The sequence below is a fragment of the Muscardinus avellanarius genome (assembly GCF_963383645.1).
Source record: "Muscardinus avellanarius genome assembly, chromosome: 7".
Taxonomy (NCBI): Eukaryota; Metazoa; Chordata; class Mammalia; order Rodentia; family Gliridae; genus Muscardinus; species Muscardinus avellanarius.
Genome location: NC_137793.1, coordinates 89680331 through 89752419, shown reverse-complemented (window position 1 = coordinate 89752419; position 72089 = coordinate 89680331). Strand labels below are relative to the sequence as shown.

Genomic DNA, 72089 nt, shown 5'->3' with positions numbered 1-72089 from the left:
ATCAGTCACAACCCAAACTAAACATCCCGGAGATTCTAGTGCTGCCCAGCTGGTCACTGCGCGGGGCCGAGACACAGAATGCAGCTCGTGGGCTCCGCGGGTGGAGGGAGGCCGGCGGCCTCGCAGTCCGGCCTCCGCGTCGGGACCCCGCGCTGCCCGGCGCCCCTTCTTCCGAGACCCCCTCTTTCCGCCAACCCGGAGCTCTGTTGTCAGAATGGAGACCCGAGCTGTGAGCTCCCGGGCCCGAGCCGCAGCGCTCCCCAACACGTACCGCGCCCCTCGGCCGTCCGCCCCCTCCAAGTCCTCTTCGACGCTCCGGTCCCCGGAGTCGGCGCCCGCGGCCGCCGCAATTTGAATAGGCGCCGCGCGTTCTGATTGGCTGCTGCGCTGTACGTCGTGCGCCGCGCCTTCACTTCCGCCCGCCCCGCGGAGGCGCGGGTGTTTGGGTCCGGGCTTGATACTAAGACCCGCCCCGCCCTCGTCTCCCAGGCAACCGCGTCACGCTCACACACCCCCCCAATTACACACACACACACACACACACACACACACACACACAAGTACACACGCTGCTGAGCAGAGTGGAGCTTAGGTCGCTGTAATTCTCACCAGAAGAAAGGCAGAGGCTTGGACCGCTGTAAACACTCAGCTGAAATGGATTTTAAAAGGGGAAACGTGACAGTGACAGTTGTGTCAATCTTTAATAAAAAACAGAAGCATGAGGCCGGCGCACGTGGTGGCACTCGCTTGTAATTCCGGCATTGAGGAGGCAGAGACCTGAGGGTCGCGGTTTCCGGACAGCCTCAGCTACTTAGTGAGGCCCTTCGCAATTCAATGAGACCCTGTTTCAAAATAAAAAATAGGACTGGGGGTGTAGCTCGGTGGTACAATGCCCCTGGGTTCCATCCCCAGTACTGGAAAAAAAAAAAAAAAAGTGGGGGGAGAACTGGGCATGGTGATGCACACTTATAATTCCAGTACTAGGGAAGCTGGGACAAGAGGACCACAGGTTTGAGGCCAACCTGAGCAACTTGGTGAGGCCCTCAACAACTTGGTGAGACCCTGTTTCAAAATGAAATAAAAAATAAAATCGGTCTGAGGGGGTGTATCTCGGAGTTCTTAATGCTTCTGGGTTCAGTCCCCCATACCACCACCTAGTGAGACCCTGTTTCAAAAATAATAATAATAAATAGGGCTGGGGTGTAGTTCGAAGATAGAATGCCCCAGTACCGCAAAAATTATATATATTAAAAATAACCGGGTGTGTTGGTGCACACTTATTTTGTTTGTTTGGTGGTACTGGGGTTCCTGGAAGCCCTTCTTCCTCCGGGCTACACTCCCAGACCTTTTTTTTTTTTTTTTTTGGAAACAGGGTCTCCTAAGCCAGCGCGCACAGCTGGCTTCGAACCTGTGCGATCCTCCTGTCTCCACCTCCCAAGCGCGGGGATTACAAGCGTGCGCCACCACGCCCGGCTAGGGAGACCCTTTGTAACTCAGTGAGACCCTGTTTCAAAATAAAGAATAAACCGGTCGTGGTGGTACATGCTTGTAATCCCTGCGTTTGAGAGGCTGAGACAGGAGGATTCCTCAAGTTCAAAGCCAGCCTCAGCTACTTAGTGAGGCTCTCAGCAATTTAGTAAGACCCTGTTTTCAAATAAAGTATAAAATAGGTCTGAGAGTATATCCCAGAGGTAGAAAATCCCCTGGATTCCACCAAAAGAATAAAAAATAGGGCTGGGAGTGTAGCTCAGAGGTAAAATGCCTCTGGGTTCCAGCATATATATATATATAAAATATTAAAATATATAAAATGTTTATATATACATATTAATGCAAGCATTGTTCCCAGAGCAGCAAGGTTCAGAGGTGGAGCTTGTAGTCTGACCTCACCCACTCTCCCTTCCTTGAGCTGAGCAGCTTTCCTCTGCCCAGCCCTCCACGGTGATGTTCTCCTCATTTCATACCCAAAGGAGTGAGTGTAGATGGCTGACCATGGATTGAATCCTCTGAAACCCTGAACTAAAAGCTTTTCTCCTCTTGAGTTGTTCTTGTCAGACACTTTGGTCACAGCAACAAAAACCTGACTAACCCATAGTAACTGTAAATTAAACAGGACTTGAAAACGCCAGCTCTGTCGACCAAGTCATCTGCCTTTGACACTGCGAGCTCAAGGGGCAGCAGGACTTGTGTGTCTCCATCTTGTCTCCTTGGTGACCTCCCTCTTGTCTCCTTGGTGACCTCCCTCTTGTCTCCTTGGTGACCGGCCCGCAATCATCACAGGATCCTCGCAGAGCACCAGGCACGCTCCCCTCTTGTCCTTTCCCTGTTAGAAATTCTCAGTTGAGTGCCAACCACAGGACTGATGCTCCACAAAATCAAGGGCCACCCGTGAGCCACCTCCAGATTACACGGGAGGGACTTTAATCTTTTAGCTATTAAGCTGAGATGGTACTTTCCTCTGCAAATCCCATCCGAAGCTGCTGGCAGAGAAAATCACTTAACCTCTGCACGACTCAGGTTCCTCATCTGGGAGTTGCAGATGATAATGCTACCTCTGCCGAAGGGTCCTGATGAGGATTAAATTCGATAATGTATGCAAAGTGCTTAGCAGAGAAGCTGGTCTAAGACTGATGCTCAATAAATGTTAGCTACCAAACTGTATAACTTAATGTAACTCATCAAAGCCCTGTTCAAGGCTGGTCCTGAGGAACTACAATTGTGCATTTGGGGGCTTTCTGTTATAATGATAATGGTGAATTTTTGTGGAGGATGAGGATTATCACTTAATCCCTAGAAATAACCAAGAGGAAATAGTCCTTTTGTGATTCACTCTATTAAAATCTAGGGGAGCACAGTGAAATACTGTCTCTAAGGGGGAACAGCACTAATCTGTACTTTGCTCCAATATGATTCAATTTTTAAGAGACACAGAGCTTTTTGGGAAGGTGGACAAGAAAAGGGAATCTAAGAAATGAAGAAGCAAAAGGTTTGTAAACAACCTGACATTTCTCAGTTCAGTTCGAGCCTTAGTTCCTCTGAATCAGTGGCCAACATCCCCCGCCCCCAACTTTGGAGATATGGCACCTTCTCCAACACTCGGAAGCAGCTGGCAGCTTGCTCCCCCACTTAGGCAGAGGGAGTTCTTGTTACTACCAACACAGCAGCTGTTTAAAATGCTCTGTATTTCCCAGCCTGTTTTCAAGTTTGACTCATGAAAATCATGGTGACTTTGGGAGATTAAAGACCTAAGTACCCACTCAAAATAATTTCTTTACTTCTCTGACCCTTAGCTTCCTTTCTTCCTTCTTTTTTCTTTCTTTTTTTTTTCTTTATGTGTGTGCATGCGGTGGTGGGAGTAGAACTCGAGCATTCTACCTCTGAACTACAACCCTAGCCCTATTTTATTTTTATTTTGAAACAGGGTCTCACTAAGTTCCTGAGGACCTAAGTTGCTAAGGCTGACCTCGAACCTGTGATCTTCCTGTCTCAGTGCCCCAAGTCCTGGGATTACAGGTGTGCACATCACACCCATCTTCGTTCATCCGTTTTTCATTTTTGTTTTCTTTCTTCCTTTCTTTCCTCCATCCTTCCTTCCTTTCATTTAGCTTTTGTTTTATGATCATAAACTTAACTCTGCAAAGCAGATGGAGTTGGAGGAGAATAAGGAAAATATGGAACCCAAAGCATTACAGCAAGAGCAAAAGAGATGATATGTGGTGTGGAGGCATGGAAGTTCTGCTACAGAATCAGTGGTCTGGTGGGTAAGATAAAACACAAGTCAAAGTGTTAGAGTTGTCCACAGTGAGCGGTGGTGATCTTCTGGCTGGTGCCAGTCCTTGACCCAAAGCAAAAGCACCCCCCCAGTTTCTACAGTGTTCTTGCCTTCTTTCACCTCTCAAAGCCCAGATGCTTGCCATCTGTTATATTTAAAGTTTCCCCCAAAGAGCTCAGTTATTATTGTTATTAGTGTGTGTGTGTGTGTGTGTGTGTGTGTGTGTGTGTGTTGCTAGGGATGGAACCCAGAGGCATTCTACCTACAAACTACACCCTCAGCCTGATTTTTTATTCTTTATTTTGAAACAGAGTATCACTAAGTTGTGAAGAGCCTCACCAAGTAGCTGAGGCTGACTTTGAACCTGTGATCCCCCTGTCTCAGCCTCCCAAGTACTGGGATTACAAGCGTGCACCACCATGCCTGGCTAAGAGCTCAATTATTAATACTCAGGGTTGTTATAGTTGAGTCATGAAGGTTGTGATCCCAGCAGTGGATATTTCCATTGTAATGGATTTGCCTGGGTGTGGCTTGAGACGTGGATCCCTCGAGGTGCACCCTGAGGATGGTATATGGTTCCCCTCCCCTGCTCTCTGGCTTCTTGCTTTCTCTGGCCTCCATGCCGGGAGGAGCACAGCCCATGCGCTTTCCCCCTCTCCACCTCCCACTGTCACGCACTGAGAGCCATGGTCCCCAGACACACATGGACTGAACCCGAAACTATAACAAAATAAATCTTCTTTCTTCTAAGTTCCATGATCAGTCTTTTAGATTATAGCTGTGGAGAATGCTGACCAGAACACCATCCAACCACTTGGGCTTGGTGATACAAATGAAAAACTAGTTATCATTGTGTTCAGTCCAATGCTTGCCATGGACAAGGTGCCAGGACCTGTCTGTGTCGGGATGAAGTTCTCATGGTCAAATTATTCCCTATAGATGGACTCGCTCCATGCCATTTTGGCATGCGAAGTCACCACTCTGGGACATAAACCTGGGATAATTCTGTGAAAGCAGGCATCTTATAACCTAGCGATTTCTCTCCGGTGTTCTTAGCATAAAAGTTTTCTGCTGTTTTTGGAACTTTGTCTGCAAACAGCTCAAAGGAGACATAGCCCAAGGCCTCACCATTGACCATTCATGTTGAAGACCTTGGTGGGGCTGACTGTGACTGGCAGTAGGCAGCTTTGGGCAAAAAGTGGCATATGCAAAGCTGACCCCTGGCTTCTTCACCTGGAAAATGAAGAGCTAATGCATTAATGATTGTTAGAAAAATCAAGTTAGATAGCATATATGAGACAGTTTTTAAAATATGAGGTACATACACAGGGGGTGGGTTTAGTTTGGGGGGGTGTATGTGCGTGTGTGTGTTTTGTTTTGCAGCCCGCAATGGTTTGAATTTAGAACATCCCTCTAGACCTCCTAGAAACAAGCCAGCCATGTTGTAGGCGGGGCATGGTTGCTGAGGAAGGAGTCTCTGGAGATGTGCCCTTGGAGATTATCTGTGGTCCTACCTCCCCTTGTTCTGTCCGTTGCTTCCCATCTTCGTGATGTGCGAGCGGAGCCTTTTGCATTCTCCCCTTCTCTGCTTTTTGCTGCCATGCCCTGAGCTCCGCAGACCCAGCCTACCACCATGGACTGAAACTCTGCCATCTCCAAGACTGTGAGCAAATAAATCTTCCTTCCTTTAAGTTCTGTGTGTTCAGGCTTATTGGGTCGCAGCCGTGAAAATGTTGCCTGAGGCACAACCTGACCCCAACAAACACAACTCCCATTATCTACAAAATAAAAATTAAATATAATTTGAAAGGAACCATGATCTGGCCTGGCTCTTTCACCTCCTACCAGAGCCATCACTAATATATTGCATTTTCTTCTCAGCTATTCCAAAGCACTTAGAGCTCTCTGATACACCACACATGTTTTTGCATGTGCTCACGTAGGTTTCCGAGCAGAAGTCCTTGGCCTGCTTCCACTCTTCCTGAATTGGTGTCCCTGCGGAGACTCCCATTCAAACAAGACCGTTTTCTGTGAATCCTGCTACATGAAGCAGGCTGACAACAGATGAACTTTGAGCGGAACCTATCCCAAGTAATCCATAGGGTCATTCTGAAAATAAAAGCAAGTATTTTTTAAATCCACCAGAGGGAGACAAACTGAAATGTAACCGGCAGGAAAAACTCAAAGAGACGCTGGCACATTCTGAAGCCTTAAAGATTATGTAAGGTTTAAAGAAAAACGATTAAAGCACACTAATCCCTTTGTATCTCTTAGGATACAAACCCATTAGGAGTCAGTCTATTTCACAATTTTTAATTATTAAGATGTGGGATTATGTTCCTGCTTTGTAGGTACTTGTATTTAGTTACATTTGGATGTACATTAAAAAAGCACAAGGTAGCCGGGCACAGTGGCAAATGCTTGTAATCCCGCGCTCGGGAGGCTGAGACAGGAGGATCACGTAGGTTTGAAGCCAGCTCAGCTACTTAGTGAGGCTCTCAGCAATTTAGTGAGACCCCTGTTTCCAAATAAAATATAAAATAGATCTGGGAGTATAGCCCAGAGGTAAGAAAACCCCTGGGTTCCATCCCATGTACCACAAAAAAAAAAAAAAAAAAAAAAAAGGCACAAGATGCCGGGCATGGTGGCACATAATTGTAATCCCAATACTTGGGAGGCTGAGACGGGGATCACAGATTCAAAGCCATCCTCAGCAATTTAGTGAGACCCTGTTTCCAAAAAAAAAGTAAAATAGGCCTCGGGGTGCAGATCAGGGGTAGAATACACCTGGATTCTATCCCTAGGACCACACACACACACAAAGGCACAAGGACTATGGAAATTAATGTGTGTGTGTGTGTGTGTGTGTGTGTGTGTGTGTGTGTGTGTGTTAGGGATGGAACACTCAGGGACATCTGCTGGTTTTTTGTTTTTGTTTTTGTTTTTGGTGGTACTGGGGTTCCTGGAAGCCCTTCTACCTCCGGGCTACACTCCCAGACCTATTTTTACATTTTTATTGGAAACAGGGTCTCCTAAGCCAGCATGCGCGGCTGGCTTCGAACCTGCGCGATCCTCCTGTCTCTGCCTCCCAAGCATGGGGATTACAAGTGTGCGCCACCACGCCCGGCTGTTTTTTGTTTTGTTTTGTTTTTTTCTCTCTTCATTACTGGGGATGGAACCCAGGGACATTCTACTTCCAAGCTGCACCCCCTGCCCTATATTTTATTCTTTATTTTAAAATAGGGTCTCAGCCGGGCGTGGTGGCGCACACTTATAATACCCACGCTTGGGAGGCAGAGACAGGAAGATCGTCAGGTTCGAAGCCAGCCACACTGGCTTAAGAGACCCTGTTTCCAAATAAAAAAGTATAAAAATAGGTCTGGGAGTGTAGCCCGGAGGTAGAAGGATTTCCAGGAACCCCAGTACCACAAAAATAAATAAATAAAAATAAATAAAATAAATAAAACAGGGTCTCATTAAGTTGCAAAGGGCTTCACTAAGTAGCTGCGGCTGGCCATGCAACTGTGATCCTCCTGTCTCAGCCTCCCGAATGCTGGGATTACAAGCGTGCGCCACCAAGCCCAGCTTTGTTTTGTTTTTGAAACTGGGTCTCGCTAAATTGCTGAGGGTGGCCATAAACCGGCAATCCTCTTGTCTCAGCCTCGCAAGCACTGGGATTATAAGCGTCCACCACCACACCTGGCTAAAATTACTGGGTTAATCAGCAGAGCTAGCAAATACTGAGTCCCATCTGGTGTGATCATACTCAACTCCATAACCCTATACAGTAGGCACTATTATTATGATTATTTCTGTTTTACAGATGGGGAGCCTTAGTTTTCAAGCAAATAAATAACGTGCCTTCTAGTATACCCCTATGAAGCCACAGAGCCAGGCAAAGAACTCAGGAAGTTGAGCCCCACTGTCTGCTGTGCTCTCTGTCCCTGCCCTGTACTGATTTTTTTTTTTTTTTTTTTACAAAGACTCTTTCTGGTTCTCAAATGTCTTTGACACAGAATTAAACAAACCGCATAAACATAAAGATAGTTTGAAATCTGTTATACTTTGTTATTTTCCTTCTAGATTCTAATAGGTGTTTGACTAAGTCTTGGAAGGATACATTGTAATATGCTTATGCTTTTTATCTGGTCTTGATAGAAGAAATGAAAGAAAGATGTAGAAAGGAGACATAAAGGGAAAACAAGGAAAATTTAACTTAATATGAAAGTCTGTGGCCAAATTCCCCAATACCCCTACCTTAGCCAGGCTTGATAGTCCTAAGTTTCTGAGGAGTTTACAAGTCTTTAATTAAATTACCCAGACTTTTTTCTTTTTTTTTGTGGTACCAGAGATGAAACCCAGGGGAAGTCTATCTCCAAGCTACACCCTCAGCCCTATTTTTTATTTTTTATTTTGAAACAGGGTCTCACTAAGTTGCAGAAGGCCTCAGTAAGGAGGGACGTCAATTTGCAATCCTCCTGTCTCAGCCTCCCAGGTCCTGGGATTACAAGCGTGCACTACCATGCCCAGCTTTGGTATTTTACTTCTGAGTTATACCACCAGCCCCATTTTCTTATTTATTTTGAAACAGGGTTTCACTAAGTTGCTGAAAGCATTGTAAAATTACTGAGGTTGGCCTCAAATTTGCAGTCCTCTTGCATCAGCCTCCTAAGCACAGGGATTATACCTGGCTAGGCGGTTTTTGTTGTTGTTGTTGGTGGTGGTGGTGGTGGTGGTGGTTTTGTTTTCTGTTTTGTGTTTTTTGTACTGGGAATTGAACCTAGAAGTTATTCTATCTCCAAGCTACAGCCCCAGCCCGATTTTATTTCTTATTTGGAAACAGTATCTCACTAGATTTCTGGCTTCGAACCTGTGATCCTCCTGTTTCAGCCTCCCAAGACTGGAATTATAAGTTTAAGCCACCATGCCCAGCTAAGAGGTATCAATTGATCAGACAACAGAGACTGCACAAAAAATCCAGAAAGGTGGCCAGACACCATCCCGGAAATTCACTCACTTATAAAAAAAAAAAAAAAAACCTTGAACGGGTCATTATCCAACCTAAGAATGGCTAAGCAGGAGAGATATCCGTAGGTTAGAGGACAAATGTCACACAGAAGAGTAGTCTCCTCTGACCCACTTACCCAGCCCACCTGCGACTAGTTTAAACAAAGGGGCAGACTCCTTGGACACTGTCAGCTGTCCCTGAACAGTCTATGCAAAAGAGATGCCTATTGATAAGGCAATGAAGCCCGGCAGGATCCTGCAGATGGCGGAAGCATTCTAAATCATCTCATGACTGTTGGACCATGTCCTGCTCACAGGCTGCGTCCTACCCACCCCTCCTATAAAAGAGATGACCCCAAAGGTCATCCATCTCTCACTCTGGAAGTGGCCCGAATGTTCCCTTAAATGTGTATTTCTTGCTTTCCTAAATAAATCTCTGTCTATGTCTCTGACTGGCTGGTCCATGAAATTCTTTTCTGACCGCTTGATCTGAAGTTGCCTTTTCTCTCTCCCCGACCAGGAACTCCTCCGACCCTTCATCCGTGAACCCTTCTCCCATGACAGTCGGGTTGATGAAGTCTTTATGAATTCAGTTGTGATCACTCACTGAAACAATTTAAATCATTTAATAAAACTGCCAGTCATTTTTAAAGAAGCAATTATGCTAAGTAGTAATCCTTCGTAATATGTAAATAAAAGAACTCATGGATTAGGAAATATTAGAGAACGCTCTGCTTCTCTTTGAATCATACTGGAATGCTGCTTCTCTTTGAATCATGCTGGTTTTATTCCAAAGAAGATTAGTAAGATTTAACAACTATTCTCAGCCCCAAAGCCTATTGGGAATTTTTTTTTTTTGTACTGGGGATTAAACCTAGCCACATTCTACCTCTGAGTTATACCCCTGAGTTATACCTTTTTGTTTTTTATTTTGAAACAGGGTCTTGCTAATTTGCTGAAGCTAATTTGCTGAACCTGTGATCCTCCTGTCTCAGCTCCCCTCCCCACCCCACCCCCCAGTACTAGGATTACAGGCGTGCACCACTGTGCCCAGCTTGGGTAAACTCTTTTACATAGAGGAAGCTGTGGGCCTTACATAAAGTTCATGTAGAGAGAACAATTGTTCTTAAAGGCCAAGTTCAACCTTTTCTCAGGTGTCTTCTTCCCACTGTGCTTTGCCAACATGGCCCAAGGTCATTTTTGACATCCTGTTGAAAATAGTGCTGATTCTTCCAAGGAGAATGGCAGTTGATTCCCTGCAGTGGAGAATGAAAGAGCTCTGAGTCACTTATCTTTCAACAGATTTATAAAGAGGTAGTAGAGGATCTCGGTAAGGAGACTGAGTGTGCACCAATCACTCAGCTGTTCCCAGAATAGTTGGTAATCTAATTTTTATTGGTAAAAGTAGCGTTCAGATTGTCTAGAACCATCTAGAATAACACACACTTAGTTGTTTGACAATCATGGCGTAGATTGTGTAGATTGTCCTAAGCCAATTTTCTCATTTAAAAAGTAGCATAAAAATGATTTTTGTCAAGTAATTGCTTCTCATATTTGTGGTTATAATAGGGCAGCTGCCAAGTGAGAAGCCACCTGGACCACAAGAATGGGACATCACAGCAGTCTTTCCGTAGGGGGAAGAGGGAGTGTTTCTTCAGCTTCGTAGCTTCATGAATAATTCCACACTCATCCACATGCCTTTACCCCTTTACATAAGACTCACTTCTCTCTCTCTCTCTCTCTCTCTCTCTCTCTCTCTCTCTCTCTCTCTAGACCACAGTCAGTGCTCTGACTCACTCGGAAAAGAAAAGCAATCCACCATGAGAAAGAGTTCTGCTTTCTTTTTTCCCCTGCAGATATAACCAGTTTGGGACCCAACAGAGAGCTCAGTGTGCTATTCGGATTCACATTTCCTCGGGTTCCTGCGCGTACGAAGATGAGTATGTGCTGGCCTTTTCTTTCTTCTGCACTGAACAGTGTTTCCGCAGCCATGGTGCGGGTTTAGATGGACTTTATGGGTTTCATCCAGTTCATGTGAAATTATAGCCCAAGTATTAGTCTGTTCACTGTGTCCTTCAGTTCTTCCATGTATTACTTAAAATGTCACTAAGAACCACGAGCATTCACCGAGCCCCGCAGCCCCTCTCTAACTGACAACCATCGGGCCTGTGCAGTTCCAACCTACATTCCTGGAAAAAAATGTTTGTCAGTTGCTTCTCTCCCTGAAATTTCACAAGGGGAGCACAAACTGCTACCCTTGGAATCTCCTCCACTCTTTGAAAGTCTAAAGCAAACCTGGTCAAGATAATGTGAGCTACAATCTTCTAGGAGCCATAGTTTTTTTTTTTGTTTTGTTTTGTTTTGTTTTGTTTTGTTTTGTTTTGTTTGGTGGTACTGGGGTTCCTGGAAGCCCTTCTACCTCCGGGCTACACTCCCAGACCTATTTTTACATTTTTATTTGGAAACAGGGTCTCCTAAGCCAGCGCGCACGGCTGGCTTCGAACCTGCACGATCCTCCTGTCTCTGCCTCCCAAGAGCGGGGATTACAAGCGTGCACCACCACGCCCGGCCAAAGAGCCATAGTTTTTAAAAGTCCAATAAAGGAGCAATTCATTTTAATAATAGAATTGACTTGATCCAATATGTCAAATATATTCTCATCTTTCAAAGAATAATGAACAAAACAAATGTTGAGATAGGTTACCTTCTTTTTCCAGACAGTTTGTGTGTATTTTAAACTGACCAGCCACATTTTAAGTACCCAGTAGCCACATCATCCAGCTGGGCTGCGCTCGCTAGCGCGGGCACTCTCTCCCTCTCCCTCTCCCTCTCCCTCTCTCTGCATTTGGAATAAGAGGGCAGGGCCTTAGCATGTGGGTTCAAACTGTTTGTAGTCAATCATAAGAGAACAGAATTTGGGGGGGGGGCTATTACTGGGGATTGAATTCAGGGGTATTCAACCTCTGAGCTACATCTTCAGCCCTATATTTTTTCCCCTTTGGTGGTACTGGGGATGGAACCCAGGGGCCTTCTACCTCTGGGCTACACTACCATACCTATTTTTATATTTTATTTGGAAACAGGGTCTCTTAAACCAGCTGAGGCTGGCTTTGAACCTGCGTGATCCTCCTGTCTCCGCCTCCCAAGCCCGGGGATTACAAGCGTGTGCCACCATGCTCCGCCTCAGCTCTATTTTTTTATTCTTTATTTTTTTGAAACCGGGACTCACTGAGTTGCAAAGGCCCTCACTAAGTAGCCGAGGCTGTCCTCGAACCGCTATCCTCCAGTTTCAGCCTCCTGAATGCTGGGATGACAAGCGTGAGCCACCACGCCCGGCGTCTTGCTCTGTTTTTAACGCACGGTTTGGTTTCAGGGTATCTGCAAGCCCAGGATTGCACTGAAGACCCTAAATGAGCTATGAGGAGAAACCATTACTGAGAAACCATTACTTCCTCTGCTCTGTAAGGAAATCCCCTGTTTGCAACGAGATTCTTGATGATATTATTATCCAGCCCTGGGGCTCTTTGCTCATTATTATCTGCAGTTCTACCTATTAAGCCTCCATTTAAATCTATTACAGATTCTTCTTTAGTGCATGACCTTACTCTCGGTGAGACTGAATTTCATTAGCCCCGTTTTTTTGCCCATTTTGCTAAACTGTTTAGATCTTCAGTAATCTGGTTCATTCCTGGAATGTAGTAACCGATAGGCCTTCATCACGGGTTCATCTGTAAACTTACCTTCTTACCCGAGGACACAACAAACTCTGTTCTTCTGTAGGAAAGGTCCCTAGAGTGGGTGATTAGCGTGGCTTGCTGAGGCAGGGTGGCGCTTTTCTAGGGAGACAGGGTGCATCTGAGCCCAGGGCCGGTACCAGCCTCCCTGCTGCACCTTGCTCTCTACTTCCTGCCTTGGAGTTGCGAGGAGGGGAGATGGTTTTTGCATTCATAGTTTCCTTCTATATTCAATTTTCCTGTCCTGCTATAACAAAAACTTAGCCAAAGCCCCAGCTCTGGCCAGAGTTTCATTTCTGCTTCCATTTTTAGGGAGGAGAAAGGTTTGCCTGGGGAAATGAAATAGGCAGCCACGTGGGGATTTCCTGCCTCCTTGCGGTGCCTCCAGCACTCTTCAAAGGTAACCCTGCAGGGTTCACTGACGACTCCTGTCTCTTCATTTTGCCCAGTGAGGCTGCCCGGCCGGCCGGTGTTCCGGGCTGATGTGTCTGTTGCGTTCTGTACGAGAGGCAGAGCCTTCCAATCCCTCTTCTGCCTCGGGCTGCCTGTTTCTGTGTTTAACCACAATGGCTGAGTCTGATGGGGGATAGAATGGTAAACTGCAATTAGAATCCGGGCCTTTGTACCACAGTTTTGAGCTCAAGATAGACCCAAGCTTTGCGAGAGAGCTGCAGAAGACTATGTGTAATTATAAGATTTTTGAGAAGTAGAGAGGGATACAGGAGGGGGGGGGCAGCATAGGTATTGGTTCAGGAGAGAGGTAACTGTAAAGTCTGAGTGCAGGCGTGCAGTGCAAAACACGACAGAAGTCCAGGACACGTGGTATCAGCTTTAATGGTACGTTTCTTCCGGGGATGGGGCTGGGCAGTTTCGGACACCCGCGCGCCCATCTGAGGCTAGAAGGGGAGGGAGGGAGGGCCCTTCTTCTTCTTCTTCTTCTTTTTTTTTTTTTTTTTTTTTTTTTGTGTGTGTGTGTGTGTGGTACTGGGGATGGAACCCAGGGGCCTTCTACCTCTGGGCTACACTCCCAGACCTATTTTATATTTTATTTGGAAGCCAGCTGAGGCTGGCTTCGAACCTGCGCGATCCTCCTGTCTCAGCCTCCCAAGCGCAGGGATTACAAGCGTGCGCCACCATGCCTGGCAGAGGGCCCTTCTTTTAAGGTATGCATCTCTTGGGGTGTAGTTTACTTGTGGGAACATGTGATTCTCACGAAATACTTCTTGGGAGGCAGACTCTTTCTGCCTCCGGGGTCCCCCCCCCACGCAGAGGGGACCTCGACTTATCAGCAACCTAATTGCTTTAGGGCAGAAGGGAGGCTGTTAATGTGACAGACATTTTAAGGCTTGAGGATCCGTATGATTTGGTAGCTGATTTTGTGGTGAGGAGCTAGGCAAGAGGGAATGGTTAACGGTACTTTAGGATCACTGAACAAAGCCCGGCGAGATGGTGCGCACCTGTAATCCCAGTACTTGGGAGGCTGAGACGGAGGATCTCAGGTGCAAGGACAGCCTCAGCAAGTCCTGAGAATCTCATCAACTTAGCGAGAGCCTGTTTCCAAATAAATATAAAACAGGGCTGGGGTTCTAGCTCAGAGGTAGAACATCCCTGAGTTCAATGTTCAATCCCCAATACCAAAAACAGATCAAAACAAAACAAACAATAGTGAACAAGTCATCCAATGTGAGGAGACACAAATGTATCAGTTAGACCTCTTTAATTCTGTTTCTTCACTTTTGAGCTGACATTTTTTAACAAAATAATATGCCAGGAAGAATTAATCCCTGAATACTGCTAGGTAAAGACAGCAGGAAAGAAAGAAAGAAAAAAAAAAAGATAAGAGAGCCAGAAAGCGTCTAGTTAGACAAAACAAAAATAAATCAGAACAGAAAATATATGCGCTCAAACCCAGGTGAATGTGTGAAAAGTCATGAGCTCATAGATGAAATGGCTGTAGTACTGTATTCTGTGTAAATTCATATAGGTGCTTCTGTAAGAAGACTCTTGTTTTTGTCTTCTTGCTAAAGAGGGGTTAGAATGCAGAACCCTAGAATTAGCTTTCATAGTATATGAGAAAAACCCCACATTATTATTACTATTATTATTATTATTATTAGTAGTAGTAGTAGTAGTAGTAGTATTTTGTGGGAGGGTGGGGGGGGGTTGTGGTACTGGGGATTGAACCTAGGGGCATTCAACCTTCGAGCTACACCTCCAGCCCCATTTTATTTTTATCTGGACTCAGGATCTGGCTAACTTGATGAGTCTCACTACTTGCTGAGGCTGTCCTAGAACCTGCAATTCTCCTGTCTCAACTTCCTATGTACTGGGATTATAGGACTGCGCCCCTATGCTGAGTTAACAAACCACATTAGAAAATAGAATTATCCTCCTGGGCTTTACAAGAGACATTTAAACATTATCCACCCAGGACAGAAGTTCCTTGTGAGTTTGGCCAGCAGCCTTGGAGGCCTAGGTGTGAGGTGTTACCAGTTACACCCTGGGAAGGGTAGTTTACCCCTCCCAGAATCAGCGAAGGTGGGCCCAGAGGGGTGGCTTTAAAGCAGACACTTCCCTTCTCATGCATATTAAATTTGGAGCGGTGGTGAGCTTTTCTTTGTCTTTTTTTCCCACCACACCATGTGGGGTAGAGGTTTAAAATCCCTCCCCCATGGCCAGAAATTGACCAATGGTAGCTATCCCAAATTTTTAGAGTCCTGGTCAACCAAGCAGTTGTTCTTTTACACCCATTTCTGACTAGCTTAGAAAAAACATGCTGCTGCAGCAGGGTGTGGTGGCAAACACTTGTAATCCCCGCGCTTGGGAGGCTGAGACAGGAGGATCGCACAGGTTCGAAGCCAGGTTCTCAGCAACTTAGTAAGATCCTGTTTCCAAATAAAATATAAAATAGGGAGTACAGCCCAGAGGTAGAAAGCCTCTGAGTTCTACCTCCAGTACCACCAAAAAAACAAACAAAAAACCCATGCCGCTGCAGCAATACGCTCTTATGCATCTGACTGCAGCTAAGGCCAGAGCTGGGGCCCGGCTGCAAAATCCTAGTAACCCTCACGTGATCTGAACCCTCCCATAGCTATATCTGTGTGCCCGCCTGCTATTGGTCCACTCAGAACTTATCTCTCTTGGGCTATATAATCTCTATGATGATGTCATTTGGGGCTCAGACCTAGAGCTTTGCTCACTGAGCCACACCCGTAAAATAAAGAAACCTGTTCTCCTACTGAGACTGGATGCCAGTATTTGGGAGGCTGAGACAGGAGGATCACAAGATCTCGGCCAGCCTCAGCAACCTAGTGAGGCTGTCAGCAACTTAGTGAGACCCTGTTTTCAAATAAAAAATAAAATAGGGCTGGAGGTGTAGCTCAGAGGTAGAATGCTCCTGAGTTCAGCTCCCCAGTACCACAAGAAAAAAGGCACTCTATTATCTTAGAATTTAATCATTAGCATCTCCAGTAGCTTTAAATTGTGGCTAATAGCCCAAGTCTATTTAAGAGCATGCAATTACCTTCACCTTCTTCAGCTCATTGGGTTACGTCTAGGCTTGCTTTTCTGTTTCCCCCTTTTTAGCATTAATAAGAAAAATCAATAAAAAAGAATATTAGTCATCCTCATTTGGTTTGTTTTATTGCTTTATCTTTTTGTGTGTGTGTGTGTGTGGTAATGTGGTTCCTGGAAGCCCTTCTACCTCCGGGCTATACTCCCAGACCTATTTTTATATATTTATTTGGAAACAGGGTCTCTTAAGCCAGCACATCTAGCTTCGAACCTGCGCGATCCTCCTGTCTCCGCCTCCCGAGCACGAGGAGTACAAGCGTGCGCCACCACGCCCGGCGTGCTTTGTCATCTTACCTCCTTTGATTATTTCTTCACTTACCTACTTTCACTGACTACAGAATTTAAAAATGATTATACCATTGTCCTCATTTCATAGTACTAAAAGCTTGGGAACTGGTTGCCTAAAGAGTCAAATGATGATTATTTGCTTATTATTATTAGCAATTCTGTTAAATCCACAGTTCCATTTTCATACTTACCATTTCACATTTTAGCATGTTTATTTTAAATGAAATTGTGTAATGAAATAGTATTCTTCCATCACGGCACAAAATTTTACACTAAGTCGCCACTCTGTTGTTCTTCCAACCAAATAAAACACTATCTTCATATCTATTTATTTATTCATTCATTGTTAGGTTTTGCGCAGGGTGCTGTGTAAAAACACGAGAGGAGTCCAGTGTGCTAGTATCAGCTTTTAATGGTGGGTGGTGCAGTCCTCTCGGGGATGGAGGCTGGCTCCGTTCACGCCCAGCGGGTCCATCCGAGGCGAGAGTGCAAAAGCTGCTTCTTAAAAGGGGGTGTCTTGGAGGTGGGACTAAGCGTGAGAACACCACTTCTCTCGTGGTATCTGTAGTCTGCTGAGTGGACTCTCCACCTCCAGGGTTTCGCCTCCTGCCTTCTCTGTGAGATCACGTGGGGAAGGGGGAGGGACCCGACTCATCATTTATTTATCCTGAGGATTGAACCTAGGGGCATTCTACCTAAGCTACTCCTCAACACTTTTTTTTTAGACAAGTCTTTTTTTTTTTTAGAGAAGTGTGTGTGTGTGTGTGTGTTACTGGGGATGGAACTCAATGGCTTTTCTACCTCTGGACTATACTCCCAGACCTATTTTATACTTTATTTGGAAACAGGGTCTCACTAAATTTCTGCAACCTCACTCAGTAGCTAAGGCTGGCTTTGAGCCTGTGCGATCCTCCTGTCTTAGCCTCCCAAGCGCTGGGATTACAAGCATATGCCACCACGCTCAGCCCCTTTTTTATTTTGAAGCAGGGTCTTGCTAGGTTGCTGAGAGACTTGCTAGGTTGCTGAGGCTGTACATGAATCTACGACCTCAAGTTCTGGGATTACAGACGTGTACCGTTATGCCCAGCTTCATATTTATTCATGAGAATTCTATTTCCTCTTCAAAACTGAGACATGATAAGCCGGGCGTGGTGGCGCACGCTTGTAATCCCAGCACTTGGGAGGCTGAGACCGGAGGATCGCGGTTCGCGGACAGCCTCAGCTACTTAGTGAGGCCCTTTGCAACTCAGTGAGACTCTGCTTCAAAATAAAAGAATAAAAAATTGGGCAGGGGTTGTAGCTCAGAGGTCAAATGCCCCTGGGTTCCATCCCAGACCTGCCAAAAAAAAAAAAAAAAAAAAAAAAAACAACTGAGACATGATGAACTCAAAATGAAGCCTTTATGTTAATAAAATCATGATAAAAGTCTGTATTTTCTTCCTTAGTTACTGTTAAATGCCTGTCCTTCTCATGCACGTGCATACCCACCACCACCTACAGGGAATCACCAGCGTTCTGTGTCTGCTCAGGAGGCGAGGATGCACCAGGAATACTAAATGCTCAGGGTATTCAGAACTGTATCCAGGGAGCTCAGAGAAACCAGGAGAAGGCTAAGGGCCACGTCAGAGCTGCCCTAGCTTGTAGCTGTGACATTGCTACCAAAGATGCTGAACAGCGTGGAGGATAACTGTTCCCGCGGCATTCATTTCTCCAGTTCTCCCGAAGACCCTAAAATGTGCAGAGATCCTGAGGCCTCACTCGAGGGGACCCAGTCCACACAGCCGCACTGCCCTGAAGCTCTACGAACCTACGAACCTGCTCTCCCTCCTTGACCGTTCATCTCAATGCTTGCTCTTCCTTTTCTCTGACCTCTTGGCTAACTTTGCTAGAGACTCAAAAGAAAGGAATGTAATTAACCAGAACCTGCAGTAACTAGCGTTATTTCAAGATTAGAAAAGATGATAATGGAAGTTCAAGCAAGCCTCAGAGGCACCCTGTCTGCTTTTAAAAGCTGTCAATCTGAAGTGTCCTGATCTATTAAGAAGCCTGACTTTTTGTAAAAGATTTTTTGCATATGCTAATCAAGGCCACTAAAGCTATTACACCCTCACAGGCTATGCACACAAATCCGACGGAGCAATTACAGGGTCTGGATTTCTGGCAATTCATTTATTTTTTACTAGGCTTTTATTGGTGCATTATAGTGTCACATCATAATGTAGATCATGTTTACGGTGACGTACATCACACAGCACTTGGTGCCCCTCGCAACCCCAGCTGCCTTGGCAATAGAGTTAGTGTATAATTAATGATTGGTTTCAAACTTGTGTAATACACTGGCCATATGAATGCACTTACAGATCAGAAGAAAAAACTTTAAGATTGTGCCCTAATTTTGGTATTGGGAGAAGTGGTGATAAGACCCATATATCTAACTGATGCAGTTGTTTGAATTTTTTTAAAAAAATATAAATCTATTTGAGTTCATTAGTTCCACAAAGACTATCTAGGTGGGCCCTCAGTTACCTGAACCAGGGGAGGTGGCACACACTTGTAATCCCAGGACTTGGGAGGCTGAGACAGGAGATTCACAGGTTTGAAGCCAGCCTCTGTGATTTAGTGAGACCCTGTTTCAAAAATAAGAATAAAAAGGGTTGGGGGTATAGCTTCATGGTTGAGGACCCCTGGATTCAATCCCCAGAACAACAACAAGAAGAACAAAAGAGTTACCAGGGCATCTCCACCGACTCCCATCAGCATTAACCTAATTTATTTTAATTTGCTAGAAGTTTGAATGAATTATAATTCTACATGTATTGTTTAATATTTATTAATGAGATTTCATTATATAAACTATTTAATTTCTTTCTCTTTTGGGGGGGTGTTACTGGGGATCAAACTTGTGGGTACTAGATCACTGAGCTACATCCCCAGCCCTTTTTTTTTTTTTTTTTCATTTAGGGACAAGGTCTAAGTTATCCAGCCTTGCCTCAAACTTGAGGTCCTCCTGCCTCAGCCTCCTGAGTCACTGGGATTATAAGTGTGCGCCACCACCCTGACTTCTAAATGGTTTAATATTGCCAGGCGTGGTGGCGCACGCTTGTAATCCCAGTACTTGGGAGGCTGAGACCAGAGGATCCATTCGTGGACAGCCTCAGCCACTTAGTGAGGCCCTCTGCAACTTAGTGAGACCCTGTTTCAAAATAAAAAATAAAAAAATAGGACTAGGGGTATAGCTTGGAGGTAGACTGACCCTGGGTTCCATCCCCAGGACCGAAAAAAAAAAAATTGTGGTATTAGGGATGAAACCCAGGAGTACCCTTTGTCCAAGCTATAGCCCGAGCCCTATTTTTTATTATTTATGTATTTATGTATGTATGTATGTATGTATTTATTTATTTTGGTGCTAGGGATTGAACCCAGGGGCGCATTCTGTCTCTGAGCTACACCCTGAGCCCATTTTTTATTCTTTATTTTGAAACAGAGTCTCACTAAGTTGGGGAGGGCCTCACTAAATAGCTGAGGCCGTCTGCGAACCGCGATACTCCTGTCTCAGCCTCCCAAATGCTGGGATTACAAGTGTGCGCCACCACGCCTGGCGTTAAATTGTTTGATATCTTAATACGATGTTATCTTCTCTCATTAAAAAAATTGAAACATATTGTTAAGAAACATATATACACAAAACTGCATATTTCCTTCTATCCTCAAATCTAAATGGACTTAAGGAAAATTGATTGACCATTTATCAGTCAACAAATAAATAAGAAATCTGTATACTGTATTAAAAGAACATATAAGGCCCCAGTCCCTAAGCCCCGCTGAGGACTCAGCAGCCTTCCCCACGAGCCCCTCGCTTGTCGACCTTAGTCCCCTCTGCCCACCTTCCTCCATTGAGAAAAAGGAACCCTATTATTCACCTGCTATCCAGAAAATCCACTCTTTCAACCCCTTTCCTGCTGGCACTGAGGTTATATCCATATAAGAATTCAACAGAGAAACAGCAGGAAGACCCTGCCTGTCCAAGGGACCGCTGATGATTATGATAAAAAGAAACTAGTGAAGGGGTTTAAGAAAAAATTTCCCTGTAATGGTACTGTAATTGAGCATCCAGAGTATGGAGAAGTGATTCAGCTACGGGGAGACCAGCACAAGAACATATGCAGGTTCCCGGTAGAGACTGGACTGGCCAAGGATGACCAGCTGAAGGTTCATGGGTTTTAAGTGCTGGGGGCTCACTGAAGCTTAAGTGAGGATTTCCTTGCAATGAGTAGAATTTCCCTTCTGTCCCTAGTCACTAATTTTAAAACCTCACAGCTTGTATAATGTAGTCTGCTTTTAACTTGGACGAGTGTAACTTCTTCATGCAATAAACTGAAGAGCCATGCTGTCTAGTCTTGAAGTCCATCACTAAAGCAGAGGTCAAGCAGTAGGTGCCTGGTGGTGTTCAGCCTGAAACAGCAATGACGTGATGTTTCAGCAAAGCCCAGAGTCCCCAAGATGGCTACGTCTGGCCAGGAGGTCTTGTCTCTCCCTCTGCAGAGACCCCAGCCCTAAAAGACTGTCACCACTTGAACAACCCCAGGTGAATCCAGAGGACGGGGTGAGGCAGCTACAGCAGCTCCACTAGAGGGAGCCCCCGATGTCTAGCCTGACCAGGTGGGCAGAACGGAGGTCACCTTCCCTCCAGGGAGGTGACAGCAGCATCTGGCTCGCCATCAAGGTCTTTTAGACCTGCCATATCCCAGCCAAGGGATGTCCAAAGAACAGATTGCGAGGCCAGCCTAGTACAGTTAAACTCGCGTGCGTGTGTGTGTGTGTGTGTGTGTGTGTGTGTATGTGTGGTACTGGGGGTGGAACCCAGGGGCTTTTCTACCTCCAGGCTATACTCCCAGACCTATTTTATACTTTAATAGAAAACAGGGCCTCACTAAGTTGCTGAGAGCCTCACTCAGCAGCTGAGGCTGGCTTCGAACCTGTGCGATCCTCCTGTCTCAGCCTCCCAAGCGCGGGGATCACAAGCGTGCGCCATCATGCCCGGCTTTACAGGTAAACTTCTGACAAGGGAACAAGGCCACGCTGATGTTATCAGCCACGTAGCTAGCTAGAGAGCTTGCAACTCATTAGCAACAGCTGCCCAGTGCTGTGCGCAGAAACAAACTGGTTTTTGGTTTTCTTTTTTCCTTTACAGCGTTAATGTTATGTAATATATTTAACCCCTTATTTAAATAAAACTGTTTTCAAAATAAAAAGGAAGAACATAGGATAAAGCCAGGACTGTGGTACACACCTGTACTCCTAAGTACTTGGGAAGCTGAGACAGTAGGATCACAAGTTTAAGGCCAGCCTCAACAACTCAGTTCAATCCCTAGCACTTAAAAAAAAATCTCCCAGTTCTCTCCTCCCTTTATGTTAACTACATTTGCCTTTTTACTATCCTCCCAAGGATATTTTCTTTATGTAAAATGTTAATTTGTTTTTTTGGTTTTTTTTTTTTTTTTTTTTTTTTGGCGGTACTGGAGATGGAACCCAGGGGCATTCTACCTCTGAGCTACATCCCCAGTCCTATTTTTATTCTTTATTTTGAAACAGGGTCTCCCTAAGTTGTGAAGAGCCTCACTAAGTAGTGAGGCTGGCCTCCAACCTGCAGTCTTCCTGTCTCAGTCTCCCAAGTATTGGGATTACCAGTATGTGCCACAACACCTGACTAAAAATATTATTTTCAAGGAAGCATTTTCTAGATACTTAATATTTTTATATTCATGCTTGTAATCCAGTACTTGGGAGGCTGAGCCAAAAGGATCACAGGTTTGTGGCCAGCCTTAGCTACTTAGTGAGGCCTGCCACAATTTAGTGAGACTATTTCTTTTTCTTTTTTTTGGCAATTATTTATTATTACTATTTTTTGTAATCATACATCACTTTGGAATACAAGACTTGAGAAGATATACAAGCGCATATTATCCAATAAGCCCTCATCTAATCCCCATCCCATTCCCTCTCCCTCCCTCCATCCCATGCTTAATTGGTGATTATCTTTGATATAATTGTTTACGTACCTCATGAGTTTTAAAGAGATTCCATCCTCCCCCATCCCCTCCCCTCTGATTGGTCACCTTAACTGCTTCTTAATAGGGCCCTTTCTACTACTCAACCTCCTCCTGTTACCCCTTTCCTCCTAGTTCATGCTAATTAGGGGAAGCATCTGGATTTTATTTTCTGTGCTATTTCTCTGTGCATGCCACAATGCAAGTTCCGATCCCACTCTTGACAGCCCCAGTAGTGGCCTGGCCACCTGGAGGACTCTGATCCCGACCTTGCTGGCTCCAGCACTGGCCTTGCCTCATGGGAGGCCCCGATCCTGGCCTTAGTGAGACCCTATTTCAAAAATAAAGACTAAGCCGGGCATGGTGATGTATGCTTATAGTCCCCGCATTTGGGAGGCTGAGACAGGCAGAGATGGGTTCGAGCACAGCCTCAGCTACATAGTGAGGCTCTTTGCAACTCAGTGAGACCCTGTTTCAAAATAAAGAAGACTAGTTCTTGGGGTATAGCTCAGAGGGTAGAATGCCCCTGGGTTCTATCTCTAGTATGGAAAAAAAGAAAGAGAAAAAGAAAGAGAGAGAGAGAGAGAGAGAGAGAGAGAGAGAGAGCAAGCTGGAGTGTAGCTTGGAGGTAGAATACCAATATAAAAATCCTAACATATCTTTTTTTTTCAGTACCTGGGATGGAACCCAGGGGCATTCTACCTCCGAGCTACACTCCCAGCCCTATTTTTTAATTATTTATTTTGAAACAGGGTCTCACTGAGTTGCAAAGGGCCTCACTAAGTAGTGGAGGCTGGCTGTGAACCGCCATCATCTTATCTCAGCCTCCAGAATGCTGGGATGACAAACCTCCGCCACCACGCCCGGCAGATCCTAACATTTGTAAACGCCCTAACTTCCTTTCCCCAGAAGCACTCTATTAACCTAAATTCTCCCCTTTGTCCGACTCCATCACAGAACCCTGTCAGTTCTAAGCCTTGGCTCTATCTTTAGAATTCACTGTTTCCTGATTCCCAGCCTGGAAGAGCCTCTGTAATTCCAATGCAAATGTCACTAGGATTCCAAACAGTAATAAACAAAGTGTAAAAAAGATTCCCTGTCTAATTAAAGTTGGCCTTCGATTACAGAGCCTTGGCTTCCCTTTAGCTGGTTGAGAGCGCCTCAGTGACCCTCAGCTCTGCTGCCACAGTGAATTCCCTGTCCGCGCCCGCACGTGGAAGCTGGGAGCTCCGTCCGCAGTGGCGCTCAGGACTGTTCTGGTTGGTAGCTGCCATAGCAGGTGGCTCCAGCTGGGGAGGGTGGGCAGAAGGTCGGAGCAGACTCCCATGAAGGAGGGATTCTGGCTTCATCCAGAAGAACTCAGATTTGATGATGCTGTCAACAGGAAGCTGCGGAAAACCTCAGAGAACTAATGAATTTATACTCTCAATATATTCTCCTGCTTTGTATTGGAAAGATATGGAGTGATGGGAGTCCAGAATTAGAATGGCCAATTAAGAGACTGCTAGTATTATTTAACTTATTGTTTATTTAATTAATTTTGTGTGTGTGTGTGGGTCTGGGGATGGAACCCCGGGGCATTTGACCTCTGAGCCACACACTCTGCCCTATTTTTATTCTTTATTTGAAACAGGATCTCACTAAGTTGCACAGGGCCTCACTAAGTAGCTGAGGCTGTCCGCGAACCCCGATCCGCTGGTTTCAGCCTCCCAAATGCTGGGATTACAAGTGTGGGCCACTATGTTCGGCTTTAATTTATTTCATTTGGTATTGGGGATTAAACCCAGGGGAAGTCTACCTCTGAGCTACACCCCAGCCCTTTTTATATATTCATTCATTTTGAAACAAGGTCTCACTAGGTTGCTAAGGGTCTTGCTAAACTTCAGAGGCTAGCTTCAAACCCTTGATCCTCTTTGTTACGGATTAGGAAACTGTCCCCAGGGATCTTTGTTAGAGCCCTGGGAATAATTTCCCAAAAACTCCCCAAAGAAACAAAAAAACCAGAAAAACAGAAAAAGAGGAAAAGATAGAAATACAGGAAATAGAAATACAGCCCTCTGCCAAAATGGCATGGGGGGGGGTGACTCGAAATGAATACACCAAGGGGCTTAAACGTGGACTGGACTTTTTATACCCATGACCTCCATCTTGTTTACATAATTCTGACTGGTGAACTAGTGAACGTCCCTGTAAGGTACCTCCCCCAGCAAGGTGTGGTGAGGTGTCTCCTTTCATGAAGGTCGACCCTTCCTACCATCTTAGCTAGCTTATCCAATCATGTAGATCTGTCTTTAGAGAAAGGCCTAGTTCTCCTCTCTTACGCTCTGTCTTTAGATAGAGACAGGCCTAGTTCTCCTTTCCTATTGGCTAGTTAATTGCTTTGGGCTAGGTTAATTTACATTGGAATAGCTGCCTGTTTTAGGCAGAAATCAAGTCCTTTCTTTACCCATGTCTGCTGCCATTTTGACACAACTATTTTGAAATATACCAATTATTTTCTTTTGAAATATATTAATAATCAGAGCTTTCCCAAATCTTCCTAGGCCACTCCAATACTGGTACACTCTTGTCTCAGCCTCTCAAGTGCTGGGATAACAGGCGTGCATCCTCATGCCTGGCTTGCTGGTATATCTTAGACTCAGGGAAACAGTCCTGGGTGGCAGCATGAAAATGTGGGTGTTTTGAGAGAAAGACAGAAAGGACTTGATGACTAAGGACAATGGAGATTATAGAGGAGAGTGAGTCAGGGATGACATGGTGGCTTTGAGCCAGGGCGTGTCCCCACAGGCCAGAGGGAAGTGAGAAAGGAGAAATGGGACTTTATGTAAGGAAGATGATAAAAAAACATGGCTTCAGACACACCAAATCTGAACCCAGATGCCCAGTGGTATATTGAAGACCTACGGATAGGGCGCCAGTTTAAGGGTGGAGAGGAAGATTATAGGTACAAATTGAGCATCCTTAAGCTGAAATCCACCTGCTCCAGAATCTGAAATCTTTTAGTCCCTACATGATGCTGCACATGGGAAGTTCTACGCCTGCTCTTACAATAAGTCCCAGTCAAAATGCAGACACAATAGCCGGGCGTGGTGGCGCACGCTTGTAATCCCCGTACTTGGGAGGCGGAGACAGGAGGACCGAGCAGGTTCAAAGACAGGCGCTGGCTTAAGAGACCCTGTTTCCATATAAAAAGTACAAAATAGGTCTGGGAGTGTAGCCTGGAAGTGAAGGGTTTTCAGGAACCCCAATACCTACCACAAAAAAAAAAAAAATGCAGGCACATTGCAAGATTTTATAAAAATCACCTCAAGGTAATATGGTGGCGCACACCTGTAATCCCAGCTACTCAGGAGGCTGAGGCAGGAGGATCTCAAGTTCAGGCCAGGCTGGGCAATTTAGCAAGACCCTGTCTCAAAATAGAAAACTTTAGAAAAGAGTGGGGATTTAGGAGATGGTAGAGTGCCCCTGGGTGCTACAGCATCTCTTTCAGATCTTGAGAAATCTCGATCAGGGGATCCGCAATGGCAAAGATCCCCCATGAAAAATGTCTAGCATTCCTTTCTTCATAAAATTACTTTAGGATTAATTGGATTAATATGTATAATTGGAATTTTATGTATAAGCATTATAACTAAAACTGATGGGCAGCGGCTTGTGAGAGACTCAGGCAGCAAAGATTTTTTCCCAAGGATAAAGTTATTTGGCCAAATGATAAGTTCAAACTGACCTTAGTTAGAGCCACTGCCTAAGAGTAAGTTTGAGTCAGCCTTGTGAAGTGAGATAAAGCAACTATGATTATTTAAATGTCTGACACCCTTGCCCTAAACTCTGTAGAAAATAATAACTTTTTCCCGTCCTTGGCGATCCTGCTGCATGACTATGCCCTTGCTTTTCTGCCAGAAAAGAAAGTTTAAAAACTGTAACAAATCCTGAATAAAATGGAGAAGGCTAAATCTAATTCATGTGGTCATTCTTCTCTCATCAACCTCGGCTTCCCCTCACCAACACACGAACCTCAACTCTGCTAGGGCTGGACCCCGGCACCTGGGTTCAATTTCCAATATTGCAAAATAATAAATAAAATAACATTTTTTGTAGTACTGGGGGTTGGACTCAGGGGTATTCTACCTCTGAGCTATTCCCCCAGCTCTATTTTATTTTTATTTTTGAAACAAGGCCTCGCTAGGTTGATAAGGGTCTCACTACTTGCTAAGGCAGACCTCGAATCTGCAACCCTCCTTTCTCAGCCTCCCAGCTACTAGGATTACAAGTATGCACCACCATGCCCAGGGAAAATTATCTTTAAGCTATATATAAAAAATAAACAAATCTCATGTTTAAAGTTGATATTTCTTTACATATATGCAAATATTCCCCCCCAAAAAATCTATATATCATGTACTTCTAGTCCAGAGTATTTCAAATGAGGGATATTCAACCTGTATGGTAATACACTTTCATGTGCCCACCACCTGGCATCAAAAGGATCAACTCTTGGCTTCATCTGTACTTACCACCCCATGCCATCCTGAAGCACATTTCAGGCATGGAAAAGTCCAAAGCATAGAAAATGTAGATCTGGGGAGAGCTCCGAGAACCTTAAAGCAGGCCTTATTTTACAAGTGAGCAAAGCTCAAAATTGGAATAATAATTAATTTGTCCTAATTCAGAAAAAAACTGGTGGAGCTAAATCATCAGAATCCATCAGTAAACACACTGGCTGTGTTTCATCTCTCTGAAACTAAATGGGCAAAATAAAGATAATGTACAAACTGGGCACGGGGGCACAGGCCGGTAATCCCAGTATTTGTGAGGCCGAGACAGGAGGATCGCAGGTTTTTTTCCTTTTGTGTGTGTGTGTGTGGTACCAGGGATTGAACCCAGGGGCATTCTACTTCTGAGCTATACTCTGAGCCTTATTTATTTATTTATTTATTTATTTATTTATTTATGTATTTATTTATTTTTACTTTGAGAAAGGGTCTCATAAAGTCGCTGAGCGTCTCACTATGTTGCTTAGGCTGGCTGTGAATGCAATCCTCCTGTCTTAGCCTCCCAAGTACTGGGATTACAGGCATGTGCCACCCTGCCCTGTGGAAGGCGGCAGGTTTGAAGCCAGCCTCAGCAATTTAGATGCTGTTTCAAAATAGAATAGAGCTGGGGGTGTAGCTCAGGGGTAGAATGCCTCTGGGTTCAATTCCCAGTAACACACACACACACACACACACACACACACACACACACACGTTTAATTTCGAAAAAATTGTTAGCAACTCTGGAACCAATTATTTTGCTTAAAGTTTAATGTTCCTGGGTTCAATTCCCAGTAACACAAAAACAACACAATTGAGGAAACCACTGTATTGCGGGACTCCAAATAGAAACAGGAGAGAAGAAAGAGGATGCCAAGGAGAGACCTTGAGAAACCGGCAGTAGAAGCCAACAGCTGAGAGCTGGAGAAGCAGGAAGAACCAGTAGGAAGCTTTAGAGAGGTGTGGTGAGGAGATGGGCAGGAAGGGGCCGGCGCCTAGGGCCTTCCACCTCCCAGCTACACCCCAGCCCTATTTTATTTTTATCTCGAAATAGGGTTTTGCGAGGTTACTGAGTCTCACTGTTTTCTGAGGCTGTCCTCAACCTCGCAAGTCCTGGGATTACCAGCTGCGCCACCACGCCCAGCATCCCTGCTGCTGTTTATCTTTAGCATGATTATCTGTGGTTATGTGACAGAGGTGAGTGGAGACATACTCATCATGTCAGTTCCAAATCAATAAGTGTATGTAATGAATTATTACAGCAGAGGAGGAGGTAGACAGGTAACCCCACTGCCCTCGTGAGGCTGAGCCTGGGAAGTTTAGCCATGACTCAGGAACAAAAGCCTACACAACATAAGGACATCGAGTTAATTGGGAGCTCAAGACAAGAATAAAACCCCTTAATCACTCTTCTTAGCAAAGATGAAACTTCCACTTTTCCCCCTGTTGCTTTAGATAATCTCAGCTCTGGGTTTTTGTGTGAAGTACAGACCAGAGAGCCACAGTGTGGACAAGGAGGCGACACTGAAGGAAAGGGCCAGATGCTTGCCCCACTAGGTACTGAGTGTGGGCGCCCCGCCTCCCAGCCACACCCCCAGCACTATTATTTACTTATTTGTACTGGAGATTGACCCCAGGCACATTCTACCTCTGGGTTACATCGTCCTCCCATCCGCCCTATTTTATTTTTATTTTGTGTTTTTGCGGTACTGGGGATGGAAGCCAGGGGCATTCTACCTCGGAGCTACATCCCCAGCTCTATTTTTTATTCTTTATTTTGAAACAGGGTCTCACTGAGTTACAAAGGGCCTAAGTAGCTGAGACTCTCCTCAAAGTGCCATCCTCCTGTCTCAGCCTCCCAAATGCCGGGATTACAAGCGTGTGCCATCAAGCCTGGCTACTTTTATGTTTTGAAATAGGGTCTCCTTAGGCTTCATGAGAGTCTCACTACTTTGCTGAGGCTGTTCTCAAACCTGAAGTCCTCCTGTTTGAGTCTCCCAAGCACTGGGATTACAGATGCCTGCCACCATGCCTGGCCTTCCTTTTCTTTCTTCCTTCCTTCCTTTCTTTTTTTTTCAGAGGGTCTTACAAACTGGAAGTGGTGGTGCACACTTGACTTGTAATCCCAGTATTTGAGAGGCTGAGATGAGCGGATCACAGATGTGGCCAGCCTCAGCTACTCAGTGAGATCCTCCATAACTTCATGAAACCTTGTTTCAAAATAAAAAATAAAAATAAGGCTGGGGGTGTAGCGTGGAGGTAGAATGCCCCTGAGTTCAATTTCTAGTACTGATAGGAAGGAAGGAAGGAAGGAAGGAAGGAAGGAAGGAAGGAAGGAAGGGGAAGGAGAGGGAGGGAGAGGGAGGGAGAAGGAGGAAGGAAGGATGGAAGGAAGGAAGGAAGGAAGGAAGGAAGGAAGGAAGGAAGGAAGGGAAAGGAAAGGAGGTCTTACTAAGTTGCTAAGAGCCTCACTAATTGCTGAGGTTGGCCTTGGACCTGCAATCCTCCATTTTCAGCCTCCCCCAAAACTGGATTACAGGTGCAGCATTATGCCCAGCTCCCACTGGGTACTTCATGTGAACAATTACACTTAATTCTCACAGTGAGTGTTGAGTTGTGGGCTCTTTCCTCCACTGGTGTCTCATTCCCAGGCTGTCTTCAGAAAGTGAGACCTTCTCTTTTTGGTACTGAGAACTGAACCCAGGGCCATTCTACCTCTGAGCTATGCTCCAGCCCACTTTTATTTTTTGTTTTGAAACAAAGTCTTGCAAGGTTCCTGAGGCTGGCCTTGAATCTGTAATCTCTTGTCTCGGCCTCCCAAGTACTGGGGTTACAGATTTGTACCTCCATACCTGATTTTTTAAATTTTGAAACAGGATCTCTTTAAATTGCTAAGGGAGGCTGGTCTCGAAACTGTGATCCTCCTGTCTCAGTCTCCCTAGTACTGGGATCACAGACATGGACCACCACCAATGCCCAGCTCAGATTTCTCAAAGGGGTGGTCAACAATGCCTAATTCAATAAAGAAGTTTGCAGTAAGACTTGCAGAACATGTGGTTATAAAGTCAACAGAAACAGCCAAAAAACCAGCCAGGGCACAGTGCTCCTCCTGTCTCAGCCTCCCAAATACTGGTATCACAAGCATGTGCCACCATGACTGGGAACTTATTTTTGTTTAAAGATAAATAAATCATGATTCACAAAACCAACTTATTTTTGTGACTATCCCCACTCTTATTTATCAACAAGTTTGAGTCTAGCAAAAAAATGCCCTGTCTCTAGTAATTATTATCGACATCTTTAAGGCCCTTCACGTATGTGTGTGTAAATATATTAATATATCATATTAATATATATCATATATTAATGTATATGTAACATATATTAAGCACTGTGCTAATACTTTGGGGTGCAGCCTTCCAAAGCAGCTTTGCTATGGCATTGAGACCTTAATAGCTACTCACCCTGTTCCCTTGAAATCGATATACTGATCACTCAACAACGAGAGAACTACAGACAGAGGCAGACGTCTGTTAGGAAAGTCATCCCCACAGCCCCTCAGGGAGGATGCTGACGCTGTAAGGCTTGCATAAGCATCAATATTTGTGTAACGGCCTGACCATCTAAATTACCCAGCTAATTTGATGCTACTTTAAAGAAGTCAAGGTATAAAGCCAGGCATGGTGGTGTATGCTTGCAATCCTACTACTTGGGAGGCCGTGACAAGGAGAATCACAGGTTTGAGGCCAGTCTCAGCAACATAGCAAGACTCAGCAACTTAGGGAGACCATGTCTCAAAATGAAAATTAAACTGGTCGCGCCGGGCGTGGTGGGGCACGCTTGTAATCCCCGCACTTGGGAGGCGGAGACAGGAGGATCGCGCTGGTTCGGAGTCAGCCACGCAGGCTTAAGAGACCCTGTTTCCAAAAAAAAAAAAAAAAAAGTTAAAAAATAGGTCTGGGAGTGTAGCCCGTGGGAGTGTAGTCCGGAGGTAAAAGGGCTTCCAGGAACCCCAGTACCACCAAAAAAAAAAAAAAAAAGAAAAGAAAATTAAACTGGTCTGGGAGCGTAGCTTGGAGATGGAATACCCCTGGGTTCAATCCCTAGTAACATACACACACAAAAGTATAGATGTTATCAAAGCCAAACACCTCTCCTTCCTTCCAATAGTTACTCTTTTTTTTTTCCTTCGGTACTGGGGATGGAACCCAGGGACATTCTACCTCCAAGTGACACTCCGAGCCCTATTTTTTTTCTTTTTTATTCTTTATTTTGAAACAGGGTCTCACTGAGTTGCAGAGGGCCTCACTAAGTAGCTGAGGTTGGCCACGAACCCGGATCCTCCTGTCTCAGCCTCCCAAATGCTGGGATTACAAGCGTGCGCCACCACGCCCGGCTCCTTCCAATATTTAAAACATAATAACTGAATTAACAAAGTGACCTAAACCTAACACTGTATGGCAATACAACATTAACAAACTCTGGCGTTAGACTGATAAGCAGCCATATTGAATGGCTTTAAAAATTTGTTGGCCACAATGAAGAAAAACAATTGAGAAAAAACATTTCATATCTATCTTTTCATATCTTGACAGCGGCTCTGAGGGATATTAATAATAAGAAACACTATCCAGAAGAAAAAAATTTCTTTAGTAATTCATTTTCTAAGTTTGTTTCTAATTCATGAGAATTAAGATGAGAAATACATTCAATATTGCTGTATCAATTTTATTAAAACTTAAAAATATCTTTAACATTCTTTTAATTCATGAATATTCTAATTTATTCAAATTATACAGTAATAATTTATATAAATTTTGCTGAAAATACACAATAAAACTTCCTCAGAGTGGCATAAGAAATCATTTTTGGGAGTTACTTTTATCATGTTTTCTAATAATGTCCATAAGATTAGCTCCTGTAACCATGTCCTTTTGTGTCTGTTTATCTTTCTGTTGTTCCTTTTTCTTCTGGTCATGAAGATAAGGGGAACTTAGTAACTGTGGAGGAAGAAGGGATCCTGTGGGCTTTACTCTTTTTGCAATATCCCAGAAGAGTCTTTTTGAATTGTTATTGATGAAAGTAATTGCTGTTCCATTTTGACCTAATCTCCCCACTCTTCCAACCTGAAATAAAATGTAAAGAAGATTTTCAAAATGATTATAGACAATCTTAATGCTTTTTTAAAGAAAATGAAAACTATCACTTAACGATACTTAACTAAGATTGGCATTCATTCAGATCGCTTTTGATTTATTTATTTTTTTTGGGTACTGGGGATGGAACCCAGGATATTCTACCTCCGAGCTACACCCCAGCCCTATTTTTTAATTTTTATTTTTATTCTCTCTTTTTTTAAAATATGGAATGCTTCTCAAATTTGCGTGTCATCCTTGTGCAGGGGTCATGCTAATCTTCTCTGTATCATTCCAATTTTAGTATATGTGCTGCTGAAGCAAGCACTTATTCTTTATTTTGAGAGAGTGTCTCAGGCAGGTATTGTGGCACACGCTTATAATTCCAGCATTTGTGAGGCTGAGATAGGAGGATCACGGTTTGAGGACAGCCTCAGCTACTTAGTGAGGCCCTTTGCAACTCAGTAAGACCGTGTTTCAAAAAAATAAAGAATAGGCCGGGTGTGGTGGCGCACGCTTGTAATCCCCACGCTTGGGAGGCTGAGATAGGAGGATCACACAGGTTCGATGTCAGGCTCAGCTACTTAGTGAGGCTCTCAGCAATTTAGTGAGACCCTGTTTCCAAATAAAATATAAAATAGGTCTGGGAGTATAGCCCGGAGGTAGAAAGCCTCTGGGTTCCACCCCCAGTACCACCAAAAAATAAAAATAAAAATAAATAAATAAAATAAAAAAATAAAAAATATTTTAAAAATAAAGAATAGCCAGGTATGGTGGCGTACGCTTATAATCTCAACATTTGGGAGGCTGAGACAGGAGGATCACAGTTTGAGGACAGCCTCAGCTACTTAGTGAGGCCCTTTTTCAACTCATTAAGATCTTGTTTCAAAATTAAGAATAAAAAATAGGCCTGCGAGTGTAGCTCGGAGGTAGAATGCCCCTGGGTTCAATTACCAGTACCGCCAAAAAAAAAAAAAAAAAAAAAAAAAAAGAATAAAAAAATAGGGCTGGGGGTGTAGCTCGGAGGTAGAATGCAAAAAACAGGTCTCAATGAGTTGCAAAGGGCCTCACTAAGGTAGCTGAGGCTGTCTGTGATCCGTGACCCTCCTGTCTCAGCCTCCCAAATGCTGAGATTACAAGCGTGCACCACCAAGCCCAGCTCAGATAGCAATTTTTGAACTGTGTATTTCAATATGTTTGTGAAATCGATTTAGTGGGCTGCAGCCAGCATATTCTTAATGAATCAGCCCAAATAAAAAGAGGTGAAGCATGGTGGTACACACCTGTAATCTCAGTACTTAGGAAGCAGAGACATGAGGAGTGCAGGTTCAAACCCGGCCTTAGTAACTTACTGAGGATCTCAGCAACTTAGTGAGACCCTCTTTCCAAATAAAAACCAGGGCTGGGGGTAGAGCTTGAAGGTAGAATGCTCCAGGATTCGATCCTCAAACCCTCCAAACCACATACACAAAGAGAAAAAGAGAGATCACATATAATAAGAGTATTATTAGTAAAAACTGTGTTTCAATTATATGGGGGTTAATGACGAAGATGTTTCTTACTGTGGGTAGGATAAGGTAAAAAAAAATTGAAAGCCGTGCATTAGCAGCAAGAGGACTGTTTGGTTTAGAATAAAAAGTCCCTTAATGTGTTAAGTTTAGGCTAATACATTTTTGCATAGTTCTTTTTTTTTTTTTTTTTGCGGGTCTGGGGATGGAACCCAGAGGAATTTGACCTCTGAGCCACACCCCCTGCCCTATTTTTTATTCTTTTTGTTGTTGTTGTTGTTTTTTTGCGGGTCTGGGGATGGAACCCAGGGGCATTCGACCTCCGAGCTATACCCCCTGCCCTATTTTTTATTATTTTATTTTGAAACCGGGTCTCACTGAGTTGCAAAGGGCCTCACTAAGTAGCTGAGGCTGTCCGCAAACTGCGATCCTCCAGTCTCAGCCTCCCGAATGCTGGGATTACAAACGTGAGTCACCACACCCGGCTTTATAGTTCTCATTTTGATAGAATTAAATGGCCACAAATTTGAGATAAAACCCATAGTAAGGCAAAAAAAAAATGAATATACACTGTGAAGCTCTTTGTTTATGTGTGTGAGGGGGGAAGTACTAGGGATTGAATCTAGGGGATTCCACCTCTGAGCTATACCTCCAGCTCTATTTTACTTTATTTTGAAATAGGGTCTCAATAAGTCCCTGAGGCTGTCCTTGAACCTGCAATCCTACTGTCTCAGCCTGGGGATACAGGCGTGTGCCACCATGCCTAGCTTAACTTTCCTAAAACTGAAGTGATTGTTGTACAACCCTATGAATGTATTAAACCACTGAATTGTTTAGATTCAATTCAGGCTTTATTATATAGTGTGTGAATTGTATCTAGTGATAATAGTTTATACTGATATTTAAAGTTGTATATATATATATATATATATATATATATACACACACACACACACATAAGCCGGGTGTGGTGGCACACACTTGTAATCCCCGCGCTTGGGAGGCAGAGATAGGAGGATTGCACAGGTTCGAAGCCAGCTGTGCTGGCTTAAGAGACCCTGTTTCCGAAACTAAAATAGGTCTGGGAGTGTAGCCCGGAAGTAGAAAGGCTTCCAGAAACCCCAGTACCACCAAAAAATATATATATACATACATATATATATAACTGCAATAGTCTCCAAATTCTCTACATCCCTAATATTAAAAGGCAGACACATGGAATTCATATTATATATATATATATATATATATATATATATATATCCTTTGACCTAGCAGTTTGCTAGAAATTTATTTTTTATAGTTATTAATTTTATCTTATTTTTTTGTGGTACTGGGGATTGAACCCAAAGGTATTCTACTTTTAAGCTACACCCACAACCCTGTTTTACTTTTTTTTTTTTTTTTTTGGAAACAAGGTCCTACTAAGTTGATGCAAGCCTTTCTGAGGTGCTGAGGCTGGCTTTGAACCTGTTATCTTCCTGTCTAAGCATCCCAAATACTAGGATTACAGGTGTATGCTATCATGCCTGCCTTATTTATTTTAGAAGCCGGTCTTGCTATGTTGCCCAGGCTGGCCTTAAACTCCTGAGCGCAAGTGATCCTGCCTCAGTTTCCCGAGTAGCTGGGATGTGCTTATAATCCCAGGTACTTGGGAAGCTGAGACGGCAGGATGGCATGTTTGAGGTTAATCTAGTAACTTGGTGAGACCTTGTTTCAAAATAAAAATAAAAAGAACTGGGATTGTAGCTCAGAGGTAGAGCAGCCCAAGTTCAATCTCTAGTACCACTAATAAATACATACCTAAATTAATAAAGGAAACAACATGTTATAGATACGAGAAGAGTTTCAGAGGCTGAGACAGGAGGATCACAGGTTGAGGACAGCCTCAGCAATGTAGTGAGACTTTCAGGAACCTAGAGAGATCTTGTTTTAAAAAAAGATCTGGGGTATAGCTCCAAGGTAGAACACCCCTAGGTTTAATCCCCAGTGCCCCCCCCACCCCGAAAAAGCATTTCAGTGGGTGACTCAAGCTAATGTGGCCTTGAGAGGTGACTCTAAGAACAGGAGAGAGAGGCTTCACTTGGCAGGTCTGTAAGTGATGCCTGAGAAGGAAGGGAGGCAGCGGCCAGGGAGATAGCGTGGCCCAGGAAAGGCTCCATTTCTGCTAGAAAGAGAAGCTATTGTTGCCTTTGGCAGCAAAGGAAAGGAATGAAACTTTACAAGGTGAAAGACTAGAACAAATAAGGATATGAAGAGGAGATGAAGACAAGATTCCTAAAAGAAACAAATACTTTAAAGGATCAATTTTATTTTGGCCAGATTTATCAATTTAAAACAATCTTTTAAAACAGAGCTTTCTTTTCTGACCATAAATGCCATTAATAAGTTCACCAAAGAGTAAAAGAAAAATAAAAGAAACAAATAAATTAACATTTTATGTCACTTCCAACTTTTAAAAAATGCACTTTAGGCCAGGCATGGTGGTGCATGCTTGTAATCCCAGTACTTGGGAGGCTGAGACAGGAGGATCACAGGTTCGTGGCCAGCTTCAGCTATACAGTGAGGCCTTCTGAAACCCTGTGAGACCCTGTTTCAAAATAAAGAATAAACAATAGGCAGGAGGTGTAGCTCAGGGGTAGAATGCCCTCTGTTCATTCCCTGGTACCACAAAAAAAAAAAAAAATTTAGGCATATATACAGTTTTTTTTTTTTTTTGAAGATTTAAAGAAGTTTATTAAAAACATAGAAATACAGAAAATAGAAATACAGAAAATAGTTACAGCCCCATGCCAAAATGGCATGAGGGTGGAGGGGGGCCCGGGCCAACTCACCACTTCCCCATATATACAGTTTTTTTTTAATTTATTTTATTTTTTTTGGTGGTACTGGGGTTCCTGGAAGCCCTTCTACCTCCGGGCTACACTCCCAGACCTATTTTTACATTTTTATTTGGAAACAGGGTCTCCTAAGCCAGCGCGCGCGGCTAGCTTCGAACCTGCGCGATCCTCCTGTCTCTGCCTCCCAAGCGCGGGGATTACAAGCGTGCGCCACCACGCCCGGCTTATATACAGTTTTTAAAAGCAAAATTTAGCCAGGCGTGGTGGCGCACGCTTGTAATCCCCGCACTTGGGAGGTGAAGACAGGAGGATCGCGCAGGTTCGAAGCCAGCCTCACTGGCTTAAGAGGCCCTGTTTCCAAATAAAAATATAAAAAAATAGGTCTGGGAGTGTAGCCCTGAGGTAGAAGGGCTTCCAGGAACCCCAGTACCACCAAAAACAAAACAAAACAAAATTTAGTTTATATACATATATTTTTGAACAAAAATATGTTTTCTGTCCTGAATTTTAAAAAATTTATCAACAAGCCAGGTACAAATGGCAGATGCCGATAATCTAGTACATGGGAGGTTGAGACAGAGAGACTGCGGGTTTGAAGCAGCCTCCACACCTCAGTGAGGCTCTCAGCAACCTAGGCAGACCTTGTTTCCAAGTAAGAAATAAAATCCAGCTGGGGGTATAGCTTGAAGGTAGAATTATCTCTGAGTTCAATCCCCAGTACCACATACACACACACAAAAAAAAATTATTATTTTTTTGCGTGGTACTGGGGACTGAACCCAGGGGCATTCTACTTCTGAGCTATACCCCAGCCCTTTTTTGTTTTCTATTTTGATACAGGGTGTCACTAGGTTGCTGAGAGTCTTGCTACACTGCTACGGCTGGTCTCAGACCTTCAAACCTCCTGTCTTAGCCTCCCAAGTCCTCGGATTGCAGGCATGTGCCACCAGGCCTGGCTCCATTCTGCTGTTTTTTTAAACCAGTATCACACTGAAAATGCTTTATCCAATGAAACTCACGAGCAGAATGGAGGCAACAGACAGCTCCCTACCTGATGCACGTACTCATCCATGCTGGACGGCATGTCGAAATTCACCACCAGCCCGACACTGATCAGGTCGAGGCCTCGTCCCAGGACACCCGTGCTCACCACGACTTCATACTCTCCTTCAAGCAGCCCCTTTCCAAAACAGCCACAGACGTATTGTTCAGAGTGTGTTATGCGGCTTTAGATCACGCTGACATCTTTTCTTTTTTCAATGCTTACTTCAATATTTTTATTGCAATGTTTTTTCAGTAAATAAAAGTCTTCTTATACCTTAAAAATGAATGTAAATTAAATTCTTCCCAACCCCTACGGAATTGGTTCTATTAATTTACTCAGGCAAATCCTTCCAAAGGTGAACTACTACTCTGCCCCAGACCAAAATGACCTGGTTTTAGAAATGAAGAACTCTAAATTAGTAATCCACTTAATATCCAGTTCCCAGAGAACAGGTTTACTGCTCCCCAAACACAAAAGCCTGAGCAGGAGGAATAAGTAACTTCATGGTTACTGCTTGCCTGATGTTCTCAGTCATCATGAAAAGGTCTGCTTTAAAAACCAGCTGATAACAGGGCGTGTCTTGAAAAGGAGGCACAACGGTCATGGGAAAGAGAAGAATATCAAATGTTAAGCATCATACCTCCAATATGTTTTTCCTTTCTACTTGTGACTTCTCTGAATGCATCGATGTGCTTTTGAGACCTGTGATCTTCTGAACTGCCTCACTCAGCAGGTCTGCTCCTAGTCTGCAGTCCACAAATACCAACACTGGAGGCTTAAAGAGTTTCTTATCCTGAAAATCAAAAGAATACTTAAAATTACTCATATAACATAACACAAAGTTTTCCTGAAAGCCTTAGTGTAAGCTAATTATTCAAAGGTCCATAAATATTGAGGAAGTAAGACATTTCAGTTAAAATGAATATTTTCTTTAAAAAGTACACAGCCAGGCGTGGTGGCACATGCGTGTAATCCCAGCATTTGGGAGGCTGAGACAGGAGGATCCAGGTTCATGGTCAGCCTCAGCTACTTAGTGAGGCCCTTTGCAACTCAGTGAGACCCTGTTCCAAAATAAAGAACAAAAAATAGGGCTGGGGTGTAGCTCGGAGGTAGGATGCCCCTGGGTCCCCTCCCCAGTACTGCAAAAAAAAAAAAAAAAAAAAAAAGTGCACAAACAGGAGCCATCTCTATAGCTCTTCACATTTTCCCATCATCAATACTATAAATGCATTTTATTTTATTTTATTTTATTTTATTTTATTTTATTTGCGGTAATGGGGATGGAACCCAGGAACCCATGGAATGCATGCTTGTAATCCCAGTACTTGGGAGGATGAGACAGGAGGATCACAGGCTCTCAGCCAGTCTCAGCTATGTTGCGAGGCCCTCCACGACTCAGTGAGACCCTGTTTCAAAATAAAGAATAAAGCCGGGCTTGGCGGCTCACTTGTGATCCCAGCATTTGGTAAGCCAAGACAGGAGGATCCGGGTTCGCAGACAGCCTCAGCTACTCAGTGAGACCTTTGCAACTCAGTGAGGCCTTGTTTCAAAATAAAGAATAAAAGAAATATGGCTGGAGGTATAGCTCAGAGGTAGAATGCTCCTGGGTTCCATCCCTAATACCACAAAAATAAATAAATAAATAAATAAATAAATAAATAAATAAATAACAGAGCTGGGAGTGTAGCTCGGAGGTAGACTGTTCCTGAGTTCCATCTCCAGTACCCTGCCCCACCACAAAGTTAAATATGGTTCGCACTGACTCATGAGCAGCATTTAGAACCATATTGACTGTACTTAATTTAACATTTAACTCAGTTTAACCAGCTCATATTTAACTTAATACCATCTTTGTAAATAATAATGCTTGCACATATCACCTACCTCATGAGTTTGTTTAAACCACTGGCAATTAAAATTTTTTTGAGAGCCAGGCTTGGTGGCACACGCTTGTCATCCCAGCATTTGGGAGGCTAAGATAGATGGATCCGGTTTCATGGATAGCCTCAGCTACTTAGTGAGGCCCTTTGTAACTCAGTGAGACCCTGTTTCAAAATAAAGAATAAAAAATAGGGCTGGGGTGTAGAATGCCCCTGGGTTCCATCCCCGGTACTGCAAAATAAATAAATAAATAAAAATTTTTTGAGAGTCGGGCATGGTGGTGCATGCCTATAAATCCATAATTCCAGTGCTTGGGAAGCTGAGACAGGAGGATCTCAGGTTCGAGGACAGCCTCAGCAAGTAGTGAGACTCCCATCAACCTGGTGAGACCCTCTTTAAAAAAAATTCTTAAGAACACAGGGAAGAAATAGCTTGCCCCTACCTTATATGTAAAAGTACTCAAACTTTTTTGAAAGAAAAAATATTTTTGCAGATAATCTTGATATTTAAATACCTGTCTATAGCAAGGAAAAGAAAAATCAATGCTGCATCTATATAGCTTTTTTTTTTTTTTTTTTTTGCAGTACTGGGGATGGGACCCAGGGGCATTTTACCTCTGAGCTATATCCCCAGCCCTATTTTTTTTTCTTTTCATTTTTTTGAAAGAGGGTCTCACTGAGTTGCAAGGGCCTCACTAAGTAACTAAGGCTGTCCACAAACCACTAGCCTCCTGTCTCAGCTCCCAGAATGCTGGGATTACAAATGTGCGCCACCATGCATGCACAGCACAGCATGTTTTAATAAACAAAATGTGTTGATCCTCATGGAATTCTGACATAGCTAAGGCAACTGTTAAATATTTATACCAGCTGGGTGTGGTGGCTAATGCTTGTAATCCCAAAATTTGGGAGGCTGAGACGGGAGGATCGCGCTTTGCAGACAACCTCAGCTACTTAATGAGGCCCTATGCAACTTAGTGATACCCTGTTTCAAAATAAAGAAAAAAAAAAATAGGGCAATCTATACCAAATTTCCTAGAAGTTGGCTTAAAATGCTGATGCATTCTACAAAACATGATTGACTGCTTCTTACTCACATTTAAGATTTCAAACAGCTTTTTCTTCTTGGCTGGGTCTTCTACCCACAGGACGATCTGACGGACATTGGAACAGGGCAGGTTCTTTTCCCCAGCGATGATTCTCACAGGATCATGCAGCAGCCGGCTTGCTAGCTGTTCAATGCTAGCTGGAATTGTGGCTGAAACCAAAATGGTCTGACAATCATTAGGAATGTGTTCCAAAATGTCAAGCACTTGCTGTTGAAAGCCCATCTTTAGCATGGTATCAGCCTAAAATAAAAGCATTTTAAAGTTAGTCTTGCTTGACATTAAACCCAGAGCCACACAAATCAAGACTGATATGATTAAGAAAATTAAAAATTAAGACTTGGGGATAGGGGTGTAGCTCTGTAGTACAGCACTTGTCTAGCATGTGAGAAATGACAGGTTCAATTCCCAGCATAAGGGAGGAAAAAAGATATAACTAAAAGTAAAAACTCAGCGGGGCGTGGTGGCGGACCCTTGTAATTCCAGCATTTGGGAGGCTGAGACTGGAGGATCGCAGTTCGCGGACAGCCTCAGCTCCTTAGTGAGGCCCTCTGCAACTCAGTGAGATCCTGTTTCAAAATAAAGAATAAAAAATAGGACAGGGGATGTAGCTCGGAGGTCAAATGCCTCTGGGTTCAATCCCCAGACCTGCAAAAATAAATAAATAAATAAATAAATGTAAAAACTCTTACACAGAAAAATATATCACAATGTCAAAAGACGAAAGGTCAACAGGGAAAATTTTATATATAATTATGAACTATGTAAATAAATGTTTACAATAATACACAAGGTTATTGCTATGGCATTATTAATTGTAAAAAGCATATGCATCCTAAATATCCATCAATAGGGGACTTGATAAATTAGAGTAAATCCACATAACACAACACTATGGTATCATGAAAAATGATCAGAAAACCCACTAATAGGTAAGGAAGGATTCCTGGGCATGAGGAGCAAAGTACAGAACACTGTGTATAAGACAACACTATTTATTTATTTATTTGTTTATTTTGTACTACTGGGGATGGAACCCAGGGGCATTCTACCTTTGAACTACACCCCCTGCCCTGTTTTTTAATTCTTTATTTTGAAACAGGGTCTCACTGAGTTGCAAAGGGCCTCACTAAACAGCTGAAGCTGTCCATGAACTGCGATCCTCCTGTCTCAACCTCCCAAATGCTGGGATTACAAGTGTGTGCCACCATGCCTGGCTAAGACAACACTATTGTGCTACAAATATAATAAGTATAAACATTTTAGAGAAGCCTAGAGGGCTACCAAGGAAGCAATTTCCCTTTTTTTTTTTTTTTTCCTTTTGCAATGTTTGATTTTTAAAAACCACGAAGGTATGGTGGCCCATGTTTGTAATCCCAATATTTGGGAGGCTGAAACAAGAGGATCACCTTTAGAAGGCAGCCTCAGCTACTTAGTGAGGCCTTCTGCAACCCAGTGAGACCTTGTTTCAAAATCAAGAATAAAAAATAGAAAGCTGGGTGTGGTGGCGCACGCTTGTAATCCCAGCATTCGGGAGGCTGAGACCGGAGGATCGCTGTTTGCGGACAGCCTCAGCCACTTACTGAGGCCCTCTGCAACTCAGTGAGACCTGGCTTCAAAATAAAGAATAAAAAATAGGGCAGGGGCTGTAGCTCAGAGGTTGAATGCTCCTGTGTTTCATCCCCAGACCTGCACACACACAAAAATAGAGCTGAGGGAGCAGCTCAGAGGTAGAGTACCCCTGGGTTCCATCCCCAGTACTGAAGAAAAAAAACCCCACACGCATACAATATATTTATAATAAAATACTGCCGGGCGTGGTGGCGCACACTTGTAATTCCCCTGTTTGGGAGGCTGAGACTGGAGGATAGCGCAGGTTCGAAGCCAACCTCGCTGGCTTAAGAGACCCTGTTTCCAAATAAAAAAATATAAAAAATGGGTCTGGTGGGAGTGTAGCCCAGAGGTAGAAGGGTTTCCAGGAACCCCAGTACCACCAAGATAAATAAATAAATAAATAAATAAATATTTAAAAAAAATTTTAAATTTTAAAATAAAATACTATTTCAAAGAAAAATATTTCAATGTTAGGACCTGGTATGGTTTAAATATTAGTATCCCTCAAAATTCCTATGTGTGGGGCCTAGAAGAGATAATAAGTCATGAGGGCTCCATTCATGAGATGAAATCCTCATGAATCGGATTAGTGCCCTTGACAAAGAGGTTGAGGGAGCTGGGTGTGGTGGTGCATGCCTGTAATCCTAGTACTTGGGAGGCTGAGACAAGAATCACAGGTTCGAAGCCAGCCTCAGCAACTTGGCGAGGCTTTCAGCAACTTAGTGAGACTCTGTTTTCAAATAAAAATAAAATAGGTCTGGAAGTACCCCACAGGTAGAAGGTCCCTGGGTTTCATCCCCAGTACGAGAGAGAGAGAGAGAGAGAGAGAGAGAGAGAGAGAGAGGAATCCATCTTGAATATACACCATCTTATTACTCTCCTGCTTAAATATCCAGTGTCTTCCCATCACTTAGAGTGAAACCTCTCACCTTGACCTGAAAATACTACGAGCTCAAAATCCATGTACACTTCTCTGACTTCACCTCCTACCACTCTCCCGCATGCTCCCTGGCCCCGCCACACCAGCCTTCTATCTGTCCCCAAGTACCCCACGCGTGTTATGTCAGCGCCTGGGCACCGGCTGTCCCGTCTGAAACAATATTCCCTCCACATAGATCTCCACATGGCTGATTCCTGCCCATTCAGATCTCAACATAAAAATTACATTCCAGAGATCCCCATGGGTGGTCTCTGCCATACTACCTTGGGTGGTACAATTGCCACAGGTCCCTGAGACACGGAACTCATCTGCAGGTCCACTGTATCCTCAAAACCAACAACAGTATAGCCTATCAAAAGCCCTGAAAATGAGGCAGGCGTGGTGGTACACACCGGTAATCCCAATACTTGGGAGGCCATGACAGGAGGATTACAGGTTCAAGGCTAACCTCAGCAACTTAGTGAAGCACTGCTTCAAAATAAAAAAAATTCGGTCACAGGTGTAACTCAGAAGTAGCATGCCAGGCCAGGCATGGTGGTGCACACCTGTAATCCCAGTACTTGGAAAGGCTGAGACAGGAGGATCACAGGTTTGAAGCTAGCTGCGACAATTATTGAGGCCTTCTGCAACTTAGCGAGACCCTGTTTCCAAATAAAAAATAAAACTGGGCTGGAGACTTAACTCAGAGGTAGAATGGCTCTGAGTTAAAAAAAAAAAAAAAAGTAGCATGCCTCTGGGTTCAATCACCATCAACAAAAAAATCCCTAAATGCATTTCAAGGCCAGGCGTGGTGGCACATGCTAATAATCCCAGCACTTGGGAGCCTGAGACAGGAGGATCGCACAGGTTCGAAGCCAGCCTCAGCAACTTAGTGAGACCCTCTTTCCAAAATAAAATATAAAATAGGTCTGGGAGTGAGGCCAGGAGGTAGAAAGCCCCTGGGTTCCATCCCCAGTACAGGTTCCATCCCCAGTACCACACACACACAAAAATAATAATAATGAAAAACAGGGCTAAAAATGCATTTCATAAATAAAAGTTCTTATTCTAAACACTCAATAAGCACCAAACTATGTTAGGCAATTTATTTGCCAGTGTGTCCTAAACCTCTCTGAAGGTAAGAATCACTAAATGAATTTCTAAAGAACCCTGGGCTCAAGCTAAGTGTGGTGATATATGCCTGTAATCTCAGTACTTGGGAGGATGAGACAGGAGGACTGTAGGTTTGAAGCCAGTCTCAGCAAATTAGCAAGGCCCTCAGCAACTTGGTGAGACCCTATTTCAAAATAAAATATAAGCCGGGCGTGGTGGCGCCCGTTAATAATCCCAGCATTCGGGAGGCTGAGACAGGAGGATCGTGGTTCGCGGACAGCCTCAGCTACTTAGTGAGGTCCTCCGAAACTCAGTGAGACCCTGTTTCAAAATAAAGAATAAAAAATAGGGCAGGGGTGTAGTTCAGAGGTAGAATGCCCCTAGGTTCCTTCTCCAGACCGGCAAAAAGTAAATAAAATAAAACTGGAGGAATAGCTCAGAGGTATAATGTCCCTGGGTTTAAAAAAAAAAGTAATGTCTCAGCTGGGTATGGTTGAGTACATCTTTAATTCCAGTACTTGGGAGGCTAATACAGGAGGGTCACAGGTTCAAGGTCAGCAATTTAGCAAGATCCAAGACTGTTAAAAAAAAATTCCTGGGCTCTAGCTCAAACCTATTGAATTAGAATAACCAAGTGAGAGGCCTGGTCCTGTGTTACATTCACTGAGCATGCCAGGTGATTCTTATCATTAAGGGAACTTGGGTAAACAGTGTTGTTGTTGGGATACAGCTGAGAACACAATATAAGAGAAATAATAAGGTCTGTGCACTTTTCAGCAGCACAGAGAGGAAAGAAGGCCTCAAGTGTATCTGGGGGCATAAGGGACAGTTTCAGAGTTGGAGACAGAGCAGAGGGATGGGGTTGGGCAAAGCTCTGGGCCAAAAGACAGGTCTCACAGGAGACACCGGCGACAGCGGAGTTTTCAAATCCCAAAGGGATTCTCTTAGTTTTTCACCCCTGGTCGTGCCTCTGTGCTCACCCTCCTCTTCAAGCAGTAGCTTTTCTCCACGGACGGTACTTATACTCTGCTCCTCTCTGGTCCCTCAGTCCTGTTTACTGCCTCGTCTTCCAACTCCTCAAGCCAGGCCCGTAGCCCCAGTCCCTGTCTCTCCCTGCTCATTTCTCTCCAGCCTTCCTCCCTTACAGAAACCATTACATCAATTGGATTCCAATGCACATTTCTTACACATATAGAATATTTCCCCTTAGCCCACCATTTATATGGAACTCTATTTTTATGGGGGAGGCACTGGGGGATTGAAACCATGGGCATTCTATCCCCGAGCTACACCCCCAGCCCAATTTTATCTTATTTCTTAAAATTTGGAAACAAGGTCTCGCTAAGTTGCTGAGGCTGGCTTCAAATCTGCAATTCTCCAGCCCCAGCCTCAGCTTCCCAAGTACTAGGATTTTAGGTGTGTGCCACTACACCCTGCTGAGATTCAGTATTCTAAAGCTGGACTCAAATAGTATCACAAAACCCAGCACTTATCCCCCTACTCTTTTCTAAAATTAAAAGCACAACTGTAAATTATGAAGCTGCCTCTCGCTGCCCCTTCGCAGCCATGAGGAGACTCATCAAGGTTACTTTCTGGTGACTCTCAGATTTAACCCTTGAGCCTTGCTGCCTCCAGCCTGTCCCCGACTCCTTCACCCCTTGTGTGCACTGCTGGCTGCTCTGTCTCACAGTTCTTTCTTCTTTAATTCTCTTGTCTTAAGCAGCAGAATAACCTCCCTAAACCACTACTTTCGACAAGTTACACCCCAACTCAATAATTTAGAAAGCCTCATCGTCTCCCACATCAAATCCAAATTCCTCTGCCTCCCTTGCAAAGCCCCTGTCATTTAACCCCACCCTAACTCCCCAACTCGACTTCCTATCATTTCTCAGCAAGAATTCTTTAGGCTGGTTGGTCTCTTTCCTGTCTCCTCCAAACAGATACTTGGACTTTCTGACTTTGCTTATGCTAGTCTCTTCCCTTGAAATATTTGACACATCCTCTATTTTTTTTTTTTTTTTTTTTTTTTTTTTTTTTTGCGGGTCTGGGGATGGAACCCAGGGGCATTCAATCTCCCAGCCACACCGCCTGTTCTATTTTTATTCTTTTTTTTTTTTTTTTTTGGCGGGTCTGGAGGTGGGACCCAGGGACATTTGACCTCCAAGCTACACGCCCTGCCCTATTTTTTTTATTCTTTATTTTGAAACCGGGTCTCACCGAGTTGCAGAGGCCCTCACTAAGTAGCTGAGGCTGTCTGTGAACCACGATCCTCCTGTCTCAACCTCCCGAATGCTGGGATTACAAGCGTGCGCCACCATGCCCAGCTTTATTCTTTATTTTGAAACAGGGTCTCACTAAATTGCAAAGGGCCGCATTAAATAGCTGAGGCTGTCTGCAAACTGTGATCCTCCAGTCTCAGCCTCCCAAATGCTGGGATTACAAGCGTGCACCACCATGCCAGGCAACACAGCCTCTATTTTCTAAATCTTTTCCTATCTTTGGTGGCCCAGGTTAAATCTCATTTGCACCAAGAAACCATTTTTTACAGTGCCAATACTCTCTCCTTTTTCCTCTTGACCTTATTTGTCCTGGCCAATGAACAAATCATATACAGTCCTATGATTTCACTAAGCTTTTATCAGTGGTTGGGGAACAGCAACCTTCAGGACAAATTCCAACTTTTACCTGTTTCGATGTTTTGTTTCTGTAGTACTAGATTAAACTCAGGGGCATTCTACCTTTGAGCTACACCCCAGCCTATTTTTTGTTTAGAAACAGGCTCTAAGTTGCTGAGTCTCGCCAGGTCTTGCTAATGCTGGCCTCAAAACCTCAATCCTCCTGTCTTGGGCTCTCAAGTCCTGAGATTCTGTCATGTACCATCATTTCTCATCAATTTTTACCTGTTTTTGTAAATAAAATTTTGTCACTGTTGTACTGTCTATGGCTGCATGAACTAGCTAAACAGAAAACACAATGACCCCCAGATTCCACAATTTTTACTATATAGTCCTTTACAGAGACCACTGCTAACCCTTGGCTACATCAGCAGTTTAAGCACTTGTGTTATCTTACCATACAGAATAATGTCCTTGCCTTTAGTTCAAATGTATCTCTTTTCTCTCTGATAAGATTTTGCACACTGTAGGTATGAATGGTATTCAAAATTTCCCTGTAATCCCCTCCAAACTCATCCACCGGTAGTTAATCTGTACCTACACGGCTCCTCTTCACTGACTTCAGTACACAGTCAATGATGTTTATCAGCTTGTTTCTCCTCTTGAGCACACAGAAACTATGGTCCTTAAATGCTGAGGAGCTGGGGACAGGGATAAACTTAAGACCGGGATAAACAGGCATTGAATGAATACTTATTTTCCAATAATATGCCCTAATAAGCTTTGTTAAAGAAAGAACATTGCCAGGAGTGGTGGCGCCTGCCTATAATCACAGTACTTAGGAAGTTGAGACAGGAATATCACAGTTGCTATCGGCCTCAGGAACCTAGTGAAGACTTGTTTCAAAATAAAAAATAAAATAGGGATGGGGGAGCCAGGCGTGGAGGCGCACACTTGTAATTCCTGTACTCGAGTGGCTGAGACAGGAGGATCGCAGGTTTGCAGCCAGCCTCAGCTACTTAGTGAGACCCTCTGCAACTTAGTGAGACCCTGTCTCAAAATAAAGACTAAAAAATAGGGCTGGAGATATAACTTAGAGGTAGAATGCCCCTGGGGTTCTATCCCCAGTACTGAAGAAAAAAAAAAACACACACACACACACACTATAATGATGTACCTACCGCATCTCAGTATGGAAGCCAAAAGTATAAAGTATCTACATGGCATAATAACAAAGAAAAATCACGGCCACAGATGTCTGTGTACACACAGAAAAAAAGAAAAAGGGCCACGCAACTAAGTATTTTGAACTACTTCCATAATTCCTGGTAATAATGTCATCGACCCCTTTTATTTATTATGGATGCAACCCAGGGGCATTCGACCTCCAAGCTACACCCCCTGCCCTATTTTTTATTCTTTATTTTGAAAAAGGGTCTAAGTTGCGGAGGGCCTCACTAAGTAGCTGAGGCTGTCCACAAACCACGATCCTCCTGTCTCAGCCTCCTGAATGCTGGGATGACAAGTGTGCGCCATCACGCCCGGCCTTTTATTTTTGTTGACAAACGCTCTGAGGCATCAAATGTTTAAAAAACTTACCACTGAGAACATGGCACCTGTTGATCGTGTGTTTTCTGACAATTAGAAAAAGACAGTGCTGGTTTAATGTTCATGGACCATAGCTTAGCTTAGCTGCAGTCTGTAGAGGAACTGGCTTCTGAATCGCTACTACAATTTTTAAAAAGTCTCTGAATTTTTTTCCCTTGGGAGAGAAAATGCCCTACATATACAATAAAACAATGATACCTTTTGTTAATTATATAAGATTACATGACAATGTTTTTGAAACACCACTACTTACTTCATCCACCACTACAATTTTTATTCCAGAGAGTGCTACAGAGCTCTGTTTTATTATATCAAGAAGTCGTCCAGGGGTTGCTATGATAACCTGAATAAAACAGAAAAAACAAATTTTACAATTAGACAACATTCGTTCGTTTTACTTTTTGGTTTTGTTTTGCGGTACTAGGGATTGAGCCCAATGCTTGGAAGCCAGTAGCTAGTATCCTAGAGGTAGCTTCTACCCCTGGGCTATGTCTCCAGCCCTATTTTATTTTGAAAGAGAGTCTAAGTTGCTGAGTTCATGAAGGCCTCACCAAGTTGCTGAGGCTGGTCTCAAAACTGCAATCCGTCTCAGGCTCTCAAGTTCTGGGATTACAGGCCTGTGCCATCACGCTTGGCTCATTCGACTTTTGTTGAGTGGCCATTATGTGCCAGACACTATGCTAAGTCCTCAGAATTCAATGATGAATAATTCAGATGTAGTTCTTGCTCTCAGAAAACGTGTAAAGGAAGAAACAGAGCCTTGCAGGCCGTTTGGCAGCTATTTGGCTCTGTGAATAAGTGTAAATTCCCTAACCTCTTTGGGCCTGCTATTTTTTTTTTTTTTAATTAAGAGGTTGGGCAGAATGATTTCTAAGTTTTCTCAAGGCTCTTAAGAGTTTTATAATATACTAGTTGAAATAGTAGCTTCAACTACTTTTAAGTAGAGGCTCTTTAGTCAAACAAACTTCAGTAGCAATTCTGGCTCTAGTATTTAATAATAGTGTGAGTATTCTCTCATCCATAAAAAGAAAATGATAATAATTACTCTGAGGCTCAAATGAGCGTGTGGCTGGTATAGAGTTATAAATGACCTAATAAACTCAAGTATATTCTACTTTTCAAATATACACTGACAGGACCATAAAATCACAAGAATGATAAAATGTTAGGGCTATAAGGATTTGTGTCTGCACAACTATAGGGTTTTCCTTAGGTACTTCCCAAATATCACGAACATTCATATTAATTTTAATTATTTTGAGTTGTTTACTCCTTCTAGTCCCTTTTTTCTCTTTGCTAGCTTGTAAGTTATAAATTGTTTTTCATTTTTGCAATGCTTTTTCTTTAATTTTGTGTGTGTGTGTGTGTGTGTGTGTGTGTGTGTGTGTGTGTAGTACTGGGGATTGAACCTGGGGGCCTTCTACCTCCAAGTTACACCCTAAGTCCTTTTTAGTATTATTGTTATTTGTTTTGTCTTGAAACATAATCTTGATAAGTTGCTGAGACTGGTCTTGAATCTGCTCTTCTTCTGTCTCAGTTTCACAATACTGGGATTTCAGGGATGAGTCACCACGCATGGCTTTCCTTGAAATTTGACAAACATATAATTTTTTTTTTTTTTTTTTTTGCTGTACTGGGATTGAACGCAGGGGCATTTTACCTACAAGCTACATCTCCCAGCTCTATTTTTTATCCTTTATTTTGAAACAGGGTCTCATTAACTTGAAGAGGGCCTCACTAAGTAGCTGAGGCTGGCTGAGGACCCAGATCCTCCTGGGTCAGCCTCCCAAGTACTGGGATTATGAGCGTGCACCACCACGCCTGGCTAAACATACATAATTTAATAAATTGAAATTAATTAAAACTTTTACCTTACTTTTCCCTCCTCCATTTTTGCAGTGCATGGGACAGAACCCAGGGCCTTGCACAGGATAGGCAAACACTCCATCACTGAGCTACATCCTTAGCCCCAAACTTTAACCTTTTTATTTTTTTTAAAACAACCAAGGATAAACACTTCAACACCAATTACATCTTCCCTGCACTTACATGCTACTTCCGGCCAGTGTTTTCCTTCTTTTTTTTTTTTTTTTTTTTTTTTTTTTTTTTGTGGGTCTAGGGATGGAACCCAGGGGCAATCGACCTCCGAGCTACAGCCCCTGCCCTATTTTTTATTCTTTATTTTGAAACCGGGTCTCACTGAGTTGCAGAGGGCCTCACTAAGTAGCTGAGGCTGTCCGCGAACTGTGATCCTCCGGCCTCAGCCTCCCAAATGCTGGGATTACAAGCGTGTGCCACCACGCCCAGCTCTTCTTCTTTTTTTTTTTTTTTTTAACTCAGATTGTTTACTGTTATTACTGCTTTTGTTTGGTCAATGTTTGTTTGGGTTACTCAAGCTTTACTATTTTCTTTGATCACCATGCTTTCTTCTATACCACACCCTCCTTCTGGAATCATCTTCTTCATCTATAGATTTTCTTAGTCTCAAAGCTCCTTTAGATGGTGTATTGGCAATAACTCTCCCAGTTTTGCTTCTCTGAAAAGCTCTTTATTTTACCCTTATTCTTGACTGTTGTTTCAGTTCTTTTTTGCTCAGAGGACGTCGGTGGGAGTGGACTGGCAGCAGTGGGAGGAGGCTCCACAATGGGGCCATCTAAGGGAGGGCGGCGAAGGGGCGAGGAGCAGGGTGGGACCTAGCAGAAGGCATCACGTGTGACCCTTCCTGTGACCCTTCCATTAGACATTTTGACTTTAAAGGCAGTCATTTTCTGTGTGTGTGTGAGTACTCAGGACTGAACCCAGGGGCATTCTCTCCCCAAGCTACACCCAATTTTATTTTTATTCTGAAACAAGGTCTCACTAGGTTGATGAGAGAGTAAAAGACAGGCATTTTGCCAGGCGTGATGGCGCACGCTTGTAATCCCAGCATTCGGGAGGCTGAGATCGGAGGATCAAGGTTCGCGGACAGCCTCAGCTACTTAGTGAGGCCCTCTGCAACTCAGTGAGACCTGGTTTTAAAATAAAGAATAAAAAAAATAGGGCAGGGGGTATAGCTTGGAGGTCAAATGCCCCTGAGTTCCATCCCCAAACCCACACACACACAAAAAAAAGATAGACATTTTCAAACACCCACTCATAGTCAAGTAAAGTGAGAATCATGGAAGTGAAGTAACTCTTACTTTGGTACTAGGGATTGAACCCAGGGCCCAGGGATGTTCTACCTTCCAGCTATACCCCCAAGCCTTTTTACTGACTTAAGTGATCAATTTATTTATTTTGTAGACTGGGAACTGAACTCAAGGCATTCTACCTCTAAACTATATCCACAGCCCTATTTCTTATTTTTTATTTTAAAACAGTTTCTAAGTTGTTTTAAATTGCTGAGGCTGGCCTTGAATCTATGATGATCCTCTTGTCTCAGCCTCTGAAGTACTAAGATTACAAGCAGGCCCAACTACGCCCAGGTTTATTTTTTGTTTCAGAGACTCAAGTTTCTGAGAGTCTCTCTAAGTTGCTGAGGCTGGCCTGGCACCTACAATTCTCTTGTTTTATCCTCCCAAGTATTGGGATTAGAGGAGCATACCACTGCCCTCGGCTAGATAAATAAATTAATGATGGCCATATTACTCCCAAATTCCAAAGCTACAACTAGACCAAATTGCCTTAACATACCTTTATATATCAGAAAATATAGACTATAATATAATAGCAAAGCTAAGAAGGAGCAGAGTCAGATAAATTAAGGTTTCAATTTTGGCAACTATAATTGATTGGCTACAGATCGTGTGGGGTGGGTGCCGGGGAATGAACCCAGGGGCATTCTATATCTGAGCTATGCCCCCAGCCCTTTTTATTTTTGAAACAAATTGAGTTCCTTTAAAATGAAAGTTAAAGTTCCATATAAAATGAACTTAAAAAAAAGTAAGACCTACTAGGAACGAATTTGAAAGCTACCTAACACCACATTTGATCCTCCAGGACAAAACAAAACAATGCTGGTTCCTCTGTCGCTTACAAAACTTGGGCAAGGCCTTCTGTCAGCGGATGCTTACCTGCACATGCTGCCGCAAGCGGTACAGCTGTGGGGGCAGGGGCAAGCCCCCGACGAGCAGCACAGTCCTCATGCGTGGCAGGCCGCTCATCAGCTCTTTAGCTTGTCTCTCTATCTGGATGGCTAGCTCTCTTGTTGGTGTAAGGACAAGAGCAGATGGAGCTCTGCTCTGCAAAGACACGAAAAACAAAGTCAGAAACACCAGCCGCCAACTCCTGCTGACAAGGATAAAATTTTCAGTGATTTCTGGAACATTTCCCTTTTAACTTGTTCCAGTCAGACCAAGTAGGCAAGAGCCCTCCTTAGGGGGCTTAAGAGCATCCAGATTTTGTCCCCTATAACCGTCATAAATTGATCCTATTTTTTTTTTCTTTTTGCAGAACTGGGGGTTGAACCCAGGGGCATTCTACTTCTGAGCTTTACCTCCAGTCCTATTGTTATTCTTTATTTTACAACAAGTCTCACAAAGTTGCAGAGGGCCTCACTAAGTAGCTGAGGCTGGCCACAAACCTGTGATCCTCCTGTCTCAGCCTCCCAAGTACTGGGATTACAAGCGTGCACCATCATGCCTGGCTCCCCACCTTTTAATTTTTGAAACTGTCTCGCTAAGTTAGTGAGGGTCTCACTGTATTGCTGAAGCTGTCCACGAATCTGCAGTCCTTCTGGCTCAGCCTCCCAAGTACTAGGATTATAGGTGGGCATGACTACACTGGCTAAAACAAAAAATAAAACAAAAACCTGTATGTGTATGTGTACCCGTAACCTACTTTTTACCATACAGCTCTGTTTTGATCCTCCACTGTATATGACCTATATTTTGAACATCTAGTATTTTTTTTATATTACAATATCTTCTACTACTCTTTAGATTTCTGAGTTTTTTTTTTTCTTTTCTCCCATTGCCCACATTTTTCACTCCTTTCCCTCCTGCCATTGGTCAGAGCTCACAAGCTCACCAGTAAAGGTTGGACATACCCAACCTGAATCCAAAATGCTCTGAAATACAAAATATCTTGAGCACCAACATGGTGTTCAAGTTTCAGATTTTAGCCCGTATGGTGGCACAAACCTGTAACCCTATATTTGGGAGGCGGATATAGGAAGATCACAGGTTCAAGGACAGCCTCAGCAATGTAGCAAGACTCTCAGCAACCTAGTAAGACATAGTTTCAAAAACAAAAAAATAAGAGCTGGATGAGGTGGCACACACTTAACCCCAGCATTCGGGAGGCTGACACTGGAGGATCGCGGTTCACAGACAGCCTCAGCTACTTAGTGAGGCCCTCTGCAACTCAGTGAGACCCTGTTTCAAAATAAATAATAAAAAATAGGGCAGAGGGTGTAGCTCGGAGGTCAAATGCCCCTGGATTTCATCCCCAGACCCGGAAAAAAAAAAAAATCTCCAAAACTATAAACATTTCTGGTCCTGAGCATTTAGGATGTGGTATATTCGACTAGTACTTGGCAAACAATAAATATTCAAAATGTCTGTTAAACTAATTATGAGTCAAAGGTCTTTGTACACTATAAACTAACAAGCAAGATAAAGTATTATTATTTTAGGATGAACCAGGGAACTGGGTGTAGTGGTCCACACTTGTAATCCCAGTACTTAGGAGACTAAGTGAAGAGATCACAGGTTTGCAGCCAGCTTCAATTACTTAGTGAGGCCCTTTGCAAGTCAGTGAGATCCTGTTTTAAAATAAAGAATAAAAAATGGGCCAGGGGTACAGCTTGGATGTAAAATGCACCTGGGTTTAATCCCTAGTGCCACAATAAATAAATAAATAAATAAATAAATAAGATGAACCGTGAGTTATATTTAAGGGAATATTTTGAAACTCTATAATAGGATTGCAACTTTAATAGAAACCAGTTTCCTTTTCCTTTTTTTTGGTACTGGGGATTGAACCCAGGGGCATTCTACCTCCAAGCTATGCCCCAGCACTATTTTATTTATTTTTTAATTTGGAAAGAGGGTCTCACTCATTTGCTAAGGCTGGCTTTGAATCTGGAATTCTCCTATCTTAGCCTCCAAAGAATTGAGATTACAGGTGTGCACCACTACAACTGGCTCAGGAACCAGTTTCTTTATTTATTTTTATTTTTTAGTGCTAGAGATTGAACTCAGAGGCATTCTACCTCTGAGCTACACCTCCAACCCTATTTTTGATTTTTATTTTGAACTTGTGGTCTTCCTGTCTCAGCCTCCCAAGTACGGGATTACAAGCATGTGTGATTACACCGGATGAAACCAGTTTCTTTAAAATACAAAATCCAGCCAGGTGTGATGGTTCATGATTGGAACCTCAGTACTTGGGAGGATGAGACAGAAGGATGCAGGGAGTGGTGGCGCACGCTGGTAATCCCAGCATTCGGGTAGTGGAGACCAGAGGATCCCGATTCACAGACAGCCTCAGCTACTCAGCCAGGCCCTTCACCACTCAGTAAGAACCTGTTTCAAAAATAAAAGACTGAGTCAGGCATGGTGGTACACGCTTGTAATCCCAGCATTCGGGAGGCTGAGACCGGAGGACCGCAGTTCACGGACAGCCTCAGCTGTCCTCTGCAGCTCAGTGAGACCCTGTTTCAAAATAAAGAATAAAAATTGGGCAGAGGGTGTAGCTCGGAGGTTGAATGCCTCTGGATTCCATCCCCAGACCCACAAAAAAGAAGAAAAAAAAAAGACTGAAAAATAGGGCTGGGGGTGTAGCTTGGAGGTACAATCCTCCTGGGTTCCATCCCCAGTACTGCAAAAATAAATAAATAAATAAATAAATAAATAAATAAATAAAAATAAAAGAATTCTCTAAACCAGCCTGGTGGTGCACCTTTGTAAATCCCAGTATTTGGGAGGCTGACACAAGAGGATCACAGGTTTGAAGCCAGCCTTAGCAACTTAGTGAGACCCTGTTTCCAAATAAAAATTAAGAGCCAGGCTTGGTGGCACATGCTTGTAATCCTAGCATTCGGGATGCTGAGACAGGAGGATCACAGTTTACAGACAGCCTCAGCTACTTAGTGAAAACCTGTTCAAAGTAAAGAATAAAAAACAGAGCCGGGCATGGTGGCGCACGCTTGTAATCCCAGTGCTTGGAAGGCTGCGACAGGTGGATCGCACAGGTTCGAAGCCAGCCTCAGCTACTTAGTGAGTCCCTCAGCAACTTCGTGAGACCCTATTTTCAAATAATACATAAAATCTGGGAGCCGGGTGTGGTGGTGCATGCTTGCAATCCCAGCATTCTGGAGGTTGAGACCAGAGGATCGCGGTTTGCAGTCTAAGTGAGGCCCTTTGCAACTCATTGAGACCCGGTTTCAAAATAAAGAATAAAAAATAGAGCAGGGACTGTAGCTCAGAGGTCGAATGCCCCTGGGTTCTATCCCCAGACACCCCCCAAAAAAAATTTTAAAATAAATAAATAAGTTAAATTAAATAAGCCGGGCATGGTGGCACAGGCTTGTAATTCCAGTACTTGGGAGGCTGAGACAGGAAGATCACAGTAGACAGCCTCAGCTACTACTTAGTGAGGCCCTTTGCAACTCAGTGAGACCCTGTTTCAAAATAAAGAATAAAAAATAGGGCTGAGGGTAGAGCTCAGAAGTTTAATACCTCTGGTTTCTATCCCAGTACTGCAAAGAATAAATAAATTAATTAAATTAAATAGGGCTGGTAGTATAATCTGTAGGTAGAATGCCCCTGGATTCAATTCCCAGGAACACAAAATTAATAAATAAATAAAATAAAAGAGGCTGGGGGTGCAGACAGGTGATACAATGCCCTGGGTTAAGTCCCAAGTAATATATACACACAAAAAAGAATTCTCTAAAGTTATATTTTGCATGCAAACAACTGTCAGAAGCAAAATCACTTTTTTTTCCAGTCAGAAACAAAATCAAAGGCACTCCGGTGACTAAAGTTACAAATATTTAGGTTCAGCTTGTAATTTTAATATAATTAAGGGTGAAATCTGGTAGCTATCTTATTTAGTTCTAAAAACACATGTGCATGCTACTAATTACCTCCAGTAAAGCTCGGATGATAACAGGAAGAAGGAAGGCAGCTGTTTTTCCTGAGCCAGTGTCTGCACTGGCCAGAATGTCTCTCCCCAGGAGACCCACAGGGATCATCTGCATCTGGATGGGGGTTGGCACTTCATAGCCTGATTTCTTCAAGTTGTGATTTAAGGTCTCAGGGAAACCACAGTGTTCAAAGTCAATGATGGGCCTGGTGACTTCTTGCCCTTGGACTGAAATTCCTAGCTGCTGTTTAAGATTTTCAATCTGGTCCTCCTGAAGGTTCAAAATAAAGGGGTGCTCTTTGTAGATATAAAAAGCTGCATCGAGTGCAGACTCTGGCTCAGAACCCACTTTCTCTGGACTGCTGAGTTTTAAGTTCTCTTCCTTTTCCTTAACTTGAAGAAGATGTTTTGCTTTACATTCCAAGCTGCACACATCTTCATCTGTCTTATCACAGATGTACTCTCCATAACGACCGCAGACAACACAGACAGGTTCCCCGGGTTCTGCCCAGCGCTGTGTTTTGGAAAATGACTTCACAGGCTCTTCGGCGCCCTGCTCAGGGCCTACAGAGGCATCCTCCCTCAGCGGGCCAGCCAGGCCGGGGAAGGGGCCTGACTGGCTGCTGGGCCTGTCTGGTGTAGTGGCTTCTTCTGTAACTGAAGTGTAGACTGAGACATCTCTGCCTTGGTCCAGCTGAAGGTCTTCTCCTTCTGGCTTAATTTTCTTAGCAACACAGCTTTTGATGTCATCATTGGAATTCCTCTTGACTTTTAGAGATCTTGGAACAAACATCCTTCAATATTCTGTTGAGGAAATCTTATAATGAGATATATTTTACCCTCAATTAAGTTCACTTATAAAGTACCATGTAATTATGTACCCCAGTGTTTTCCCTCAAAGGAATAGTGAAGACATCGTGGCACTACTTACACCAAGCTTTTCTTCCATTTACCAATTTTCTCTGGTAAGACTAAAGTCCTTTTCCTCACACATACAAGAAGGGTGTGCTCAACACAGTGCACTTTTTTGTTTTTGTTGGTAATGGGGATTGAAACTAGAGGTGTTCTACCTCTGAGCTACACCCTCACCCATTTTATTTTTATTTTATTTATTTTTTGCGGATCTGGGGATGGAACCCAGGGGCAATCGACCTCCAAGCTACACCCCCTGCCCTATTTTTTATTCTTTATTTTGAAACCGGGTCTCACTGAGTTGCAGAGGGCCTCACTAAATAGCTGAGGCTGTCGGTGAACTGCGATCCTCCAGTCCCAGCCTCCCAAATGCTGAGATTACAAGAGTGTGCCACCATGCCCGGCTTTTTATTTTTATTTTGAATCAGTGTTATGCTAGGTCCTGAGGCTGGTCTTGAACCTGTGGTCCTCCCGTCTCAGCCTCCCAAGTAACAGGTTTATAGGCATACACCACCCACCTGATCACTTGCACTTTTAAGTATCAGAGATTATAGAAGTTCTAGAGTAGAATTTAAAGTTCTAAATTCTATTATATTTTCCTAATAAACTGGGCCTCTCTCACTTTAGGGGTGACCCACATTCTCTCTTGAATATATATATTTCTTACTTTCTTAACTAAATCTGTCTCAAAAAAAAAAAAGAAAAAGAAAACTGGAAGTCTACTTCACAATTGGAATCTTTAAAATCAAAATCACAAACCTTAAGAGAAAAACATGCTTTTTTATGTAACATTCACTGCAAGCTTACTTTGTGTCAGCGTTCAGTATTTCACATAATCTTCACAACCATCATGTAAGAGATTAGTACCATCATGTATATGTATAACTTACTTTACACTACATGACATAACATACATATATCTGTGCGTATATGAATACCTATATATAACATACATTTTATACATAAAGAAACTCGGCCACCTGGAGATTAACTAAGCTCGTCCCAGCTAACACAATTCTTAAGTGTAGTAAGCCAGTCGCTCTGGCGCCACAGCACAAGCTTTTTTTACACCAAAAAATATGTTTTTGCAAAATCACAGTGATTGGGAAAGAACAATTTTAATCTAATTAACTTTGAGATCATCAAATTTACTAGTATTTTTCTTTAAACATTCTTAGGACAAACTGCTATACTGTTTTCCAGAAAAAACAACAAAAATACAACTCAGGGACTAGAATTTCTACCCTAAGTCCCCGAAAGTGTTAAGGGTGGATGGGACAGATCCGAGAACAAGGAACAGCTCGGAACACGAAGTCCCCAAGAGGCGAAGCGGAACGGCTGGCCGGGCTGGCTCCCCCAGTCCCGCGGCCGCCCCGGCCTCCCTCCCCACCTCCCCATCCCTCCCTCCTCCACCCCCCCTCTCTCTATCCCTCCCTCCCTCCCGCCCGCCCGCCCGCGGCCCCGGGGCGGCGCGCACGTCACGGCGCTGCTAGGAGACGCGGCGGGCGGAAGGGCGGGCGTGCAGCGGTTCCGGAGGGAGGCCCCGGGCCGGTGGGCAGGGGCCGCAGAGGGGCCCCGCCGTGCAGCCGCGGCCTGGTGCCCGGAGTCGCGCAGGAGGAGGAGCGGGGCGTCCCGGAGGCCTAAGCAGCCCGGGCCCGTGCACGCTCACCCGCGCGGACGGGGTCGTGTCCGCTCCCCTTCCGGCCGGCTTCGCCCTCCAGGCCCCGGGCTTCCGGCGGACGAGCCTGGACCGGCTCGGCGCCACTGTGGCCGGGCCGGCGGTGCGGAGCGCGCGATCCACTTTCCGGGTTTTGACAGGGGCCGGACGCCTTCAGCGCGGAGGGGGGGCGGGGCTCCGGTGCTGGGGGCGGGGCCTGGGGCGGGGCTCTGGTGGGCGTGGCCCTGAGGCTGGAGGCGGGGCTAGGGTGCCCTGTGAGCTTTCCTATCACTGGCTGGTGGTGGGTAGGTCTTATGAGAAGTTGCAAGTTTGGGATCCTTTTGGAAAAATTTACGTAATCGCGTAGGCCGGGACTGGTGAAAAAGAGCTCGAGGAAAGACGCAAGAGGGTGGTGCGCGGGCCTGGCACGCGTCGAAAGTGGGAAGTTTTGAGTGTGGAAGGGAGGGCCCGAGGCCCCGTTGGGAAGGAAAACGGTATTCTGCTTTAAGCTGGCAAGAAAAACTAAGCAGTACGCTGAGTGCGGCATATTTTATATACTGAATAATATTTCCGCCAACTCCATACTCCACCCCGGCACCAAAAACACCCGAAATAAAACAAACAAGTCAGAGTTGTTGGTCCCTGTGGGTTGCCATTTCTCTGCCTTGCCTGCTGAGGAGGGAAGAAGCCGGGGAGGAGGACGAGGGAGAAAGGCAGAGGGGAAGTAAAAGTGACTCAGGAAATATCTTGGGGGTGTCTTAAATATTTCTGAGTATTTTAAAATTTAATTTGGTGCATACAAAATAGTATATTTAACAAATACATCAAATATAAGCCTACTAATAAACTGGACGTGGTGTACACACTTGTAATCCCAGTATTTGAGAGGCTAAAACAGGAGGATTGCCGGTTCGAGGACAGCTTCAGCAATTTAGTGAGGCTCTCAATTTAGCGGGACGCTGTTTCTTCCCTGCCCCCCCCCAAATAATAATAAAATAGAGCTCGAGGTATAGCTGGGAGGTAGAAAGTCCCTAGGTTCCACCCATAGTACCTAAATAAATAGCATACTAATAAAAGGAAAACCTATTACTCAAACCCATAATCTTTAGCACTTATTTCTGCATCTCCAAGAGTTTACTCCTTGTCTGTTCCTCCACCGGTTCTGAATATTGTTTGAATGTTCTCCTGGCCTTTTTTTGGTGGGGGTGCTGTTTCTGGGGATTGAACCAAAGGCCTCCTGCTTCTAAACTATACACCCAAGCCCTTTTAATTTTTGAAACAAACTCTCACTAAATTCCTGAGACTTGCCTGGAACCTGTGATCCTCCTGTGTTGATTTCCCAAATACTGGCACTACAGGCATAAACCACCATCCCTTCGAATCCTTGCTGTTTTTTTTACTAGATACATTTTATGAGACATCTATGTATAGATAGAGATATGGCATTCCCAGAATTTTTCTTTAATCCATCCAAGTTGTTAGGGGTAAAGCCAAGCATGGTGGCACATGCCTATAATTCCAGTATTTGAGAGGCTGAAGTAGGATTGCAGATTTGAAGCCATCCTCAGCAATTTATGCTCTCAGCAACTTAGCAAGACCTTGTTCCAAAATAAAACATAAATTAAGGCTGGGGGGATAGCTCAGAGGTAGAAGGCCCCTGGGTTCCACCCTCAGTACCACACATACATACACACACATACATATACACATACACACACACACATACACATAAATACACACAGTTGTTAAGTGTCATAGAAATTTTATTTTTTCACTGCCTTAGTCAAATGGAAGTTCTCCACTGTCAGGAATATATTCAGTACTTCAGCAGACATGATTGCAAATGCATATAACACTTTTTTTTTTCTTTTTCCTATTGGTGCTGGGGATAAAAACCAGGGGCACTTTACCACTAAACCACATCCCTAGCTCTCTTGTTTTGTTGGTGGTACTGAAGATTGACCCTGGAGGTGCACTACCACTGAGCAGCTCTTTTTAGGTTTTTTTTTAGTTTTTGGGACAAGGCCCTGCTAAATTGCCCAGATTGACCTCAAACTTGATATCCTTCTGCCTCAGTCTCTCCAGTAGCTGGAAATACAGATGTGCTGTGGTTACATTTTTTATCAACAGGAACTGAACTAAATTTAGAAGATTTCCTGACTTTGTGGGTTCCTGGGTTTTGTGACACTTATAATTTGTTGTTCTTTTCCCATTATAAGAAAATATCCAGCCGGGTGTGGTGGCATACAGTTGTAATCCCAGTACTGGGGAGGCTGAGACAGGAGGATTGTGCAGGTTCAAAGCCAGACTCAGCTACCTAGTGAGACCCTCGGCAATTTAGTGGGACCCTTGTTTCCAAATAAAATATAAAAGAGATCTGGAAGTGTAGCCCAGAGGTAGCCCCTGGATTCTATCCCCAGTACCACAAAAAAAAAAAAATCCACTTTTGTAACTAATATTTATAATTCTGATTTATTTACTTGTTTGTTTGTTTCAGTTCCAGAAATTGAACCCAAGGGCATTCAGAACTACATCCCTAGCCCTATTTTTTTATTCTTTATTTTGAAACAGAGTCTCACTAGGTTGCAGAGGGCCCAGGTAGCTGAGCCACGAACCTGTGATCCTCCTGCCTCAGCCTCCCAAGTACTGGGATTACTAATGTGTGTCACCACACAGGCTCATATAAACCAATCTTAAAATGAGATCATACATTGGAAAAATGACAACATGCTATAAATAGGGAGAAGCCATTTGCAACAACTACAGTTAACAAAAGATTGGAATAAATGTATATGATGACATCATTATATCTTTTTTTTTTTTTGGTGGTACTGGGGTTCCTGGAAGCCCTTCTTCCTCCGGGCTACACTCCCAGACCTATTTTATATTTTTGAAACAGGGTCTCTTACGCCAGCGCGGCTGGCTTCGAACCTGCGCCATCCTCCTGTCTCCGCCTCCCAAGCGCGGGGATTACAAGCGTGCGCCACCACGCCCGGCGTGACATCATTATATCTTTAAGTGCTTAGATGAGAAAGAGAAAACATGAAGAAGCAATATGTGAAAACAATGTTCAATGCTCAGCCTTATCAGTATTAGGGAATGCAGGTTAATATTTTATAGGTGATACCTATTTTTTCTTGACAGATTAGCAAAACGTAAGAAGTCAACAATAACAAGGATTGGAGAGAGTGTGGGTTGCCAGAGCTGATTAGTGCTGGAGGAGATAAACATCTGAGTTCATCTTGTACAGCTGAACACTCCATACCTGGCCCAACAGTGCTACTGTGAGGGTCATATGCAACTCAGGCACAGTCTAGGAGTTCAAGATGCTCCTAGCAGCCTTGTTAGGAACTACCCTGGGCAGAGCCAGGTTTTCTTTTTTTTTTGGGGGGGGGGCATGAGCTTATCTGATTGGAGAAGGTACAAGCTGCCGGGTGTGGTGGCGCACACTTGTAATCCCAGCATTCGGGAGACTGAGACAGGAGGATTGCAGTTCGTGGACAGCCTCAGCTACTTAGTGAGGCCCTCCGCAACTTAGTGAGACCCTGTTTCAAATAAAGAATAAAAAAATAGAACAGAGGGTGTAGCTCGGAGGTAGAATGCCTCTGGGTTCCATTCTCAGACCCACAAAAAAAAAAAAAAAAAAAAAAAAGGAAGAAAAGAAAGAAAAGAAAAGAAAGGAAAAGAAACAAACTGGTGGCACACATTTGTAATCCCAGCATTTGGGAGGCTGAGACAGGAGGATCGCACGGGTTTGAAGCCAGCCTCAGCTACTTAGTGAGGCTCTCAGCAACTTAGTGAGACCCTGTTTCCAAATAAAATATTTAAAAAATGGTCTGGGAGTATAGCCTGAAGGTCGAAAGCCTTTGGGTTCCACCCCCAGTACCACCAAAAAATAAAATAAAATAAAAGATAGTGCTGGAGATGTAGCTCGGAGGTAGAATGTCACTGAATTCAATCTTCAGTACAGAAAAAAGAAAGATTGGTTTGTATGAATGGTTAATATATTAAATATATATGTACACACATATAGATAGATGTGTGCATCTATAAGGTCACTTGTCAAAAAAGTAACAGAGATGATGTTCCTTAGCTGATGACAGGTGATTTTTTCCTTTTTTTTTTTTTTTTTTTTGTATTGGGGACTGAACTTAGAGGCATTCTATCTCTGAGCTAAGCCCCTAACCCCTAGATTTTATTTCAAAACAGCCTCTTGCTAGGTTAATGATAGTCTCACTACTTACTAAGGCTGTTTTTGAACCTGCAATCCTCCTGTCTCGGCCTCCCAAGGACTGGGATTACAAGCATGCGCCACCACGCCTGGATGATTTTTTTCATTTTTTTATTTAAGAATTTCTAAGTTTCCTCATGCATTGTGATACATGCAGTGTTCTCAAAGACTTCCATGATGCTTTTTCAAAAATTGTCAATTTCTGTTTGTGTGTGTGTGGTACTAGGGATTAAACCCATGGGCATTCTACCTCTGAGTTACACCACCAGCCCAAATTTATTTTTATTTTGAAAAAGGGTCTTACTAGGTTGATGAGTCTCACTACTTGCTGAGGCTGTCCTGGAATCTGTGATCATCCTATCTCATCCTCCCAAGTACTGGGATTACAGGCATGTGCCACCATACCCAGCTTTAAATGTTTTTTTCTTTTTTTTTGATGGTACTGAGGGTGGAACCCAGGGGCTTTCTACCTCTGGGCTATACTCCCAAACCTATTTTATATTTTATTTGGAAACAGGGTCTCATTAAGTTGCTAAGAGCCTCTTTAAGTTGCTAAGAGCCTCATTAAGTAGCTGAGGCTGGCTTCAAACCTGTGTTATTCTCCTGTCTCAGCCTCCCAAGCACAGGGATTACAAGCGTGAACCACCATGCCCAGCTAAATTTATTTTTAAAAACAAAATATACATACTTATGGAATACTATGCTTTTAATTTTTCTTAAAAAAAAAAAAAAAAAAGCTTTAGCTGGATGTGGTGGCGCATGCTTGTAATCCCAGTACTTGGGAGGCTGAGACAAGAGGATTGCAGGTTTGCAGCCAGCCTCATCTACTTGGTGAGACCCTCTGCAACTTAGTTTCAAATAAGAATAAAAAAAAATAGGACTGAGGGTATAGCTCAAAGGTAGAATGTCCCTGGGTTCAATCCCCAGTACTGAAAAAAAAAAAAAAAGTATTAGAATTATAGGTGTGGGCCACAATAACTGGCTCAGATAAGTATTTTCTTAGAATTTTTAAAAAACTTCTAAAGTTTTTCTTTCACATTTAAATCATTTGTCCATATGGAATTGGTTTGTGTCTGGTATGTAATAAGAATTCACCTGGCTTCCCAGATACTCCTTTTTGACGAGGCTCCTTTCTCAAGTGGCCTTCAGTGCCTTCCCCGGTCATGTGTCAGACTCCCACAGTACACAAGTCTGTTTCTGGATGCTCTTCTCTTCCAGGCTGCCTGTCCCCATGCCAGCATCATCCTGTCTTGATTATTATAGCTTGATTATGGATTTTGCGGTCCAGTTGAGCAAGCTCCCCACTTTAGCTTTCTTCAAGTGTCTTGACTATTCTTGGGCTTTGTTCATCCATATAATTTTAGGAATCAATTTGTCAATTTTAAAAAATACATCGATGTGATTCTGATTATTTTAACAGAAGAATGAAAATACAGAAGAATGTTTATTCTCCAGTGATATATGCCAAATCAAGGTTACTCACTGGAATGTTTTACATCTTTACTAATGTTCATGCTCAGCTTTCCCTGGCAGTGTGCCTCTTAGCCCTGCAGAGATAAAATAGATCGGCTGTAATCACGTGGTCCACGATCAAGATGATGCCACCGCAGAAATAGGAGAAGTCCAAGAGGTCAACCTGGAAGTTTAATTTGGACTTTACTCATCCAGTAAAAAATAGAATTGTTTGTATGTATATATGTATGTATGTATTTTTGCTGGGGATTGAACCCAGGGGCTGTCAACCTCTGAGCTACACCCCTAGCACTTTTAATTTAAGTAATTAATTAATTAATTAATTTTTTTCTGCCATTCTGGACATGGAACCCAGGGTCTCACTGAGTTGCAAAGGGCCTCACTATGTAGCTGAGGCTGTCTGTGAACCGTGATCCTCCTGTCTCAGCCTCTCAAGTATTGGGATTACAAGCGTATACCACCATGTCCAGCTCTATTTTTTATTTTTAAAAAGGGTCTCACTAGCCGGGCATGGTGGTGCACGCTTGTAATCCCCGCGCTTGGGAGGCAGAGACAGGAGGATTGCGCAGGTTCGAAGCCAGCTGCGCTGGGTTAGGAGACCCTGTTTCCAAATTTAAAAAATATATTAAAAATAGGTCTGGGAGTGTAGCCCGGAGGTAGAAGGGTTTCCCCAGTACAACAAAAACCCCAGTACCACACACACAAAAAAAATCTCACTAGCTGGGCATGGTGGCTCATGCTTATAATCCCAGGAATTGGGAGGCTGAGACAGGAGGACTGCACAGGTTTGAAGCTATTTAGTGAGGCTCTCAGCAACTTAGTGAGACCCTGTTTCTAGTAAAATATAAAAATAGGTCTGGGAGTGTAGACCAGAGGTAGAAGAGGTAGAAAGTCCCTAGGTTCTATCCCCAGTACCAACAAAAAAAAAAAAAAAAGGTGTCTCACTAAATTACTGAGGGCCTAAGTAGCTGAGCTGGCCTGAAACCTCTGGTTCTCCTGGTTTAGCCTCCAAAGTATTCAGATTACAGGTGTGCACCACCACACGTCTTTGAAGACAGAATTTTTTTGTGTGTATGGCACTGAGGATGGAATCCAGGGGCATTCTACTTCCAAGCTATACCCCAGTCCTATTTTTTATTCTTTATTCTGAAACAGGGTCTCACTGAGTTGCAAAGGGCCTCACTAAGTAGCTGAGGCTGTCTTCGAACCACGATCCTCCGGTCTCGGCCTCCCAAATCCCGGGATTACAAGCATGCAACACCATACTTGGCTTTAGCCAGACCTTTTTTGTTGTTGTTTTGTTTTGTTGTGGTACTGGGGATGGAACCCAGGGGCTTTCTACCTCCAAGCTACACCCTCAGCCTATTTTTTATTCTTTATCTTGAAAGAGGGTCTCACTGAGTTGCAAAGGGCCTCACTAAGTAGCTGAGGCTGTCCTCGAACCATGATCCTCCTGTCTCAGCCTCCCAATTGCTGGGATTACAAGCGTGCGCCACCATGCCCGGCTCAGCAAGACCCGTTTTAAAATTAAAAAAAAAAAAAAAAAAATAGGGCTGGGCCTTGGGTTCTATCTCCAGTACCACACACACAAAAAAAGAAAAAGAGGATGAAAAGAATAATCTTGTTGGGCATAGTGCATGCCTGTAATACTAGTACTTGGGAGACTAAGACAGGAGGATCACAGGTTCGAGGACAGCCTCAACAAATAGCGAGATTCTCAGCAACCTAGCAAGACCCTGTTTTGAAATAAAAAATTTATTATTTTATTTATTTATTTATTTATTTATTTATTTTTGCGGGTCTGGGGATGGAACCCAGGGGCATTTGACCTCCGAGCTATACCCCCTGCCCTATTTTTTATTTTTACTTATTTTTTATTTTTTATTTTTTAAAGAAAGGCAGACTGCCACGTGCAGCGCCTCATTTGGATGTCTGGAGTCTTGGAAGCTTGACCACCCTACGTTCTCCTACAGATGGACCTTGAGAGCTTGTTTGGAGGTTCTAGCAGGGGAGCGCAGCTACTCGTATACCCTTGACCAAAGACCGGTCCTCCTCTATTTGGGGAAGGTCGTCCTCTTCAACCGAGCGCGCAGCTTCGGGAGGGACGCACATGGAGGGTGAGGGAGGAAGGGGACACTGCCTAGCCGGCCAGATCGGCCGAATCAACCCTGGCGATCAATGGGGTGACAGATGTCGCAGCCAGATCGCCCTCACATCCTTTTATTCTTTATTTTGAAACCGGGTCTCACTGGGTTGCAGAGGGCCTCACTAAGTAGCTGAAGCTGTCCACGAACCGCGATCCTCCAGGTCTCAGCCTCCCGAATGCTGGGATTACAAGCGTGAGCCACCATGCCCGGCTTGAAATAAAAATTTAAAAAAAAATAGGGTTGAGGGTATAGCTCAGAGGTAGAATGCCCCTGGATTCAATCCCCAGTACCAAGAAAAAATAAAAAATTTTGTGACTGGCTTTGTGTCGTTGCTTCTGTCAAGGAGACTTAAGAACTTGGTTATTTCCAGGCTAGTCAAGATGAAGGTGAATTAGTCTGAGGGCTAGGTAGTCTCCCTTTTTAGGATTTTTCTTTTTCAATAAAGCAAATCAAGTGTACAAGAGGAAGAAACATCTAGAAAGAGACTTTTAATGGTGAATAAAAGACATGGTACTCAAACTCATTTATTTAAGAGTATGCTGTTTACATGATTTTGATTTTCCTCCAATTTCTATGGCAATATTTTATTTTGTTTTTTGGTGGTACTGGGTGGAAACCAGAGGCTTTCTACCTCCGGGCTATACTCCCAGACTTTTTTATTTATATTTTATTTGGAAACAGGGTCTCACTAAGTTGCTGAGAGCCTCACTAAGTAGCTGAGGCTGGCTTTGAACCTGCGCGATCTTCCTGTCTCAGCCTCCCAAGCACTGGGATTACAAGCGTGCGCCACCACACCTGGCGTATGGCAATATTTTAAAACTTGATAGCTAGTAGAATTTTTCCAGAATTTAAAAAAATTGCATCGCTTTTACATCTATCTCAAGTAAAAATAGAGCTGTATAGGGGGAAAAAGTAAAAATAGATAAGTTTCTCATTAAAATGGTGGATTTGTCTATCTCTTCCTGTTGTTCCAGCGTTTTAGTTTTGTGTACTTACGGGCCATTTTATTTTAGATCAGTATTTGTAGGGCCATTTAAACTTCAATATGTAGTGGAGTCGTGTTTGATTGCGTTTACCTCCCCCTGCTACTGCGTACTAGCGCAGGTGGAATTGTGTTACAGCACCCTGCAGCATGAGCGGCTGACTTACCCGAATGCTTTTAAAAGCAGGGAAATGATTCTTCATTGGCATCTCTGTGTGGCTCGGCATTATGCAAAACATTTTACAAGCATTATCATGCTTAATTCTCAGCATAATCCCATAAAGTAGGCTTTTTATCCCCATTGTACTAGTGAAAAAACAAGGTGATTAATCAACTTACCCAAGATCTCACAGGCAGTGGCGCCACCACAGGAATTTAAGCCCAGGTCTGTCTTTCTTAACTCCATCAGGCTACACTGCCTTCAAGCTATCCTTTGGGTGTGTGTGCAGTACTGGGGATTGAACCCAGGGACATTCTATCTCCAAGATACTTTTATTATTTATTTATTTGTTTATTTTTGCGGTACTGGGGATGGAACCCAGGGGCATTCTACCTTAGAGCTACATCCCCAGCCCTATTTTTTTTTTTTTTTTTTTTTTTTTTTTAGTGGTACTGGGGTTTCTGGAAGCCCTCCTACCTCCGGGCTACACTCCCAGACCTATTTTCTATTTTTATTTGGAAACAGGGTCTCTTAAGCCAGCGTGGCTGGCTTCGAACCTGCGCCATCCTCCTGTCTCTGCCTCCCAAGCACGGACATTACAAGCGTGCGCCACCACGCCCGGCCCCAGCCCTATTGTTTTAATTCTTTATTTTGAAACAAGGTGTAACTGAGTTCCAAAGGGCCTCACTAAGTAGCTGAGGCTGGTCTCTAACCGTGATCCTCCTGTCTCAGCCTCCCAAATGGTGGTTTTACAAGCATGTGTCACCACACCCCACTACTTTTATAATTTTTTAATTTGCAACTGTGTCTTCTAGGTTGCTAAGAGTCTGGTCTCAAACCAGCCATCCTCCTTTCTTTGCCTCCCAAGTACTTAGATTATGTTAGGTCTACTGTCATGTCATCTTAATTGCCAATCAAGGGACCTGGTTCCAACCACCATTTTTAGTGTTCCTAGTACTTTGCAAACCTTTGAAACCTGCAGGAAAAAACAAAACAAAACAAAAAAAAAAACAACTCAGTTAATACAGATTTCCTAGCCCTGCCCAGCTTCCCCCGGTTTTCTCAAAGAAGCTTCTAACTTTTGCCCTGTGTATTCACATTCTTCTTGTTATTTCAGAAAAGTGGTCAGTCTTGACATGTGTGCTGACTCATTCTTAATGCACAGCCTAGTGAGTTCCAGCTCAGTGTTAAATCTTAGGCTTCATCTTAATATTTAACAGGAAAGGCTTCCCTTTTCAGGTAGCCCTTATTAGTATAAGTCAGACCCCAGAACCACTTGGGTCTCTTGTGTGCGTCTACCCCACTATATATTCTAACTAAAGTCCCAAGTTTCGGCCGGGCGTGGAGGCGCACGCTTGTAATCCCTGCGCTTGGGAGGCAGAGACAGGAGGATCGCGCAGGTTCGAAGCCAGCCACGCGTGCTGGCTTAGGAGACCCTGTTTCCAAATAAAAATGTAAAAATAGGTCTGGGAGTATAGCCCGGAGGTAGAAGGGCTTCCAGGAACCCCAGTACCACCAAATAAATAAATAAATAAATAAATAAATAAATAAATAAAATAAATAAATAAAATCCCAGGTTTCTATTGCCTGGTACATCTCACCAGAGAACAGTGTAATCCAAACACCTATTTCTGGGTTTGTTTGTTTGTTTGTTCCCCATAAAAGATATTTACCAGCCAGGCATGGTGACACCCACTTGTAATCGTGGCATTTGGGAGGCTGAGACAGGACGATTGCGGTTTACAGACAGCCTCAGCTACTTAGTGAGGCCCTTTGCAACTCGGTGAGACCCTGCTTCAAAAATAAAGAATAAAAAAATAGGGCTGGGTGTATCTCGGAGGTAGAATGCCCCTGGGTTCCATCCCCAGTACCACACACACACACACACACACACACACACACACACACACACAAAAGATGTTTATCTAAATGGTTTTGTGGTGGTTTTTAAATTATGGAGCCACAAAAAACATTGCCTATAGTAGGTCATATGGAAATCGCAGGTGGCCTTACTAATGCCTTCTTATTATGCAGTATGCTTTATGGCAGGGAGGAACAGGAAGACCTCCAGGAGTGACTCAGTGCGACATGAGGTGTGGAACGCTCACGGCCTACATCTCTATCCTAAGAGTTTGCCTTAAGCTGTGTCTTAGAACAGGAAATGCTGCAATTAAGTGAGCTGACCTGTATGTTACTCTCCTGTGTTGTTGAGACATGTATAGAAATAATCGTGCCTAGCATTCCTTCATCTCGGGAACCTTCAGCCTCACACCTATGGGTTTATAGCTATTCCTTACTCTTTTAAACACCTGAAGCTTGGAAAGCTTGTATAAATTTACATCAAGGTGAAGACAGGAAAGCAGATTGATATACTTGCACTTGCTATTGAATTTTTTTTCCCTCCTGAATCACTACAATGAATCAGACCAGAACTTGGCCCCTACTACTTCCTGTCTTCAGTACCTTTTTCAGATAAGTAGTATGACCAAAATAAAAAAATTTATTTATTTATTTATTTCACTTATTGTAGTACTGAAGATTGCCTCTGAGCTATACCCCCAGCCCTTTTTATTTACGTATTTATGTATTTACTTATTGTGGTACTGGGGATGGAACCTAGGGGCCTCCTACCTCTTGGGTAGCCCCCAACTTATTTTATATTTTATTTATTTTATTTCAAAACAGGGTCTCTTTAAGTTGCTTAAAGCCTCACTAAGTTGCTGAGGCTGGCTCTGAACCTGTGATCCTCCTATCTCAGTCTCCCAAGTACTAGGATTACAAGTGTGCACCATCACACCTGGCTATTTTTGTTGTTGTTGTGAAATGGCCTCACTAGGTTGCTGAGAGTTTCCCTATATTGCTGGGCTCTCCTCAAACCTGTAACCCTCTTGTCTGAGCCTCCCAAGTACTGCAATTACAGGAATGTACTATAAAAAACAAAGTTAGACTCTCTGACCTCATCAACTTTACAGTGCGGAAGAGAGGCCAACAAATTCCATGGTTAAATAGTATACTAGGGGAAGTACAGGATTTCATGGGAATGTAGAAGATGGACACATAAGCCAGACAGGGAAGATCAGAAAAAGCTTTCCAGAGGAAATGACATCAAAACCAAACTCTAAAACCTGAACAGGAATTGAGACATTTAAAACAAGAAAGAGTATAGGATGGAAAGACCTAAAGTAAAAATAGGGCATATCCAAGAACTCAAGGAAGCTAGGTATCAGTCTACCTAGGTCAAGTTATGCTGCAGTAACAAATAATGCCAAAATCTTAGTGACATGTAACAATAAGGATTTGTTTCCTCATTCATGCTACAATGTGGAGGAGAGATTGTAGGGATGCTAAACTATTGAAAACTTATTGTAGGTGTTATGAGGCAGGTTAGAATAAACAGATACACAGAAATGACTTGTCTCTTATCAAGAGATAAGTAGAGAGGAGAGTCCATAGCTCTTCCTGACTGGATATGAGAAAGAGAGAAGTCATGGTTGATACTCAAGTTCAATATGAGCTTTGTAGTAACCACAAAACTACAATGATAAAAGCTTTCACAGAGATCAATTTGAAATTTATAATAGCATGGTCAACATTGTGTGTGTGTATGTGTGTGTGTGTGTGTGTGGTCTTGGGGACTGAACCCAGGGGTATTATAACTCTGAGCTACACCCCAGCCCTTTTTTAATTTTATTTATGTTGTTTTTTACTTTTTGTAGTACTGACGATGGAATCCAGGGACATTCTACATCTGAGCTACACCCCCAGCCCTATTTTTATTTATTTTTCATTTTTATTTTTTATTTTTGGTGGTACTGGGGTTCCTGGAAACCCTTCTACCTCCGGGCTACACTCCCAGACCCATTTTCATATTTTTATTTGGAAACAGGGTCTCTTAAGCCAGCGAGGCTGGCTTCAAACCTGTGCGATCCTCCTGCCTCTGCTTCCCAGCGCAGGGCTTACAAGCCTGCGCCACCATGCCCGGCCCCTATTTTTATTTTGAAACAGGCTCTCACTAGGTTGATGAGTCTCACTCATTACTTGCTGAGGCTGTCCTTGAACCAGTGATCTTCTTGTCTCAGTCTCCAAAGTACTGGTATTACAAGCGTGTGCCACCACGCCTG

The 72089-nt window shown here is 43.5% G+C and overlaps 1 protein-coding gene across 5 annotated transcripts; it reads right to left on the bottom strand.

The window, feature by feature from the left end:
• Window positions 1-31815: 31815 nt before the first annotated feature.
• DDX59 (DEAD-box helicase 59) lies at window positions 31816-57199 on the bottom strand (the record flags this gene model as incomplete). 5 transcript variants are annotated; one of them, XM_080698599.1, is made up of 7 exons in its annotated part: window positions 31816-32079; window positions 37488-37616; window positions 38122-38274; window positions 40459-40710; window positions 48590-48679; window positions 52389-52556; window positions 56408-57199. In XM_080698599.1, 7 exons carry the CDS (start codon window positions 57197-57199, stop codon window positions 31816-31818), a joined length of 1848 nt encoding a protein of 615 aa, XP_080554725.1. The 5 variants fall into 5 exon arrangements, with proteins under 5 accessions (XP_080554725.1, XP_080554726.1, XP_080554727.1 ...); XM_080698600.1 differs by lacking the exon at window positions 37488-37616; XM_080698601.1 differs by lacking the exon at window positions 40459-40710.
• Window positions 57200-72089: the final 14890 nt, after the last annotated feature.